General features: G+C 42.8%; 2 protein-coding genes across 2 annotated transcripts in view; both read left to right on the top strand.

Annotated features, from left to right (window-relative positions):
* The window catches only part of GPR78 (G protein-coupled receptor 78), an 8,025-nt gene extending 7,494 nt beyond the window's left edge, over window positions 1-531 (top strand). The window contains exon 3 of the mRNA XM_009936359.2: window positions 1-531. This exon is cut by the window's left edge and continues 1,711 nt beyond it. The gene's annotated coding sequence lies outside the window, so the exon portion shown is untranslated.
* Window positions 532-18,462: 17,931 nt separating this feature from the next.
* Window positions 18,463-57,438, top strand: CPZ (carboxypeptidase Z). Its single transcript, XM_009936360.2, has 11 exons — window positions 18,463-18,625; window positions 32,481-32,504; window positions 33,787-34,161; window positions 34,956-35,168; window positions 37,287-37,483; window positions 38,556-38,717; window positions 46,329-46,487; window positions 50,467-50,602; window positions 51,666-51,805; window positions 55,004-55,103; window positions 56,888-57,438. Exons 1-11 carry the CDS (start codon window positions 18,538-18,540, stop codon window positions 57,241-57,243), a joined length of 1,950 nt encoding a protein of 649 aa, XP_009934662.2. The 5' UTR covers window positions 18,463-18,537; the 3' UTR covers window positions 57,244-57,438.
* The last annotated feature ends 14,651 nt before the right edge of the window (window positions 57,439-72,089 follow it).

The following is a 72,089-nucleotide window of genomic DNA, read 5'->3' as shown; positions in this document are numbered from 1 at the left end:
CAGTGTTGAGCAGTCAGCACATTGAGAGGATTTTTCCCATCATCCACAATTAGGAAGGAGAGTGTCTTACTTCAGTCCTACTGAAGTCAAGGATAGGTGATGCTGTGTAACAAATACAACGTTCTCTTATCTCCTATTTTTAATCTCTGAGGCCTTTCTGATGCTTTCTTTTTTTCCATGCAAGTACCTTAGGCCTCTGTGTTTTGCATCTACAATTCCGCCTGTATTTAAATTGAATGTACTATAATGGTTTCGTCTTCTTAGTAAAGTATTTGTATTCTCTCCATTTTGTGTAAATACAGTATTTCAGGAAAAAAAAAACAACTTGTCTATGGAATCTTTCCAGTTTTACTGTCTTCATGTCTGCCTCCACACACTTCCCCCCTCTGCCCTGCCACTACAAAAACTTGCTGCTCATGCCTTTCATTTCAGCTGCAACATAAGGATGAGATATCTCTGTGCGGGGTGGGAGGGATGCTAAATATTCGGTTATTTTTCAGTCAGTTTTATGCCAGAAAGTTTTGATGGACTACAGCATTTATCCGTGAATAAACATGAGTTTAATGATACCTACAATTGTTAGCTTACCTTTGGTTTCCTAAACAAAATGATGCTCAGTTTAAGAAAGGAATATGTTACATAAAGTTAAGTGTATTAAATTGTCACCTTCAAGACACACAAATGAAATAAAGTTTTACTTTGATATTTTCTATCTTAGAATCAAAAAAATAGTACAGGAGAAAAAAAATAATAATTAGCTTTAAAACTATTGCAATAATAAACTTCTAAAAGTATTAAACTATAAGCCACATTTTAAAGATACAAAGCAGAATATAGCGAAACTGCTACATCTGCTATGAAGCATATTCATGCCATTTAAGGGTGCTGTCATGCACACATTTGACAATACCATTCAACCTCACAAAACACTGAACGTTTCTGGAGGTACGCAGGTCCAGATGGGAAAAAAAAAAAAAAAAAGAAAAAGAAAAGATTTTGAACGTTCACTGAGTGTTGCAGCATGTCTTATAGTTTTAATTTCCATAGAGTATTAGGAAACTAAGGTCTATAGTATGCTGTACACCAGAAACTAAGGAGGGCTGAGGAAGTCCTCTCAGGCTTGATTTGCAATCAAGTTTAACTGCCTTGTTTAGCATTACCAAAATACATCTTCCTCTGCTCAGTGTGCACAGCCAGTTCTACAGGTAAATTTTTCTTTCTCCCTTCTTCTCACCACCCGCTCCCCACCAGAGAAGGGCTTGCTCCACGTTTCTAACTGAGCAGGAAACTTTCAGTGAGAGGTCTTGGTTTCATTCTCCCATCTTCCTGATGTAGGCAAAACTTGTGTTATCTTGGTGCTTCATTCACCATGCTCTGGGTTATTCGGGAATAGGAGGAGGTAGGGGAAAACAACACTTATCTCCCCCTTTTTGGGGATTCTGCAAAAAGGATCCAAGGATTTAGTGCTATACTGGAGGTGAGAACACCTATCTTACACAATGGGAGTGTTCACCAGAGGTGGCAAGGTTGTAGATTCCCTCTTACTGACATTGTAGATAAAACAAACATTGGATGCACAGTCCTGACAGTTGGTTTTAATTTGGATGAGAAGATTCCCAGCAAAGCTGAAGTGTGATATCCAAAATTACATCTAGCCACTGACACACTCTTGCCAACTCAATGGTAGCACCCCAGGAAACTTTCTCTGGATTTGCTGCCCAATGGCCTGGAGTGGCTTTTCTAGGACACAAGAGACTGGCATATGCCTGGCAGGTGTGTTGTGGAGTTGGAAATGCCACAGGAGTGAGCAGGAACTGCCTGATACTACGACTTCCCTAGCAGAAGGAGATGTCACCCACCTGTGTCTGCTTAGGAAAAATGATGGTGAGTTGTTTAGAGTGTGTGAGAGCAGCGCCATTTCCTTAGAGCAGTAGGGCCCCAAAAAGCTCCAGTGCTGTGGGTTTTTCAGCCCATGGTTGCAGTCTGAATTGGCAAAATAGTCTTCTCTCCTTCTCCAAACTTGCATTTTTCCTGCAGAGAGTGGAGTTAAGAACTGCACCTTCCATGGGTGGCACCCTCCTCCTAATGGCAGTCAGTACAAACTCTGCAGCACAACAAACCTTGAACTAGTCCATGCAAATCAGGAGACATTCAACTTCATTTTTTTTTTCTTAATGCACCTTAAACAAAGTATTTCCAAGCATGATGATCTGGATATTTTCTGGAGAGATCCAGGATGAGGTTTTGAATCTGCCTGTTCAGAGGAAGGAAGCCAGTCTGCATGTCTTATTTCCTGGGTGAGTGCTCTGATGTTTATTTATCACAGAGTTGCCTCTTCCAAAGGAAACAGAAACTTTTGGGTTTTTGCCTAGCACTTCTGTTGCAGGTGAACTCTGAGACTGACAGTCAGACTGAGTTTCTGAGGCAGTAAGGTGAAGTAGCACTCGCACTACAGATTCCCAAAAGATTTAGGTGCAAGCTGGATCCCAGCTGGCTAAATCCTGACAAGATGGATATGCTTCAGTACAAGTATGAAGACAAAACTGATCTTCTTGGGCTGTACGATACTGGAAAATTATGTGTCTCTGAGCTTAGACAGCAGCTGAGAAATAAGGACCTTGGGTTCCGTGAATTTTCACTCCACAAATTCTTTAGCCTCACTGAAAAACAAGCATGTTATTCATCTGGGTAAATCAGCACCTAATAAACTTATGCAAATAATCTGCACAGCTCAGTGATTACTGAATACATATTTACCTTATCTTAACGGGAGTAGTGCTGGTGCTGAACTTAAATTTCAGAGCTAATTGCAGTATTAGGCTTATTACATGGTTAAGTATGTGGGAACCAAAGGTCTTTAGTGCAAGTGTTCTAGTACAACCAAAGAGTGATTGTGCTCTTTACAACTATGGATTAAAATTTGACCTTTTTGAGAAATTTAGCAACACTGAGTCTTGTGGAATAAAATTACCTGTGAGAAGATGTTCAAATTCATCTAGGTGAACAGCTGAAAAAAAAAACACCAACTATGAAGAGAACTATCTTCTGTGAGTGGAAAGGTTTGACTACCTCACCTGGAGGGTGTATTTCCTTCTGTTTTTAAGGAATTTTTTTCCCCAAAAAATAGTTACATACACTTGTGCAGGCAGAATGAACAAGGAACTGAGTGTCTGTCTCAAAAGCACATAGCATATTTCAGGACTGTGAAGAGCAAATGGCTTGTTCTCTCTGGTTCAGGAGGACACCTGGTTTGTGGGAGGTGTTAATTACACCAGTAAACAAGAGGTTCTGCTTTTTATTTTTGGAAAGAAGGTCCAATTAATATTTAATAGTTCAGCTGGAGACACAGCAGAGATGACCTTAAGAAAGGTTGTAAATAAATGAGTATCTTTCAGTGCCAGAAGCTTGGGAGAGCAAAATGTCACCTGGCACAGTATATGCAACCAGCTCTTTCTCTGAGCTGGAGCTGCTTTTCCCTGTAGCTTGTGAATGTGACACAGACCAACTGACTGGTCCCATTTCTGCATATCCTTAGTTCTTCTCCCTTTAATAGCAGGTTTTGCTTGCCACGACATGATGGTGCCTGATGCAAATTAGGTGCTTTTGCTCTTTTCTGTAAGTGAGCAATGCATGAACCATGAGTTGCTCCCAGCCAGGCTTCTCATACGTTCTCTATACAAATGAAACATATTGCAAAGCATGTACGTTAGATGTCATAGGGTCCATATGCTTAAAGATATTTTTGAGTGTTGAGAACTACAAATCATTCCAGTCTATTCATACCACTTTTTTAACCAGATGCCTGCAGAAACGTTATAAACTATAACTGAAGCATCTTCATTTGAGTACAATCCACTATCACAAGTGTGTAAGTTGCTGAGCAGCCCACTGTGGACAGTAAAGACTCTCTAAACAAAAACTAAAAATATCTCCTTTGGGACATAACCTAAGTTATTTGTTGTGTATGTTTCTTCCATTTCTTTGCATCCTGCTGTTTGCACATGGCATATAGAGGTTTGTATCAAGCAGATTTGGAGTGAACTTTCCAGCATGTTTAAACTTCCAGATTTCCTTTTCTGAAACAAATGGACTGAAATCTTGAAATGCTTTTGAAGACGACCCTGCTCCTCATGCTAACCCTAGAGTAGCTTTACTTAACTCATTATCTTAATTAGAAATTTTTTTCCACTGAAGGCTTAGCAGTCTAATTGTATTTCAGTGAAGCCTGACCTTAAGTGGCAGACTCATTACCACCATCTTTTCACTTTTATAATTCCTGTCTTTACTTATCCAGCCACTCTGTTCTCTTTGATTGCAGCTGTCAGCCCTGACACACATCTTCAGAATGTTTTATCAAAACCCAATAAATTGCTCAGTGCCCTTGCTCTGTGACATGGGAATGGAGATTGGGTTTGTGTGTGCATCTTCACGAGAATATTTGAACATGTTCTAGGTTTTCTGTTTCATATTTGTCCTTATTCACAGTAAAACAAAATGTCCATTGGTGGTACATGACCTTTGTTTTACAAATGACTGCTGATCGCTTCTTACAGGTGTGTAGCTCAGACCGGCTTTCAGCCTGAAATCTGTTTTTTCAGCTAATCAGATTTATTGTTGTCATAGCTGATGAAGCCTGCTTTAGGCATTTAAATATCTTTTGGGCTCCCCACACAGCAGCCTGAATACTTCATTATCTTTTTATTCTTAATACCTTGCTGGAAGCCAGGGAAGTACTAGGACTGTTTTTCTAAGGATACCTGAGGCACAGACAGGTGAAAGATCACACAGCCAAGAAAGGATCAAATTGCTTGAAATATGGTCTAGCAGTTACCTAGGAATGGAAGACAAACATGTTCATCCTGAATATTTCTGTTGATCTTTTGCTCAGAGTTTCTCAGCCATTTAAATACGTGTTGCTTGTGATGGCTGGGAATACCTCAGATTTGACAACAGAGCTGAATTTCTGGTAGAAAGCAATTTAGGATACAAGATGTTCCTCCTCCCATCCTAAGCAGTTTGCTATACCAGCACCATGTGAAAAGGAGTGACAGACACCCCTTACTCATAAAACACAGTACTCTCTTAGGCTTTTCTAGATGGAGCTTCCATGGTCTTCTCTGGATGTGAGAGCTCAGGCTGGGATCTCTCTTCTACTTGGAGAATGTCACCTTGGCCAGGCTGCAAGTAGGTAGAAAGGGGTCCTGCTCCTCCTCTGTGCAAACATGAACTTGAGGTGCTGTATATGAAAGCATGGACTTTGTGTACATGATGGTGAAGTTTAGTGGGTAGGGTACTTACAACGGGGAAGATGATGCTCCTGCTCCTCTTCTGAGGGCTGCTTACATCTGATCTATGCATTACAACTTACTCATTTTGTTAGTGGGCAGAGGCATAACTGAAAGGAAAAGTATGTTATGGATAAGATCCTGGCTTCACTGACTTCAGGTGGAGGTAAGCCAAGATTTTACTTGAAGGTTTCCATCAGTAGAGTCCAAACCTGAATTTGCAGAAATCTTTCCAAAAGACTGTTGAAGACCAGCTCAGTTAAGAAGTCTACTCACAGAATGAATAGTATTTAAAAAATAATAATCCTGGATTCTTGTATACCCTGGCAAAGCATGTTAACAACACTGGATGCAAATGTAATCTGAGAGGTGTAAGTTTTTCTTCAAATCATAACAAAGATATTAAGCAGACTGAAGATACAGATGATATGGCTACAGGGCAAGCCAAACTCCAGTCCTCTGACAGTCGCTTACACCTCTGAGCCCTGTTTTTTCCTAAGCTTTCTCATGTCTCTCTGTATATATCCCTGCTGTCCTCTCTCTAATGGATACCTGTGACTTGCTGAGTGACTACAATCACTTCAGCCAACCGAATTTGGCACTTGTATGCGGAAAAAATAAAGGCTGCAGCGAAGAAATCAGTCGGACTTTTTTTTTCTCCGATCTAGTTTCCTGCGGTGATCCAGATAAGGCGAGGAGACCCTTTGGGGAAAAAGCTCCTGAGGGCATCCAAGGGCGTCCTGTTCTTACTGGGTCCCACAGATGAACAGAGCAGGCCCCATGTTGGGCATCAATTTATTCAAAGATCCGGTAATAACCTAGCTGTACAATGTATACTGGTAGCAGGTATCCTTTATTATGGCGCCGGGCACACAGGGGATCTCTCCTCCAAATGTGCGAGCCAAACACCCTGTCATTTCAGGTTAAATACAATCACAATATACATATTCATTATATTTCTGAGAAATTCTTAGCATATTCATGACTTTTCCAAGAACTAATTGGCATACGTTAATGTCTTTCACGCATGTCTGTTGGCGCCTCCAGGTGGTCGTCGGGGGTTTTAAGATGAAGGATCGTACTCTTCATCACAGTGTCCGCTGCTTGACCTTTGTTTCTGTGCAAACTCAGTTCTAAGATCATGTATACTGTGTCCTTCAAGGTTGTTTTGCTCTGGTGTTGTTGCCCTCTTGGTGCCTTTTTATCTCTGTAGCTTGGTGCATCTCCTCTCCCAAGGCCAAGCTGTCTGGAGTAGAATTACTTAGGCACCTCTTATCCTACATCTATCCTGATTATCCACTGAGGACCAAAATTTGCTTTGATTTTAATTATTTTGTAGGTCCATCACTTGTAAGCTGCTTTCTTCTAGATCCAGGGGAGCACTGTGACAGTGGTTCTGAAAAGTCACATAAGCCCAGGGTTTTTCATTCCTTCTTAAAAATCCTGTTTATTCCTAATATTAATAAATCACCATCTACCCAGTTATTTTCATCTCTGGGCTTAGAGCTGAACAGACACAGGAGCAGCAGCATTTGCTCTTTGCATCTCTGCTAGCCTGTGCTCCCTTTGCAACTGCTGAAAGCTCAGTCAATCACCATGCTTCTTCCACCTTCATCACCCTTTAAAGTCTCTACATGCCCTCTGGTTTCTCATGTCACCTGAAAGCCAGGCTATTCAGACCCCTTCTTTCTTTGATGCATTTGTGGCATTCTCACTTTTTTTTCCTGTGGTTTTGGTTTTCTGTGGGTTTTTTTGTTGTTTTTTTAATTAGTTTTCCTTTGCCAGGCTTTTCAGTTTTTAATTTTGTTTAGCTGAGCAGGACTGTAACATGCAGATTAAATAAACTAGAAAGCAAGCTGTGCCCCTCACTTTTTTGTGCATGACAAAGAAAGCAGGCAAAGGAATCAAACCAAGAATCTTACTGAATCTATTTTGTCCTTTGGGGTTACAGTCTATCAATTTCTGCATTTGGCAGCACACAGAGTATAATATGACTATTGTCACATTTCCACTTTCAGATAAAATTACCAGATACCCATTTATGGCTGAATCAAGGTGTTCAGCATCAATTCCTCATAAAAATAAAATTCTTATTTTTGGAGCTTCAAGAAAATCTCACACCTACTTTCCCAATAAGCCTTCTGAAGGGAAGATTGGATGGAAATGCAACCTACACGAAGTGGATGCATAGTGGGTTTCTCTGGGCTTGTTCTGCAATGGCTAAATGTCTGTTATTGCCCTGGCAGCTCACAGCCTCTACTTCCAATGCTGACGCTGTCAGGTTCAGCACTTCGAGTGTTAGTCACCTTTTGACTTTCAGTTGTACCTAATACGAACCTGCAAAAAAAACAGATAAATGGATCCCAGGACCTTTTGCCTTGTAATTTCCCATACTGCTGCTGCATTGATTTGCTGAGTCTAGAGGGTAGCTGTTGCTTGGCAACTTGAAGCTAAACAGGTCCAATATAAGGTAGAGTATGTAAATAGCTTGCTCTGAGCTAGCAAGTTTTCTTGACATCCTGACTTCCTCACAGAGGGAAGCTGGAGGTTGGACTTGCCTGCTGGTGCAATGTAGTTTACTTCATGGAGAAAGAAGGCGCTGGTGAGAGCTGTGCCTAGCACAATAATCTGTAGGAAGATGGAAGAATTCAGTTCCTGCAGGAATTTCTCATGATACCTGTGCTTACCAGTGGTTTAAAGGATGGCCTTGTCTAATCAAAATTTTGACAAGTAAAGTTAATAGTTTTGATGAACCACCGGTTCTTTTTTGTTCCCTAATCATAGTAAGAGAGTAGAGGATAATTCAGTGAAATTAACAGTTGAGAGAAACTAGAAAAATACAAATGCCCACTTGTCACAAGAAGCTTACTGTCACAGCAGCTAAAGGAGATAATAGTGTGGTTAGGACGACCGACGACAGCTCTTGAGCTGCTAAGGATCTTGTCCTGAAGACTTTGTCTGAAGAAACTTCTCCCATAGAGAGTAGTTTGATATGTGGATAATAAAGTATTTCTCATATCTGCACAAAACTTAGCAGTTTTTTATCAGACCTTTAACCAGAGCAACGTCATAATATCAGTAGCGCTCGATGACTATACACTGCCAGAGGTTTTAATGCAGCATGTCGGCGGTTTTGAAAAGCAGGGAGAAGGATTTGACTGCCTGATAAAGTTGTTCCCAGAGTTTAGTCCATGACTGATATTGTTCCCAGAGTCAAGCCTGTGACTAGTAGTTGAGACCCTATAGACTTTCTTTTACTCTCCCTGACTGCTCTGTTCATTTTCTTTTGACCCTTCATAACTGTGGCTTGGCCTGCCCTCTACAACTTATTTTTTCAGTCTTCTGAATACCCAATTATTCATTATATGGCCAAGAAAAAAAAAAAACATATTCAGCAGCTCAAATTATTTCTTTTGATGATTCAGTGTTGAAACCCCCATCCTATCTGTTACCCCTCTCCAAATCCCTATCAGCTTGTTAATCCTTCTCCTGAGATTAAAACACTCATGCTTTTAGTGTCAGTGAATGTGCAATAAAGTGACAGAAGGCTGACACACAGCGGTGTTGTGCAGGACTCTGGCTCTCCAGTTTAGCACTGGAAGAAGACGCATAAGGCAGCCCTGAACCAGTGAGTCCACCCCAGATATTGACCTAGGAACTAATAACTTCTTTAAAAATAAACTAGGGAGCTGAGATGCTGCATATGGGTCTGGCATGGGTTATGCCCATATAGACTCTGCTCAAGCTGGGATAACAGCCTTGAGGTCAGCTTGCTCTCTGTAGAGCAGGCAGGCTGTTGGCAATGACGTTGTGGGGCTGGGTATCATGCCGATGAATATGCTGGCTTCTTAGGACCATAGAATCATTTACATTGGAGGACACTGTCAAGACCATCAAGTCCAACTATTAACCAAACACTGTCAATTGCACCACTAAACCATGTCCCTAAGCTCCACATCTAGAGCTCTCTTAAATGCCTTCAGGGATGGTGACTCCACCACTTCCCAGGACAACCTGTTCCAAAGCTTTACAGCTCTTTCAGTTTAGAAATTTTTCCTTATATCCAACCTAAATCTGCCCTGAATTGTGCAACTTCAGGTCATTTATGCTTGTCCCAGTGCCTGTTACTTGAGAAAAGAGACCAACACCCGTCTCACTACAACCTCCTTTCAGGTTGCTGTAGAGAGCAATAAGGTCCCCCCTCAGCCTCCTCTTCTCCAGACTAAACAACCCCAGTTCCCTCAGCTGCTCTTCATAAGACTTGTTCTCTAGACCCTTCACCAGCTTCGTTGCTCTTCTCTGGACATATTCCATCACCTTAACATCTTTCTTGTACTGAGGGGCCCAAAACCAAACACAGTATTCGACGTGAGGCCTCAACAGTGCCAAGTACAGGGACATGATCACTTCCCTGCTCCTGCTGGCCACACTATTCCTGGTACAAGCCAGGATGCTGTTGGCCTTCTTGGCCACCTGGGCACACTGCCGGCTCATGTTCAGCCGGCTGTCAACCAGCATCCCCAGGTCCTTTTCCGCCGGGCACCTTTCCAGCCACTCCTCCCCAAGCCTGTGGCATTGCATGGGGTTGTTGTGACCCAAGTGCAGGGCCTGGCACTTAGTCTTTTTGAACCTCATATAGTTGGCCTCAGCCCATTGATCCCGCTTGTCCAGATCCCTCTGCAGAGCCTTTGTAGAGGATCCTGCGTGTTCCCAAGGATGACCTTTAACCTGGTCTTTCCACCTTTGCTATCCCCGTTCAGCACTTTTGGTCTTTGCCCTTTGTGGGCAATTAGGTACATCTCCAATCTGAGTATGGTGGGTGGAGCTTGCCTGAATAGCACAGGCTAGAGACAATGTTTTCCAAAGATTGTCTGAAAAAAAAACCCACCCTTACAACTGTTTAATATTTGGTCTCTGTAGTTTCCACTGATGGTTTGCAAATTCTTTGAATGAAAGAAGAAAATAAAAACTGAAGTAAAATTTCTTCTCTGTTAAAAGACTATATTTAGGGAGAACTTAGGCTGTTCTACTCTAAAAACTTGGAACCTTGATATAGAAAACAAATTTTAAGACACTTCAAAATTATCACAGATCACATGTTTAGTTGGACGTAAACTCTCAGTATATTGATATGTAATTTTAAAGTGCCTAAATGCCTTTAAAAACATCCACATTTGACTAGTTTAACAACCTATTTCTCCTGGCTTTTAGTGAGGCTTGGGTCTTGACTTAACTTGGAAGTTTATTACTGAAAATGAAATTGAAATCCTCAGAGCTCTCACGCCGGTATCATCTGAAATGATGCTGTTGGAGTTTAACACCCAGTTTACCGAAGACTCTCAGCCTTGAGGCCGTAATTTTTTTGGAAAGTGCCAAGGATCTGCCTTCAAGGAATTGGGTCTGTTAAGTGTTTCCCCCACTGTGTATCTGCAAACTAAAGCATTCGAAGTAATTTTTTCAAAATACTTCCCGGCACCCCTGCGAATGTGCAAAGCAAGCCCTAGAGGACTTCTTTTGAATGCTTTGGCATTAATGTTCTGTGAGACAGGGAGAAGAGACAAAGTGAAATGAGTCTTAAAATAGGACTGTCAAGTTCTTTTCTGGTAGAGCTTACATTAATTTTTAATACTCCATCTGTGATCAGAGAAGAGAAAGACCTTTAGTTCTCAGCACAGATCTTTTTTGAACACATTTATTTTCCTTGTAGCGATTATATATTCAGTTCTATGATTCACCAACTTATTTGTATTATTTTTCTTGCTTTATGGGAGTTGGGCAGAGTCAGCTTTGGGCCTCGTCTTGAACGAAGACCACAAATGCATTACCAGCAACGCCTTACCAGTAATCCTGCTTTGCTACTTTAAATGTGGGAGTAACAGGAGGGAGCCTTTGAGAGGGTGACAAGGTCCTTATGTCAGTTCTTTTTAATAGAAATAATAATAATATCTATTTTTAATAGAGATAATAATAAAGTATCTTTTAAATTATTAAGTTTAAATAACATTTTGTGCTTATAGCAGGGTTTGTTGATCAGTGCATGTTATTTTGCATATGTTCTTCTGGAGATAGAATCACATTTATTACTGTTCTCCCTTTGTGATCTCGTTCTACCACCCGGTGCCAGGTTCCCTTTCAGTTTTTTCTATTCACTTGTGCCTTTGATCATGGCTGAATTTTAACTAGACATCATTTTCCTCTGTCATCAAAAGAAACTTTGAGTGGCTTCATGTCTTGCTGATTAGCCCAAGCAGGCACAGAGATCATGTGAAGAGTGTGTTAAAAGAAAGGCCTATATTCAAATTAATCTTTCTGGGATGGTAAGACCTTCTCCTGCTTTAATTGCATTCCTCTCCATTATGATAAGCTTAGTTCAGTGGATCACCTGGAAGTGGTATAAGGATCTAATTTTGTGGGTCATTGACTTAGTCAATATATGACAAGTCAGAAGAGGAAAACATAATTTAATTATCACTGGCAGTACTTGTATTGAATGTAAATATTTTAAATTCTTTTCAAGAGCTGCAGATTTATTTATTTATCTATATCTATTATATTTAACCAGTGAGAAAAGAAATGTCTGTGACTCTAACACTAAGAGGGGAAAAATACCCACCCACTCATTACTTGCTTCAGTTTCCGGTGTATGAGGAGAAACTTGGGGAAAGAAATTGGCAAAACATGCCAAAATGAAAAAAATGAAAGCAAATTAATTTTGAAACCATTGTGGGAAACTTTAATTTTTTGGCATATGGCTAGACTGGTTTGCTCTGGGGACTGCTACCTGAGCATTACTCCTCCTCCCTTAGTGTGCTGGTACAAATATGGACTTGGTCAATAATGATTAAAAATAACTGCTAGAGGCTACAGGGAATTTGTGAAATACTTGAGACATGTAGAAAGCTTCAGTCCATGATCCATTCTAGGTTAAACTCTTAGGGTACAGTGTAGGAAAACAGGCAATATCTTGTTTGTGTGGTCTTTTTCTTCACTTTCTACTTGTACTCTCCATCAAATATTCACTTCTCAATGTTTATGTGTGATAGTTTTTAAAGCTGGTTTAATCTTGTGGGTCATAAGGGGAACAAATTGAAAGTTGAGATAAAAGGCACTGCTGAAAAAATTCTGTGAGAAAGTTAAAAGCTCCCCAAGCATAATGTAGATCGTCCCAGAAGACACAGAGAAACATCCCAAAATATCTGCTCCTCTGAACAACTGCAGAGCTCAGAATAGTCTGTGTATCTTTACAGTAAAATAGTCATTTCTCTTATCCACATGCATCTTAATTTGAATTAGAAATACTTATTTAGAGAACAAATGTGTTTTGCTCTTAACTTAGCACCTAGAAGCTGAAAGAGAAGGGCCCTTTCCCAGATCTTTTCTGCTGCGTGAAGCACAGTCAGAGCATAGTGGTAAGGTCTTGCAAAGATAGGTAGAATAGTTTGCTGGTTGTTTTTTTTGTTTTGTTTTTTTAAAGTTGCCATTGCTGTGCAGGATGTTGCTAATTCACTCCCTGCCTGTCCTGAGAGCAGATCCTTCTCTCCGCCCTGTTCTGCAGAAACTGAAAGAGGAAGAAAAAGCAGGATGGGAGTTGGTTTCTACTGTGCAAATTAAAATATCTCTTGGATTAAACTACTGTCAAGTCTTAAAACTACACCTGCTGACTTTGTACTAGAGCAGATGTGAGGTGCTGCCATACACCATTCTGCCAGCTTCACTAGCAGCTAGAGGGGGAGAGAATAACAAGCCATGAAATAGCGTTTTAATCTGCTCTCTGTCAGTTTGTTCTTCAGAAAACCGTTATCTAGATGGTTCTGTTTATTTTTCAAGCTCCTATCAGCAGAGTCAAAAAGAAAAAAAAGAACTAGGTAATGAAAACCAGTCTGAGTCTGATATATTCTACTGCTAAATTTCTCTTCATGAGAATGAAAGCAAGTTAAATGTACTGGATTTAATCCCCCTTTGAATACCTGCCAAAGACATAAAACAGTTTTGGTATTTAGTCCTGTCTGAGGATTTCTGAATTGCTGCTGTACTGTGGACTGTAAGCTAGCAGAGAGGTCTGACCGGGAAAGAGGTAGTCTGTGACAAGAGCTACTAAAATTATTTAACTTAACCTAATTTTACTGATTCAAGTGTAAATGATTAAACCCAGCTGATGCTGCTACATCTGCTCACCACTCTGGGATTTGTTTGTTCATTTTCAAGATTCTTTCAGAATTACAGTGAATACATCATATTTAAGCCTGAGCCACAACTTGATATCAGCTGCCTGGAAAGCCTAAAAGGTTTACTAAAACCCAGAAATGAAAAGGTGGAGGTGGGGAAGTCCCTTTATTCCCAACCCTCCCTTCCCTGGCTGCTTTTTAGTGCTTTTAGGTTTTGGTTGTACACCTGCACGATACCTGCTAGTAGTCCCATTTCATATAGTCAGTGCTGGCACACAGCAAGCTTGTGAGAAGGACAAGTGACACACACAGAGTACTAATAACTGACAGAAACACAGCCAAACAAGGTAGAAATGTTGGATGGATGTAAATATTGTATGGATGCCAGAGGAAGTAGCTGAACTACCGTTCACCTCAGAAGGGTGCAGGACTACAGGGGAACCCAGAGGAGGCAACCATGCACAGGGGACTGGACAAAGCTTCACGGAAAGACACACTACAAAGCTTAGGTTCAAATCCCTTGGGAAAGAGAAAGAACAGGCGATATAAGGTAAGAGTAAATGAAATAACGTTCCAGGCCTTCTGTTCTCCATGCCTTACAGCATGCAACCCTGGAAACATTTATGGATGGTGGTGACAAAGTGATAAATTTACCTTTGTTGCCAATTACCTTAATGTCATTCTCAGGCCCAAATCTACACTATTTACTCTGTAAATTTTTTATCTTTGTACTGAATAGATATCCTGCATGAATGTAAAAGGTCTGCAGAAGCTGAGAAACAAAGAAGTCTGGAGCTTGTTGGACACCAGCGATTGAGGGGTTTGTTTAGTTGCTGTGGTGGAGCTTGTTAAGGGTGTGATGTTTGTGGGTGCAATATCCAGGCAATGAGGACCTGGGGATTCCCCCTTCCTGAGTGTGCTCTGATGCCCAGGGGTTTCTGACCCAGACCAATGGGTGCATCTACTGCCGTTCCCCATTGCAGATTGGGCCAGCAGCAAGGAGGAGTCCCACAGTAGCATCCACACACACAGGTATACACATGCATAGTGCCAGAAGAGCCCTGCCATTACCAACAGCACTCACATAAATGTAAGTACAGAGAGCCCAGTCCCGTTACCTACTCTGGCTGTTCAGGATTGAGGTTCACTAGCGAAAGCACACATACTGCTGCTCTCTGGGTTCACATTTACACTCACATTCACTGATCACTCCAGTATCAGCCCAAGCTCTCAGGCCATGTCTTCACCCTGCGCCCCTCATCCAGCCACTGAATCAGCCCTTGAGTATTTCCAGACGCAAGTCTTCTCCTGCTTGCCTCCTAGTACAGGCTGAAGTTTTCTAGCAGACTACACATGCACACACATGGGAATAGGATTATATCTACTCGGGACATATAAACACATCCAGGTCTCTCTGGTCGCTGACGCTCAGACCTCACAGCTTACACCTCGGTCTCTCCAGTCACTGGTACTTTGACCTTTCAGCACTCACACCTAGGGCAGAGGGAGAGATTGGGGGAGGGGGGGAAGGAAAAATTGAGGAAGTATTCAATATGACTGATTTGCAGGGACAAGGCACAGGACTCTATCAAACAACCATACTACCCAACTGCCTGCCTGTATGCAGCCGTTCTCTTTATATCCATCCTCTCTGATTTTCCTGCTCTTGTGCCTCCTTGCTCCACTCTGGTCTTTCCCTTTGTTCCTTCCCCTAAGCAGGCCATAATAAGTTTGGCATGGTCCCTGAAGTCACTTCTAATATCCCATAATATTAACGACAATCACATTTCATGTTTCTTATCAGTGGCAAAGTTCAGGCTGACCCTCTTCAAGGCTGTGCCCAATTCTTTGCTGGCACAGCCTATCAGTCAGTGACCAACATGTTCTAGTCCCTGTTAGTATCTCTATCACCTGCTTGTTAATTCCTGAGTGTCTGTAGGTTTAATTTATCACTTTCTTTGTTACTTGTTTATTCTGTTATACTGTACAGTCCTTAAGCAGGTAACTTATGGAAGCAAGTGCTCCTTCATTGTGCGTACCCATGCAGAGCTCACTCAGCATTATGTTGGCACGTACAGCACACCACACCCCAGGTGTTGCAGAGGATCAGCTAACCCTGAGCCAGACCAGTCCTCCCATACTCACCTTTGGAACAGACCTGGATAGGCAGACCTCAGGGATGGGTCATCTCTGACAGCAATGCCAAAAGCCTCTGTCTCTCCTCCTGGACAATGCTTACTCTTGATCCCTTAAGTAAGTCAAAAAAAATCTAAATTGAAAGACAAGAGCTTTAAAGGGCTCCTAGGCAGTCCAGTGTATACGGTTATAGTGTGGGGCAGAATATAGCCTTGGAAGCACACAGACTGGGTAGAGCTCTGCTCCTGACATCTGAGATGGTAGCCTCGTAAAGCAATGCTGCAGCTCTAGATAATGTCACAAAGAAATCAAGGTGCAGGAGTGAGGGCACGACATGACAGCCATGTGTAAAGGTGATAGCTCTGGTTCTGGAGGGCCTGAGCTGAGGCCAAGGAGTCCTGACCCTTGGCAAGGCTAATTAAGCCAAGCATATTGCTGTGATGATGAGACACAATGTTCTTTTTGTTCCAGAGTTAATCCAAGTTAAGCACTAGTTTGTACTGCCTTATGCACGGCAGAGAAATTATGGTCTCCATTTGATTCTGATTAATATGATATAAAAGCTCATAAGCATATTGGACTGGGGGGTGGTGTGGTGGAAATCAATGCATAGACAAGCTCCAAATAATATTAGATGGCTATAATAATCTTGAGAACAATAAATTTTATAAAATCTATATCAGAGTCATTTAACTTGGATAAAAATGACTGTGCATTCCAAAATGACACCAAATCAGTACTCCCAGTGTGACGGGACTTTGTCTCATCAGTATTTGAGTATATTCTGGTAAAATAGACAAGTTTGCTGATATTTTAAAATACGCAGCATGTGAGCTGGGACTGGTGGCCTGAAGTGTGGTGGAGGGGAGCAGACACTTATGAGGGTGTAGCCTCTAGGCTGAAGGATGGGAGACTGAGGGAGAAATAACAGGCAGAAACAAAAAAGCCAATAGGAAAGAAAAAAAAATAAAACAGAAAAGGGGAAAGCTGACTGTGTCACAGCTGCTGAAGGATTCGTTCTGCAGCAGAGCGCACCTCAAAGAGCGTTGGGATGTATGGGGGAGATGTCACTCCACACTCTTCTCTGCAGAAAATTACAAGCATGACATCAGCATTTCTGAGGACTGGGGTTCAGCTTCTGTTTGTAGCTATGATCTCCGCAGCCTTTTTTTGCTGTAAGAAATTTAGCCTCATCACTTCGGTTAGGTCTGAGCAGCCTGAAAATCTCACTCTTTAGCACAGAAAGCACATCCTGGGCATGCAGCAAGGCTTGGGCTCGCACTCACCCTCAGCTGTACCTGAGCCCATCAGGTACGAGTGTGGCGGATTGGTATTCAGAGCAGCCGACCGCAGGCTGCTGGGGAGCTGGGCAGAAGGTGAAGTCCTCCTGCCCTTGGAGACCTTGCTTTCAGAGCTGTCTTGGTACTATCTTTTCTTTCAAGAGTCCAGACATGCTACTGTGTGATAAGGGCAGAAAAAAAGGCAGCTAAATAATATTCTTGTCCGTAGAAGTTTGTTCTTTGAACCCTGATGGGTTTCGGTGCTGTTTGTTCCCAGGGCAGACTCTGCAGTTTCCAGATCTAGTAGCAAATCCTGGAGGCAAGAAAAGGCACCCTCCCTTGCAGAGCCCAGCAGCAGAGGATGTACTTTACCGCTGAGCTTCCCAATCCATTTAGTAGTGTAACCTATTCCAAATACGATGAAACATCTATTGCTTTTCGAGTTGCATACAGCTTCCTCCTGCCCTGTCAGCCTCTTTTGTGTGTTTCCCTATAGGGGGGATTATTTGATTACATTATCATATAGCACCGTAACTCCCTACCGATCTCTCTGACAATGATCATCAGGAGCCGGTGTGTTCCAACCGCGAGGACAGATTATCTGCTCTCATGTGTAAGTGGGTATCTGTCCCTGAAGGAATATGCACTGCCTGGAAAGACAGGATGCATTGGTCTGTTTTGGTCTGGATTTTTGGAGAAAAATCCCCTTTCCTGTGATTCATATGGAAAAAGTATTTTTTTGATGTGTAGGTAAGAAACAAGGAGTTCACATCCTACCTAAGGCAAACATCTCCACCATACCTGTTGCACAGGGATAAAAACATATAATGCATATGTCTCTGTTTAATAAACCAACCAAACAAAACCCAGAAAAAAATCAATTTAAGATAAACTAAATTTACCATCCAGCTAAAGTCCGTATTTTTGTTCTGGGATCTTCTCTACATTTTTGTGAAACTATTTTTTAAAAATAGACAGAAAAGACTAATACCCCTGCAAGTTTGCTTCTGTAAACTGAATCTTAAGTAAAATGCCCAGGAGGAGCCTGCGGAGCCAGATCCTGGTGGCAGTTTGTGGGTTCCCATGCTCACTGTGCTGGAGAGGACGTAGCTTAGAGTGTCACGTCGTGGTTTAGACTTGCAGTGAAGTGGGTGATGAAATACCATTCTTTGGGAGGAAAGCTGCTTTCGATTGTTTGCTTTTCTCCGTCTCTTTTCCCCCGCTCTCCCCAGGCAGTCGCTCTCGGCTTCAGTAAGACACACTTAACAAAGCTCCCATTTCCCTCCGGAAAACCACTGCTGGAAGACCGAAGGCGTCGGACCCTTGGCTGCGGAGCAGGCAGGCGCACCCCTGCAGGGACCCCCCCTTTGCTCGAACTGATCATGAAATTGTAAACCAGGCTGCGAGAGAAAAACAGTCGGGAGGCAGAGGGGAGGGGGAGCTCGTTCCTCCTCCCTCTCTGTCTCAAAGCCTTTTGCTTTCCGAGCTTGAATGCTCGCTGAAATCCGACGCCTGGACTGCACGCACAGTGAGAAGTGGGCATGCCCTTGCAGTGCGCTGGTTTCCTCTGCAGCTTGGAGAGCCAGAGCCGCGCTGAAGCAAGGAGTGAGGAGCTGCTCCATCAGGCAGCGAGTGCCACATCACTGTGTTGCCTTCGCAAGGGGCTCCAGCATGGTCCTCAGGCTCCTGCTCCTCCTTGGCGGGCTGCTTAGGGCCACCGAGCCCGCGCCCCGCTGCGAAACCGGCCAGGAGACCCTAGGTAAGGCTAACCACCCCAAAAGTCCCCCTTCTTCTCTCCTTCCTTTTTCTGGAGATGAGTAGAGCAAAGGTCTCCAGCTTCAAGGTGAGGGAGGCAGGAGCTGTCACTCTCCCCTAGAGACAAGGGGACCAGCTCTTTGGAAATCTGCAGACTGCCAGTGATGAAACTGGGGCTGTGCTTGGGAAGCACGGATGGGAAGGCAGGCAGTGAGGTGGCTCTGCAATAGAAAAGCAAGTCTGTGATGTAATGTTTCCCCGTCGCTGTCTTTTAAGGCCATGTGTTGATGTGTCCTTTTGTCAATTTATGGAGTTCCCAGTTGGTAGGATCCCCCTCTCTGTCCTGGGGAATGCAGAGGATTCGCCCCGTCTCTGGCCTTGCCTTCTAGGAACGTGGTAGTCAGATTGCAAGAAGATGAACTTTCGACCTTTTGTGTGCTTTTCTGCTTAAGAAAAATTCTTCTCCTTACTTTTACCTTTAGGTCATTCATTTCAAGTCTAAGTAAGAGAAGATTTATTAGGATCTGACAGCTGTAGGGTGTGCTTTAGCTTGCTATAAGCAATATGGAATTTGTATGAGTTGATTGGCTGGAAAAGCAGTTTTACTGATCAGAATAAAGGCTAGATAGGAACATGCTGCTAAATAGATTGAAAGCTTTTGGTTCAGTAACCAGCTGATTAATAAAAAAATATTAAAGGTATCTTTTAAAAATATATGGAACTTTTAATCAAGTGGGCTTATTTCGTTTATGTAGGGACAGTGAAAAGATGAATTCCAGTGCAGTGACAAGGTCTGTTCCAGGAAAACTATTTTCAGAGGGTTCAAACTCAAAATGATTCAGAAAAATATTTATTTTATGTGAATACAGGAAGGGATAAGTTAACCTGAAACTGACCTTAATGTTACCCGAGGAAGTTCAGCTGTATTTCAGTGCTTAAATACAAGCAGTGGACTGTTGCTGGCATTGAACTGCTACGCAATGCAGTCCATGTGCCTTGTGCTGCATATAATTTGGGAGTGCTGTTCCCACGAACATCAAAGTGAGCTCTACCACAGCCTGAAGGGATTTTATTTTTGGATAAAGCTGCACAAAGAGAAGCATTGTAGACTACTTAAAGCCAATTACAGGAAGAGGTTGTGTGGTTTGCAGTGTGCCTTTTCTCTATGAAGTACAATTCTGCTCCAGTTCCAGCTGATCAAAGTTTTGCCATGGGGTATTAATCCCATCAACCTCAAACGTAGGGATCATCGAGGGGTAACCCTGGTCTGGCAGAAAGTTTTGTGTGTGTTGGCAGCTGTGCTTGTCTTTAGGAGAGGGCTTGAGAAAAGGCAAGCAACGGAAATACACCTTGCTTGTGGTGGGACTAGACTGCTGTGGCTGTAGAGGGGTGGCTAATGGTAGGCAAAGTGAGCTGCCAACGTCACAGCATGGTGTGCAACATGAGGAAGGGGCACTCCGGAGGCTTGTTGGACCAGGGAATAAAGTAGCAACTTGGCCATTGAGAGACCTGCCAGATTTCTCAAGGGCATTCCTTTCATAAAGGGGAGATAAGGTCATGTCTGGCCATGTGAAAAGCAAGGGGACTGCAGTGCTGAAGATGTTCATGAAAAGACCTTGCAGGAGTCACAGAATCACAGAATGGTGGGTGTTGGAAGGGACCTCTGTGGGTCATCTAGTCCAACCCCCCTGCTGAAGCAGGGTCGCCTACAGCAGGCTGCACAGGACCTTGTCCAGGCAGGTCTTGAATATCTCCAGAGAAGGAGACTCCACAACCTCCCTGGGCAGCCTGTTCCAGTGCTCCGTCACCCTCAGAGGGAAGAAGTTCTTCCTCATGTTCAGACGGAACTTCCTGTGCTTCAGGTTGTGCCCATTGCCCCTTGTCCTGTCGCTGGGCACCACTGAAGAGAGTCTGGCCCCATCCTCCTGACACCCACCCTTGAGATATTTATAAACATTTATTAGGTCCCCTCGCAGCCTTCTCTTCTTCAGGCTGAACAAGCCCAGCTACACCCAGGACAGTAGGTTACGTCTTCATCTGCAGCAGTGGGAGTTTCCCCCCTGTTTTGGGATCCCTTGTGCTGATCTCTGTGTGTGACAGTGGCCAGGCCTGGGGTGCCCTGGAGGAGAAGACCACCCCAGAGCTGCTCCTGCAGGAGTGAAGGGCAGTGGGAACCAGTGTCACTGTCTGACTCACAGAAGGCTGGAGCTGATTGCTGCAGGCTGCATGGCGCTCTCAGTGATATTTGCTCTGCTGTGACTCATTTTTCTTTTTAAGTAAGAAATCAAAATGAAACATGGCTAACAATACTAAGATCCTTACAAAATGCTTTGTGCTTCTCTGCTTAGTAAAATGAGGAGATGACTGCTGTCAGCCAGCCCCACAATCCAGCACAGGCGTCAGACACTGTGGGGAGCTTTTTGAGCAGCAGCTGGGAACCATGGAACTGAGCGAGGGCAGATCCCCTCTCCCCAGCTGTGTGCTGTGTCCCTGGGGAGCCAGTAAGCCGCTCTCCCCCCCAGCAATAAGCTGTTACTTTGCCCCATTGCAAGACAGCACTTCCAGACCGCAATGAGTTTCACTGGCCTCTTGGCCTCTAGTTTGGGCGAGACAAGTACAGGTCAGCACGTTTCCCCTGAAAGATGGCGGGTGGATCGAGCTAACAGCACAGGTTCCCGTTTTATCTGAGAGTTGCGTAAGTCTCTGCTGCTGACTGACATATTCCAGCTGTAATTAGTTAAATACAACACTTTACCACCACTGGCAACAGAAGCAAAAGCAAAGTAGAAGCAGGCTGAAGTCACATGCCTTGAAATACCAAAAGCAGGTGGCTTTCCTCGCAACTGGGGACAGCTCTGCCGTTGAGGTGCTGCCCGGGTCGGGCTCAGGCTGCGGTAAAGCCTTGCCTGGCCACTCACGTTCGGGGAGCGCTTCGCTGGGGACTCCCGGGGCGGGGGTACGCCGGGGCTGAGGTGTGTTTCCGAACCCCCGGGCCCACAGGGTGAGCGGGGAGGCAGCACCCGAGCGCTCGGCTACCGCCGCCCGGGTCCCGGTCCCGGTCCCGGTGCCGTCCCACCGGGCGCTGCCGCTCCGGCTCCGCCGCCGTCTGTGGTGCCACCGTGCGGGCGCCTCCGCTGGTACAGCCGGGGAAGGGGGGGGATAGAGGCAAAGGGGATGCCTGGGGCTTTTGCCACCCACCCCGCTCGCTGCCCGAGCGTTTGGGAGGTGTTTCGGGTACGCGGGATAGACCGTTGTCAGAGATAATGAAAAATGGTTTTACAAATACCTTAACAACAGAAAGAAAGTCAAGGAGAATCTCCATCCTTTACTAGATGCGGCGGGGAACATTGCCATCAAGGGTAAGGAAAAGGCTGAGGTAATTAACGTCTTCTTTGCCTCAGTCTTTAATAGCCAGACCAGTTATTTCCAGGGTATTCAGCCCCCAGAGCTGGAAGACAGGGATGGAGAGCAGAATAAATCCCCCTTAATTCAGGAGGAAGCAGTTAACAAACTGCTACAGCACCTGGACACTCAGAAGTCCATGCGGCCGGATGAGATCCACCTGAGAGTGCTGAGGGAGCTGGTGGAGGAGCTGGACAAGCCACTCTCCATCATTTATCAGCAGTCCTGATTAACAAACAGGTCCCAGACGACTGGAGTATGTAACACCCATCTGCAAGAAGGGCCAGAAGGAGGATCACAGGAACTACAGGCCTGTCAGCCTGACCTCGGTGCCGGGGAAGACTGTGGAGCGATTCATCCAGAGTGCGCTCCCCAGGCATGTGCAGGACAACCAAGGGATCAGGCCCAGCCAGCATGGGTTCATGAAAGGCAGGTCCTGTTTGACCAACCTGAACTCCTTCTATGACCAGGTGACCCGCCTAGTGGATGAGGGAAAGGCTGTGGATGTCATCTGCCTGGACTTTAGTAACGCCTTTGATACTGTCTCCCACAGCATTCTGCTAGAGAAGCTGGCAGATCATGGTTTAGAGAGGTGTACGCTTCACTGGATAAAAAACTGGCTGGATGGCCGAGTCCAGCTCCAGTCGGTGGCGAATGGAGTTAAATCCAATTGGCAGCCGGTCACAAGTGGTGATCCCAGGGCTCAGTTTTGGGTCAGGTCTTGTTTAACATCTTTATCAATGATCTGGATGAGGGGATTGAGTGCTCCCTCAGTAAGTTTGCAGGTGACACCAAGCTGTGCGGGAGTGTCAATCTGCTCGAGGGTAGGAAGGCTCTGCAGAGGGATCTGGACAGGCTGGATCGATGGGCTGAGACCAACAGTATGAGTTTCAACAATGCGATGTGCCAGGTCCTGCACTTGGGTCACAACGACCCCATGCAACGCCACAGGCTTGGGGAGGAGTGGCTGGAAAGGTGCCCGGCAGAAAAGGACCTGGGGATGTTGGTGGACAGCCGGCTGAACATGAGCCGGCAGTGTGCCCAGGTGGCCAAGAAGGCCAACAGCATCCTGGCTTGTACCAGGAATAGTGTGGCCAGCAGGAGCAGGGAAGTGATCATGTCGCTGTACTCGGCACTGGTGAGGCCTCACCTCAAATACTATGTTTGCTTTTGGGCCCCTCAGTACAAGAAGGACATTGAGGTGCTGGGACATGTCCAGAGAAGAGTAATGAAGCTGGTAAAGGGTCTGGAGCACAAGTCTTATGATGAGGAGCAGCTGGTGGAGCTGGGATTGTTTAGTCCAGAGAAAAGAAGGCCAAAGGGAAACCTTTTTGCTCTCTACAGCTACCTGAAAGGAGGTTGTAGTGAGGCAGGTGTTGGTCTCTTCTCCCAAGTAACTAGCAATAGGATGAGAGGAAATGGCCTCAAGTTGCATCAGGGGAGGTTTAGATTAGATATTAGGAAAAAATTCTTTACTGAAAAAGTGGTCAGGCATTGGAATAGGCTGCCCAGGGAGGTGGTTGGGTTACCATCCCTGGAGGTGTTCAAAAAACGTGTAGATGTGGCACTTTGGGATAGGGTTTAGTAGGTATGGTGTTGGGCGGATGGTTGGACTTGATGATCTTAGAGGTATTTTCCAACCCGTGATTCTATGATTCTCTAAGCCACGGCATTGAGAAAAGTTAATTTTCTTTTGGACAGTTGGACTGATTGAAATACTGGCTTCACATACAGATGCACTCTACCTTTTCCCTCTCCTTCTCTGGCGTTCTTATGTCCATAGTGTGCCTTGGTTTATTGCTAAGTGACAAAGGGAAAAGCCATTGCCTTCCATAAGCTTTACATTGGCCCCAGCTTCATGAGAGCATTAGTTCACTTGCTGTGCAGATTTCTAATGCTTGTTTCCTTGCGAAACCCCTGTCTGTGCTCACACAGAGCCAGAGCCTCTCTGTCTGCTGCTGCTCCTCTGTGTGTGGCTGCACTGGGTGACCTGGCAGTGTGCTGGGGTCTGCTCCTCTGCCCCACAGCCAGTGGTGCCGGCTGGGTCCCTTGTCCTGCCATGGCTGGCATGGGCAGGCACAGTCCATAAGTGTGGCCACAGCACCATTGCACCACCACGAGTGGGAAAGCCCAAGCTGTAGGAATCTTGCCTGCTGCACCCGAGATGGATGTGTCCAAGTCTTGTCAAAACAAAAAATGCAGAACTCTGCATCATGCATACTCACCAGATGAGGAATTCCAGCTCTTATAAACCCGGTTTTCATCACTGAGTCATGTGAGTTGCTCTGGATTCCAACCACTGACTCTAGTATTTCTACACAATTAATCTTTTAGCAACACTGATCTTCAGCTGCATTTAACATGGGAAATGGGATCAGAAACAGCCACTTCTGTGGGGAAAGTTAGTTTATATTGAAAATATAATACACATGTATATCCTTTTACTACTGAAATACTTTATGCATGATTTTAATCTGAAGGCAAAGTTTTCTTCGGAATACTTGTTCAGACGTTTCTAAAGTGTGGATGTGTAACTACAGAGAAGTCAAAACTTGAACAAAATCCCCATCGCCCTAAGGCACAGATAGGCTTTTAGCAAGAGTTAGTTTTAGTAACACTAGTGGTTGATCCTTTTTAACATTTCTAGCCTTTTCCTTCACACAGTAGATTAGTGGTTATTTGAGGATACTGGCTGGCTGATAGCTACCGTGGTCCCGTTTGGGTTGCCCAGGCTGTGTGAGAGCCATACCCTCCTTAAGCTTGGGCCAAATGTTGGGTAGATGTCCCAGGTGCTATTGTCTGAGGAGGGACTGAGAGTGGAGGGACTACACAGAAGTCAACTATCTCGTTGTGAACGTGGTGTTTGAGGCTGATGTGACATGTCCTGGTCTATATGCTGAGCTTTTATGACCCAGGGCTTTTAAGACTACTGAATCTTGTTTGGACAGAATCACCCTCACAGCTGGATGCAGCTGTCGTAGGTCAATGGAGTTTAAGGACTTGGGGTTGCTCTGCCCATTACAGAAGTAGAACTGAAATTATAATCTCTTGGTTTATCCTGTTGTAACTCCATTGATTTAACTGGCACGGTTTCAGTTTTACAGTGCTACAACAGGACAGACCTGTTTAGGAGACAATATGACATTAAGACACAGATTTTAAATTACAGTGTTATGAAGATTTTTAGTAAAGGCTGCTGAATTAACTGTCAATCTTTTGTAATATAAAAATACCACACTTGGCTAAAACTCAACTACCTATAGAAGAACCTAATGTGATGTTAATTGCAATAGTTCTCATACATCTAAACTATTGAAAGGACAGAGTTATGCTAGGGGGCTGCATAGACTGTGTTTAAAGAGGATGGAATGATGTTTTAGCAAAGGTTTTGGAAGGGTGGTAGCATCAGCTATAAACCCCTCAATTTTCCAGATGTGGTCCTCTGCCCAGTGGCATTCAACAGAGTTGAACTTACCCAGCAGTAAGTATCTGACTCTGTGGTAAGCTGTTGGCCAAAACACTTAGAGAGTACTGCGTCCTTAGGCAGTGGGAACTGAGCTATAGAGAGCATATGGTCACAAAGCAAAGCTATAGAGGCATCACAGCTCCAGATTAGCAGCCTAAAAAGTGGTTTCACCCCTCTGCAGTCACCCTGGTGAAAATTTGACCCTTTAGTTGACAGTTGTAAGAGATTTCCGGACCCATTCCACCTTCTCACCCCATCCGTTGTTTTAATGCCAGCATTTCCTACATCTGAGCTGATTTCTCCTTTCTTTCTTGGCCTGACACTGAGAGATGGTCTCTAAATGTCTCCAGATTATCTTGGAGCACAGCGAATGCACATTCAGCAGCAGCCCAGCCGCACGTGCAGCCCAGCAAGTCTTCAGTCAATTTGGCAACTCCTGAGCTATTTTGCTGTCGTTGTTATTGTTGTTTCCTTGTGTTTTATTTTCCCAACCAGTAATTTTCCCCTTCACAACTGGGAAAGCATCTTGTATAAGGCCAAAAAAGGGCACTCAGCTTTTTGGGATTATGCCTCTGTTCAGGATTTTCAGCGGGGAGGACTCCCTGGAGCAGCACTTACTGACCAGAGGGAATGCTGAGGTGGCACCGGGGATCCTGTCATGAGCGGCACAGGACAGGCGGTGGGGACAGATGGGCAGACATCAATGCTCTTCCTCAGTTCTTTTAAGCTCTTACTACTGCGGCATGGTTTGAGTTGCATCTGGACAATTAGAAACAAGGGAGAACTGCTGGCCACCACCTAGGTTGGCTTTGAGCCATTGCTGAGTGGCACGTCTAGTGGGCTTCTGCACAGATTTTGACCTGTGGTCTGCAGTTGCATGAACTCCCATCACCCTTGGGGAAGCTTCAGCTTCTTCTCGTGGGCCCCAGACCAGTCCTGGGAGACAAACAGTCCTGAAAGAGCCGACGGCAGCATCATTGCTGTGGGAACACCTCAGCAATTCGATAAAAATGGGTGTTTAACTGAATACCAGGCAGCAGGTGGGTTAGAAAGAAGAGTGATTAATAACGAACACTGGCTTGTGTCTTCCCGCTGTGATCTTGCTCTGCAAAGTAAAGGCAGATTAGACATTAATCTCTTTCAGGTGCTTTCAGGCTTCTTCATATGAGGGAACAGGGCTGAAATAGGGCTTGTCTGCATGTCCAGCTCCTGCATACTGCTTCTGCCCATTTGCAAACATGTCGCTCCCCTGGGCAGTTACAGCAGTTGCTGGAGTGGAAGAATAGTAACAGGAATCCAGTCCTCTAATCACAAAAGCTTTGATGTATCCAGAAAAAAGACTTAACCACGTGGGCTGCTTTTTGCAATCTCTCCTCTCTCCTTCAGTTTTCCTGGAATTCCTGCTCTGTGGCTGGAGATCTTCTCTGCTTCTGCCCCTGCATTTATGCCTTAGATATGTACCTGCCAGGCTTTCTGCTTGACCATTTTCCCCCTTCCCACCCTCCTCCTGGCAATTCTGACCCTTTAGAGTATTCTGTAACAGATTTTGTCCTGCTCTTGTCCTCGTGCTGTAGCCGGAAGCTGGCTCTGGCAGCAGGCTGTGCTGTGCCATTTGCAGGTGTCGTTGCAATGCTTTTTAAAATGGTGCAGCCCAGCAGTGTTTGCTTATTACCACTGATAATAAGGTTCGTCTCTTCAGTGTTACAAGGCAGATAATCATAGGAAAGACTGGCTTGATGATTTGTGTAGAACAGCAAGGACAGTTATACCGATATAATGAGAAACTGAAATGCTTTGTTTGGAAAAGCAGAGGTTAAAATGAATATACACATGTTCCAGTTTAAAACAGTATTGTAAGAAACCCAGAAAGCTGGTAAGGGGTGTGCTCGTCTGTACAAGATAAATTATCTAATCTTGTTTGATCTGTCAGTCATAACAATGCAATTGTATAAGCCTCACTAAATGATATAGATATTTTGAATTTAAGACTGGCCCTTGGGCTTATTCTGTATCCTCAAGTGCACAAGTCTCCTGCTGGCTTTGCTCTCAGAAAAGGGAACCAGCCAAGCCATGGCACTGGAACTAGCTGTTGAGCTCTTTTGTCTGGGTTAGGGTTAATCACAGCAGCTTGCTTCTTTCAGTGCTGAATCATCAAAGGGAAAAATGTAAGCTTGGCAGTAAAATATGTATGTGCTGCATTGTAGATTTTCAAGCTTGCCTTTGCAAATTAAAACCAGAAGCGTATATTATAGAGAGGGCTCAGAAAGCTTGCAATGGCTTTTCTCCTCTTCAATAAGTTATTTTATCCATAACCTGAAATAGGTGCTGTGCTACTGAAAGGACTTTTGTAGCTCTGGTGGAATAGCTAGAGTACAAAAACAAACATAAAAAATTGAAAAGGCTGTTCTAGGTCAGGAAGAAAAAGGTCTCCCTGTACCAACCTGTCTGCTGACGGAACTATGAGAGGAGGCAGCACTGTCTTCCTCTGAGCTCAGGAAAGTCTCTGCTCAAAAAGTGGAAGAGCTTTAGGCTCTTTCAAGCAGAGAAGAAGCAGCAACTGAAGTCTGCCAAGTTAATCTGGAGACCTGAGAAACTCTGTGTATCGTTGCTTGTCATTTCTTTTATGAAAGAGAGAAAGGGAGCAGCTGGACTCTTCTGGTTGGCATTGCCAGCGCGTCGGTGAAATGAGCTCTAATGGGCGGGGAGGGGGATTTGCTGGCCGTTTCTGTGTGCAGACACCCAGAGCCACGGGTGCAGGGCTCCAGGAGCAGTGCGTGCAGCTGCAGCTCAGGAGCTGGCCTCGGAGAGTTTCTTCCCGCCTGTGCTCCAGGCAGGCAGGCTCTGGCCCAGCTACGTGCATCCACTTATTTGTATAAGTACACACACTGGAGAATTATCTTTGGCCCTTGCAGAGCCGCACCCTCCAAAACATATGCAAGCATTGGCATTAGGAAACATAGGAGAAGTCCAAACACCACATCAGCACGAATACACATTTAAGACTAACTATGAAGCAAGGTCTGGTATAAACCAGACCTTTTTTCACTTGCTTTTGTATAGATTAACTCCTGATAACCTGAAGGATCAAGCTGCTCGACTCCTGGCTGTTTACACAACAGAGATGTGGCTGATGTGTGGCTCAAGTGGCAGCTGGCAGAAGGTTGCGGTGGGGAGAGCTGCTACAGTTTGGGCGGAGCTGGGTAGAAGGAGCTGCACAGATGTCTCTGGCAGAGAGGGAAAGAGAGAAGACAGCACAGTATGCTCCAAACATCTGAGGTTTAAATCCAAGTTTAGGCTTCCATCTAGGCTTAGGACCCAGGAGGAAGGAGTCAGTTTTGCTGCTAGTCAATGAGTTTTGGTAGCTCTGAGCTTCTGAGGGACATCACAGGCCAGAAGTAGAGGAAAAGCTTTATTTTTTTGTTGAAGAATTGTCCCTGCTTATCACATCCTGAGATGATCTACTCCAATTGTCATGGAGCAGGTTTGTGTGGATTTGGGTTCCCCATCTGAAAAATAAATCTATCCTCTTCAGTCCGTTTCTTTATTAATGAGTAACAGCAGTGTTTCTTAATAGATTACCTCTCCCTATAAGTGTGGTAAAAATAGCAAAGTGTAGAAGCCAGGTACCAACCTGAAACCAGAGCTGTCTTTAACTCTCCTGTGCTAACGTCTGCACCTGCTCACAAAACGATCCAGTCTTCTTGTGAACCCAGTGACTGCATATGACTTAACAAAGTTTGGCATGTCTCTTCCATCAGCTATCCATTGCTTCCCAGCACCTCTCCTTCTGGCCAGCTGGGCAGAAAGAGGCATCTGCTAAATGCAGCAAGACTGCTGCTGCTCGGAGAGCCAGAGCAGGGGGAAGTGGCAGCACCGTGCCCGGACCCCGCCCGCTGCATTTTCCTTTGGTTTCCTCTACTTGTTCCAGCTTGTTGCCAGCACATCTTTTTGATCCAGCTGAATAAGCAGAATACTGAGACACCACTGAGAATAGGTTTGTGCCACGTATCAGACTGGCTGGTGGCTAATGCAATCCTGCATAGTAACAGTGGTCTGGAAGATAGTGTGTGGCTCAGGTTCATTATTTGAGCAGTGCATGTCAGAGACACAAACAAACAGGACATCTGTAGCTTGGTCACAGAGCCAGCAAAGGGTAAATGGCTTTTACCTTTGAGGAAATGTAAGCAGTTGTGGAAAGACTATTCATGCTCCCCAAATGAACCCATGAAGAACTGCTCTCAGCACACACGACCCTCTAGTCTAAAATAATAGCTACAATACAGTCATTTCATGCTGAGGAAAAAAAAAATGTGTCAAATATGTCTTAGCCACCCTTCAAGGTAAAGAAGGGGATTCGTTGCTAATGACCCTGGTGATTAACAGAGACAGTGTCACTCTGATCGTGGGGACAGGGCTGAACTCAAGCCAGTCCCATCCAGACCAAGCTTTCCACTCCGTGTGGAACATTTGGCTGGCTTCAGACTTGTGTACAAGGCCTCTCAAGATGTTTTGGGTGTGATGGCATTGGGATGCAAGATTCCAGATTCAGGGAGGAAGAGACATCCAATTTTATCAGCAGGATTGATTGCTCGAGCTCTTACTAACAGGAGAACACTCCTTTCTCTTTCCCAGCTAGCACTGTACAAAATGCTATTTCTTGATAGCTGCCAGATGTAAAATTATGTGCAGTGTCTGCCTTTTTTAGAAATGTCTTGACTTTAACTCACTGAGGGGGCTTGTGTCTAACTCAGGGAAACACTGAAATCCTGTAAGAGAAGTCATTGTTGATGAACTAGATATTGTTTATTACTATTAGCATAATGTGCCAAGCCAGGAAAGGAGTTTGAATGGATACATTTTTTTCCAGCTTGCTACTTAGCAGAGCTTGCTGGTGTTGGAGATGGGCTGTTTCTGCTAGTTCCGATCCCTCATTTATTTTATGAGGTAATGTGGATCAACGACAATTCGTAATATAGAACCAGACTCATTTCCAAGGTTAATTTTGTTCTCATTATAACTTTATTTTGGCTAAAGAATGATCAGCTCATTAGCAACATATATGCAGATGATTACATTTAAACAAATAAGCCGAGAGTAGAAGTTTAAATTTTCCTTAGTAGGAAAAAAAGAAAACATAATAAATTTGGTCTTATGAGGACAAACGTTCAATTCAGTGAGAAAAAAACTAAGACGCCTGTTCCCCGAGTCAGTGTTAGCAGAAACAGCAACATAGCTAGATCCCCAATAAATCACAAGGAAAACAGACTTATTGGTGTTTAAAAAGCTTGCACATAACAGCTGAGCCCATATGAGGCACTGGTGAAAAAGCTCCAATACTTGGGTAGCAAACTTTTTCTTTAGTTGCCAGTATTGGAGAAGGGCAATACGGTATCATTGGCTGCAGGAGCAGAAGAAGCCTCTCCTGGGTCATCAGACCACGTTCCTTCAAAATCAAGACAGCTTGGTTTATTTGACCTAGTAAACAGGAGGCTGAGGGGATTTGATTGCTCTGCAAACACACAATGAAGGCATGCACCAGGGAGGGCACAGAGCTATTTAGACAATGCTGGCACAACAACACATGGATGTAAACTGGCCAGAATACTTTTAGGCAGGAAATTAAAAGGCAATTTCTAGCCATTAGAGAAGTGAGCTTTCGGAAAAGCTTTCCTGTGAGAGTAGCTGGGGAGGGAAATAATTAGTTTTAAGATATTATTAAAAGGATTATAAAATGCAGTTCCTAGAGATCGAATGAAGTAGGATGGGGAAGAAATACATCCCTTCATATCCACCAAAGGCTTAATTGCTTTGCAAGAAAGGTATGCACAGCATTATGTGGGACCAACAGAATCATTAGGGGAAGACCCAGGAGGCACCTTGGTAGGTACAGCAGGACTCACTTGGACTTTTAGACTAAACCAGATTACCAAAGACCTACATTTTCATTAGTTAAGTTTCCTAGACACATAACTTACAGTTTTCAAGCATGCCTAGAAAAATTGTCAAATTGTCAGGGCTGAATGTCTCAGCGAGTTTTTCAAACATAGGCCTGATATCTTGCACAACCACACTTATAGTCAAGTCCTCCCTTTTTAAAGTGGATCAAAGACTGGCTGGTCAGTGTGCTTGTCTGGCCACGTCCTATGCCTGATCCCTGCAGTCTGTCCTGTCTTCTTATTAAACTTCATTTCCAACTCATTGCCTGAATGAGGGTCTTTTTTTGTGTGTGTGGATGGGGTTGTATGTGGCTCCACATGCCAGCGACTGGTGTGAGACCGTGGGTCAGGGAGGTTTGTGTGTCTGGGGTGCAGCAACTGGAGGGACCATGGTGTGTGTGCCTTGTGTGTGTATGTCAGTCTGTGCAGTTGCTAGCAAACACCAATCTGGGCTAGCAGTGGAAGGGACTAGAGTTTTGGGAGCTGGGTATGTGAGCATCTGTGATCCTGGCCTGGGTACTGAAGAGACTGGAGGGTCTCAGAGTTGGCTAGGGGAGGAACCAGGAGGTCCAAGCCAGTTATTGGGAAGACCATGGTGTCTGGGGTTTGGCTGTCAGTGAGACATTAGGTTTGAGCCAGCTACCAGAGAGACCAGCATGTGTGTTAGCTCATGAGACAACTGGGAGATCAGTGGATCCAGGTGCCAGCTACTGGGTAAACTGGCCTGAGGTACAAGGGGATCCAGGGTGTCTAAGCCGAGCTTCTGGAGGGATCCACCTGTACTTTTGTTCCATCAATGGTCTTTCATCCTGTTTAGCCAGAAGGGGCAACAGGATGACGGTTTGTTGTTGGTTGTGTTTACCTGTACTGTGTTTTCTCTTTGTGTATATATGTAAAATGCGCCTGTTGAGAATACGTGCTTGTCCTTGGTGTGGCTGGACCTCAGGACACAGAGCTGCAGCAGCCTCTGTAGGGCTACTTGATGGGACAACTCCTAACATGAGGCACCAGAGATTCCTGCCCCATAATGCTCTTTTTTTCCTCTTTATTTGCAGGTCAATGCCAAACTGTACAGAAAGGTATGATGTGACTTTGCTCATTCTCCTTGGAGAATCTCCAAACCTTAAGTATTTCTTCATTATGTCCTGAGAAGTTTTCTAATGTTGGTGCTATAGTAGGTCTTGCTCCTAGAGAGACGATCTCTTACACACAAGGTAGGATTTTGCTGCTGTGACAATGGTACATGTTACCAGTCAGAGACATTAACCAAACAAGGAGGCTGAAATGGTTGGACTAGATGATTTTGAAGATCTCATGCAGCCTAAACAATTCTATGAATCTATGACTCTATGAAAAGTGGGCCCGTTAATGTAATAGCCAGCAATTTTATAAAGAGACATCTCTCTATTACTCCCTTTTCACCTCTGAGTGGGTTGAAGGTATTGCCAACATTTATCCTTCTTAAGACCTTGTAAGCTGATATCTTAAAATGTATTAGGTTTGTAAAAAAATATATGTAAGAACATTAATGGGCCTGCTTGCCTGTTAGTCAAGTCACAGAATAACTTTCGAACTCTTTAGGCAATATCAGTCAAACTTCACAGAGAGGCTGCAGATTTTGTGTGGCCAAGAAAAGAGAGAGAGCTTATTTATGCCTTCCCCATTAAAGAAAAAACCCATGTGATCTCACACCGCACTGGTGAATCGATACCAAAAGGCAAGGACAGTGGAGAGAGTGATATTGCAAATACACTTTATTCAGGAATCTGAGTTTTCCCCACATTTAACACAAGCAAATTCACACCTCAACAGGGGATTTTTCTCTCTTATGAATTCTTTGATATTTAATAAGCTCAGACTGTATTCTTAATTTAAAGCTGGTAAGATTTAATCAAGTGTGAGACAGCCTTTCCTTTGGAAACCAGGCTTTATTGATTTTGGTGGTTTCCAATCTACTTGTTAAATAAATTCCCTTGTGAGCCAGGTAGTCCAATGTCTTCTGGCCAGGGATTTGTGCTTCCGTTGCTATTCAGGTATGGAATTAACAAAATAAATCTTATTTTAGGAACAATGCTTATCAATCGGATAACCCCTGATGCCAAAATGTCACGTTCCTTTTTAATTCTGAAGGACATCTACTTGCATCAAACTGTTTGCAATCAATCTCCAGACCAAGCATACTTCCCATCATCTTTCTATAAGTAGTTTTAGACATCAAATTCTTTTGAGAGTGTTTCAAACTGCCTCAGTCTATCTGTGAACAAAAAAAAAATCATTAAAAGTGTTATTTTTTATGTTGTCTTTGAACTATTCAGAGTGTTGATGAAGCAAGTTATTTTATATATGTTCATCTTTTCATAGCAAAATGCGTGGACATTGCCTTAAGTTCTTGTAATGATGTTGCCTATACTCAGACAATGTATCCTAATTTTCTGGATCAGAAGTCTCGAGAAGTGATTGAGTACAGCTCCGAGTACATTCTCATCAGCGTGCTGCACAACCTGCTTCAAGGAGAATGCAATCCGGACCTGAGGCTCTTGGGCTGCTCAGTGCTGGCCCCACAGTGTGAAAAGGACAAAGTTATAAAGCCCTGCAGGCATGTCTGTGAAAACCTGAAAAAAAATTGCCTCCCTGCATTTGATGCAATAGACATGGCTTGGCCCTACTTCTTAGACTGCGACCGCTTTTTCGCGGGGGAAGAAGAGGGATGTTTTGACCCTCTGGCAAAGCTGAGAGGTAAGGAAGGAAGCTCTGCTGACATATCTCACTCGTCTAGATGGGCAGGGTCTCATCTCACTCAGCTTGGAATATCTATGGCACAAAACCTCTCCGCTTTTTCGTCTCAGCTTGTCGTCTTTGTAGACATCTGTAAGATGTGATTCATTTTGTTCCACCTATTTTAAACACTTAATTAAACAGTGCTCAAGAAGCATCTGTTTCTCTCCCTCATGCACAAAGAGCAGCAAGACAGGCAGCTCAGAGTTAGATGTCTGGACTGCCAATGTGCATTTAGATAAGCCCTGCCCTGTGTGATAGCTGTCTGTATATTTGAAACATTTTACTTTAAAACTGAAACTTTAATGCACTCATAAATTCATGACTGCTTGACAAGCTTAACAGCTCATTAAAATAATCTCATTAGTGATTGTCACAGATTTTTGTTTAGGTGAAGAAGATCCAGATAGCTGAAGACAGATGAATTTGATAAAAAAGTAATCTGATACACCAGATTCAAAGGGAAGAATATGTACATTTTGTGACTAAAATGTGCTAAGCATACCAAAGGCCAAGGTAAAACTGGAGTTTGCACAAAAGATTTGTGAGTGTGCATGTGCATTGAAACCATTTTGCAAACAACATAGGTCACAATAAAGAGCATAAGATATACTACTTAGATTTAAGGTTATGATTGCAGCTGTATTTTCTATAATTCTACAGCAGAAAAAGTTATTTTGTGGAAAAGTACAGGCATTCTTGCAGTCCTCTGAGGGCCATGGTTTTAAACACTGTGTTACAATTTTTCTTTGCAGGAGAGGTCGATGTTGAGGAAGATTTGCCTTCAGACTTGCCAGCAACATTTATTCAGTTCAAACACCACTCATATTCCCAAATGGTGAGCACGTTGAAGAAGACTGCTTCTAAATGCTCCCATATTGCAACAACTTACAGCATAGGTCGCAGTTTTGAAGGGAAGGATCTTTTTGTGATAGAGTTTTCAACCAAGCCTGGACACCATGAACTGCGTGAGTTATACCAGTGTTGATCAGGTTGCTTGAGGGAACTCCAGATTAAGTGAGTGAAAACAGGTCCTTTAATGGGATATCACTTAAGCTGTAAAACACCTTGATTCAAAAACAGTTCTCCTGCTTTGTGTTCCTGACTTGCAGCAATAGCTGATAATTCACCGTAGCAATTACAGTCCGGTTGCAGATTCCTGACTTCATGACCTCTGCTTATGACCATGGTTGACGTTCCTCGTTCCTACATGTATGACCATGTACTTTGTTGCAGAGATATAGCTGTTAATATATTGGTGTTCAGCATCCAAAGAAGTTTAGATAGGTTTTCTGTTACCGACCTGCCCTCTCCATCATCTACCACTTGCTCAATCTCCTTTTATTTATCACAATACGGTCAAACCCTGCACACTTCCTACAAATAATGTCTGTGCCCAGTCTAAACATAGTCCTTCACATCCTAAAATATGTACAACTCGTGTGAAGACCTCAGATACAGAGGGACATTGACATCAAAAAAGGGCAATGCTGTACAGAAAACAATCCTAAACAGGATGCAGGCCAGTGCAATGCCTGTCAGTGTAACAGGTGAATGACACCAGGAATTTATGTTATCATAGTACCTGAACACCTTTAGGATAAATGTCTTCCCAACTTCTCTGCAGCAGGGAACAGTGCTGTTCTCTGTTTTGTAGATTCATCACTGGGACAGCAAGGGCTAGATTTTTAAATGTTCCAAATTCTTCAAAATGCAGATTGTTTTCTTGGGGAGTATTAGATATTATTTTCCAGTTATCAGCTCCCAGCTCAAATATAGTGCCTGACTAAATCTGTTGGACTGCTGTGGCCATTACTGCATGCCAAGAGCCTCAGGTTGCTTCTCAGCAGACTAGCTCCAGCATCAAAGCAGCCTCAGCAGTGTAGCAGAACTGCACAACGTCTGGCTTAGTACTTTATAGAGATTATAATCTCAGGTCAAGCTACTGTGTCGTCTGTGTGCTACGCTGCAGGGAAGGCAGGCAAGACAGCGAAGACTGCTGTTAGCCTTGTTAACTCTCAGCCATGCTGCCTTGCATGGCATAGAGGTATTTCAAGGTGCCTTTAAACTTGATCAAGATCCCGGTAGACATCTTTAGCAGAGCAAAGAACTGCATTACAATTTTCTGGCCTAACATCCTTCCTTTCTTGTGTAAAGAAAAGAAGTTGCAGGTGTCTTTTTAAGCTAATACTACTTATGCCAGGAAAACACAAAGCCTATGAATCAGGCTTTTGAATTAGAAATGTGATCTGGCATCATAAAAGATGGTAGTTTAACACATTACCTAGCATTTCCTTCTAAATCTGTTGCTTCGTGCTGCTCAGGACAGCATAAAAGAGGATTCAAATAGCTCTAGAGCTGGAGATTTTGCCAGCCTGAGCAAACTGCCATAATAGCTCGGTGCCAGCCCCGCTCCAGTGTCTAGTGATCGAGGCTGGCCAGCATCAAAGATAAAGATGAAAGGATAGGCAGGAAAGGGTGGCTCCAAAGTGCATTTATTTTCTACTTTCCATTAATCTCTAAGGAAGGATGGAAATGGAGAGAATAACTGCAAGGAACTGAGAAGGTATATGTTTCTAATAGTCTTATTCCAAGGCTATTTAGCCTAAAAGCCACTTTTTATGCACAACACAATTTTGGTTACAAAAACAGGGGTAATGTATTACACATCTGCAGGTCATTTCTAGGATCTGTGACAGTATAAGGCCCTGAAGCTGCCCAAGGTAAGTGAGAGTGCCAGGGGTGTATTTTGTTCCTTCCCAGGCAAGGCCTGACATTTTCTCTTTGCAGCATTCCTTGTCCACAATTAATGATGAGTCCAGCAAAACCTTAGAGCAACAGTTACCTCTTATGGTTTGGGATCCTGAAAGCATGGACTTACTTTGTCTGACACTATTTAAATTGCTACTGAACTGAGTTGTAATGGAGGCACATTCAGCTGGAACTGGTGTGCTGTTTACATAAATGTATGCATTAAATTAGTGTAAATAAAACCGACTCATCAGTAAGCTAGCTGGGTTATTCTGCTTTTGGAAGCCATCCAGGTATAATCAAATTAAAGCATCTCATTACTTCGTGTTTCACAGTCAAGCCAGAATTTAAGTACATTGGCAATATGCATGGAAATGAAGTTGTGGGGAAAGAACTGCTAATATACCTCGCACAGTATCTGTGTTCGGAGTATCTGCTTGGGAATCCTCGCATCCAGACCTTGATTAATAACACCAGAATTCATCTCCTACCTTCACTCAACCCTGATGGGTATGAGCTGGCTGCAGAAGAGGTAAAAGACTTTTTATAAGGAAAAGTTCAATGCTTCATGTTTCTAGAATTCTTCATGGGAAAGGAGGAACTGGGAGGGAAGTGTCATGTATGGGAGGGAGGGTTAATAATCAGCAGCCAGAATCCCAGCCTGATTTGGTGGTAGGTTGCTTCCAAAGGTGATGTGAACAGAGCTAAGAGGAAATCACATCCATGTTTGTCATTTTTGGTCCCTGCATGTGATGACGTGGGAATGACTGTGTTCCTTTTTCACACTTTTAGCACTCTCTGCTATCAGTTCTAGAACAGAATGCCCACTGACTCACTTTAATGACTGTTAATTTATTTTCTAAGGAAATGTAGTTTAATACTGTGGAGTAGATATTCTTCCTCTTGTAGAAGAACAAATATGATAAAATGTGAATATTTTCTGTACTATCACCCTTTCATAACGGATCATAGAATCATAGAATCATTAAGGGTGGAAAAGACCTCTAAGATCATCAAGTCCGAACGTCAACCCACCATGACCATGCCTGCTAAACAATGTCCTGAAAGTCCTGGATGGCAGTTTTCAGAGATGAGTTGATGTCTGAAGCAGACTGTGAAAGCAAAACTTCTATTATATGTTACCTGACTTTCTTCTTTTCACTTCACTGTGATCACCAGCACCATTAACATGAAAATAAGACCTTTCTTTTTCTGCCTTGCTTATGTGATGAGCTCTGTCTGTTGTATGAGCCTGGGGTTATTGCGTTCTACCAAACCTTGCCTTGGAGCATCAGCTGTATTTTATTTTTCTCTTCCTCTAACCCACTCTGCATGCTGCTCTGTGCTGAGTAAGAAGCTGCTGTGTTCCTCTCATGAGTCACATCGCTGGTGAGTGAAATACTTCCTGCATGCTGGTTTAGTGCGTTAGTGTTCATGGGGATAAAAAATGATTAAGAAGTGTCAGCTTTAAACGGTATAGACATTTTCAGTTTACTTCCTACAAAACTTCCCCTTGTTAATCAATGGCACTTTAAACAATTTCCACAAAGGGATATTTTGAGACAGCAAGTTATTCTGAGGTTGGCTTCTATGTTACAAATTAGGGAGCTGGCTACAATGGATGGGTCATTGGACGACAGACAGCTCAGAACTTGGACCTGAACAGAAATTTCCCTGATTTGACGTCTGAGGTGTACAGAAGAGCTGGGATTCGTGGGGCCCGCCTTGACCACATCCCCATTCCACAATCCTACTGGTGGGGTAAGGTATGAATTACAGATTTTATAAATCATATATATTTAGGAGCAACAGAGGAATTAAGAAACTGAGTTTACTTGGTCGACAGTATTCTCTTCTAATCAGATTTTGTGAGTAGGGCTCAACTGGACAGGCTCAGAATTGGCATGAAAAAATCATGGTCTAGGTCTGGCCGAAGAGGCAGGTGTCACAAATCGTTGGGAAAATTGGTGGATAATTTGGACTTTGCTATTTTAGGTTAAGAATAACGACTGTAGGAGGGGGTCACGAGTGTGTAGTGATTCATCACTGTGATTCTGTGATTCTGTGATTTAAACTGTGGTAGCGGGTTAAAGATTTTATGGACTTGGCTCTCATTGCACTGAGCTCTGCATGGGTTTGATGCAATAGTGGTTTCTGCCTTGGAAAACATACAGAGGCTTCATGTGAAGTTGTGTGGCATCAGCTTTCCACAAAAAGGATGGTTGTCAATGACGGTAAGCAGCTGGCTGCAGCAGTGCTGGAAGGGAGAGTTGCTGCTGCCTCCAGTCCCAGGGAGAAGGATGGAGGCACCACTGCAGGGCCTCACGCTCCTCGTCACTAAGCTTCATGTTATGTGATGTCCAGGAATGCAAAGCTCAGTCCTACCTGTGTCGCTGGCAGCCAGGCAGCCTTTGACAGTAGCAACTCACATGGGAACTTGTTTCACCTTAAAGAAAAAACATAGAAAGACAAATTTCTTCTGCTTGCAAACTCATTTTATTCTAATTTAATTTTTATTGCTAGCACAAAGCCTCATGCAGGTGAGAGAGAGGGTAGTTTCAGCAGCTGGTGTATTAGCAGAAGATTTGAGAGACCATATTTCAGTCCTCTACTCTGCTGCAGGTGATCTCATATGAGGCCATGTGTAAATCCCAAAGACATCTCTGATGATGCCACAGTGTTTTGGTACCCCATTTCACAGTGGTGAAATCTGGATAAAAGCATCCGACTTCCTCAGGATAACGTGCAAAGGAAGATGCAAGGCTGTGTAAAGCTCAGTAATGCCCATTGTATTAGACTACTGATTTTCAACATAACTAAGCTCAAGAAGTTTATTCTACTTTATGCATGTAATCATACAGATCTCAGCTAGATTTCTACCTGATTATAAGGTCATAGGCTTAATAGTTTCTGACTTTTGACAGAATAATGAGATAACAGTGAGCTGTTAACTGCAAGTATAATGCAGAGCCTCAGATGAAAAAGGGTTGAGTGTATGGGGAGCAGATCCTGAGGTCAAATGGAAATAGCTGAAAAAGAAGAGGATTTAAGGACAAAAGTCTAGATGGGTAATAGATTTCATTCACCCCATTTGTGCATAGTAGTTTTCATGGCTGTACATCTAAGAACCATGTGTAGCTGTCAAACTGAAACTTTTCTTCAACAAAGGAATGGTGTATGAACAAATATGAAGAATCCTGGAAGCACAGTTAGGCCCAGCCTTGCTGATACTTGGCGTGAAACCACATTGTTTGCAGAGGAGACCTGAGCACTGCAGGTGAGCTCTGAGATGGCTGCACTACAAAGTCTTACCTGGTGTCCCAGCGGGTGTGCTTTCCCATGTAGGACTGAGGTTTGGAGCCATCCCTTCTCTCTTCTTTTTTTAGGAAACAGTCTTCCTCATCCTCTAGAGCTGGGTCTTCAGCTAGGAATGCCTTTGTTTCACAGCAGTTCTCTGATTATGGCTTGCTTCCATACTGTCATCCTGTTCCCACAGGGCAAAACAAGATTATTCAATTATCCAGGAACCTGCCAGCTTTTGTAACAGAAAGTAATGTTTACTCAGAAGAGCCTGCTACATCAAAAATATATTATACACCAACAGTCGTTAGAAACATACACATGTTTCTTGCTTACTGGGAGTCACTGTGTTATTTCTGACCCTCTTGCAGAGCCCATCTCTCTTGGTCACAGCTTCTCACTGGGTTCCTGATCTTGGGAACATGAATTCGCAGCCACTTATTCCGGTTCTTGCCAAGGCTGCATAGCTCAGCCACCAAGCACTCTCACCAGCCTGTCCACAAATACATGGCTGATCAGTCTAATTGTGTCTTCAACATCTCACTTACCAGAGCCGTTTCTTTGCATGGCCCTTTGCAGAATCAGTAGTGAGGGTGCCAGTCTCCTGGGAGCTCTTTCATGGGCTGTATTGTCCCCTGAGCTAAGTGCAGAAAAGCTACAGGAGTGCCTGGCACACCTGAAAAAGTAATTGAAAATGCCTTTGGTTTTCCATGGAGGTATCCAGGAAAGCTGCTTTTGCCCTTTCAGACTACATGTAGTGGCTGTGCAGCAGACTTTGCGGTATGAAGGAAAGGATGGAGATCTCCCTCCAGCTGTGTGCTCACTCTCTCTCTCTGCATCCAGAGTTGCAGGGTTGAATGCCGAAGCACCACTGAGGAAGGACAAACATGGCTTTGATCCCTCTTTGTGCCAGTGCCCAGTGCAAGCTGTGAGCCTTTTTCACACTGCGCAGCCCAGAGTCCCCATAACTCTCTGGATTTTCTGGCTCTAATGTCCCTGCTCCCTCCCTGAGTTCTGCTTCTGCCCTGGTTCTTCTTAAGGTCTTTGGGATGGTCAGTGGTAGGCAGCCATTTGCAGAAGTCATTTTTACAACCGTGTATTTAGCTTTTTTAGATGCTGTGTAACATCATAGCAGTTTGTAGAGGGCTGGAAGGAGACAGCCAAACACTTCTCCCATGGTTAGCCCCACTGCTGTGGCCAGCTCTGCCCCAGCTGCAGTGTGCTGGTCACCCCAGGGTGTCTGTCACCACAGGCAAGGGACCAGGAAGCCCTGACACACAATCACCCTCTGTCTGAGCTCTGCCTCAGGGAGTGCAGACTCGGGATTATAAATACATCCCTTCTCTCACAAAGCTTCTCTTATTTTTGAAGAAGAAATTGAAATAGAATAGGCTGGAAAGTTGGGCAGAGAGGAACCTGATGAGGTTCAACAAAGGCAAATGCAGGGTCCTGCACCTAGGGAGGAACAACCCCATGCACCAGTACAGGCTTGGGGTGGACCTGCTGGAGAGCAGCTCTGCGGAGAGTGACCTGGGTATCCTGGTGGACGACAGGTTAACCATGAGCCAGCAGTGTGCCCTGGCTGCCAAGAAAGCCAATGGGATCCTGGGGTGCATCAAGAAGAGTGTGGCCAGCAGGTCGAGGGAGGTTCTCCTTCCCCTCTACACTGGCCTAGTGAGGCCTCATCTGGAATACTCTGTCCAGTTCTGGGCTCCCCAGTTCAAGAAAGATGAGGAGCTACTGGAGAGAGTCCAGCGGAGGGCTACAAGGATGATGAGGGAACTGGAGCATCTCTCCTACGAGGAGAGGCTGAGGGAGTTGGGCTTGTTCAGCCTGAAGAAGAGAAGGCTGCGAGGGGACCTAATATATACTTATAAATATCTGAAGGGTGGGTGTCAGGAGGATGGGGCCAAGCTCCTTTCAGTTGTGCCCAGCGACAGGACAAGGGGCAATGGGCACAACCTGAAGCACAGGAAGCTCCGTCTGAACATGAGGAAGAACTTCTTCCCTCTGAGGGTGACGGAGCACTGGCACAGGCTGCCCAGGGAGGTTGTGGAGTCTCCTTCTCTGGAGATATTCAAGACCCGCCTGGACAAGGTCCTGTGCAGCCTGCTGTAGGTGACCCTGCTTCAGCAGGAGGGTTGGACTAGATGACCCACAGAGGTCCCTTCCAACCCCTACCATTCTGTGATTCTGTGATTCTGCGATAAGGTGGTGGTCCAATGATTCGTTTCTCACAGCACCAAGCCTCAGGGAACTTCTAGATGTCCTCCTGACTCTAGAGAGGGTGCTGACCTAAAGAACACCCAAAGCATCTCCAAATCTATGTGCTTTGCGGAACAAATAAGAGAACCTATTTGCCTGTGACCTGGATGGCACCACAAAATCTTCTTGACAGCTGCGGTTTCACACGGTTCAGAGACCTGGCAGTAAGCAATCTCACGGCTTTGAGTCCCTCTACTCTGCCGGTGGTATCCCAGGACAGCCAAATCAGCTCTCCCATAATGATCTTCAATTTTGTTAGGCAGATGAACCCACAGTTCTTACAGTAGTCGGCTTTGTGCATGCAAAAGCATTAGATTAGATGTTTCAACACCAGCCCCTCAGCTTTCATTTACCTAATAGTGTTTATTACCTGCCTTATTAAAGTAATTATCTGCCTATTGCAGGGCATTGTATAAAGATCAGAAAACGGAAAGCGAGCTCCCAGCCAACCCCATAATGTCGGGAGAGCTCCTGACTCCCTGTAACCCTTGCTGTACAGCATATTTTGTTCCCTGCTGTGATGAATTATTGTAATAAGTGGTCTGAGGGCTCAGACTAAGAGACTTCAGACTTCATCTGAAATGAAGGCAGTTAGATTGGCTTGCTTCAAACAGATTTTGTAAGTCTGTGCCAGTGGAGGCTGGCATAGTCTTTAGGAAAATGAATCTGGTTGCTTCAAAAAGGGAAAAAAGAAATCTTTGAAAGCCATGGAGACAGCGACTAATTACAGTGTAATCGACAGAAAAGAGATTCAGGTTTAAAAAGAGTAGGGGCCATTCCCTGTACTTTTGCAGAAATAATTTAGCTGTTTTCTAATTGTGCCCCAAATTATTCTTGTGAGATGAATACTTTAAAATTGATCTCCTCTGACTAAAAAGAAAAACCCTGATGAAAAAAAAATCGAAACCCACAAAACCCACATTAAAGGAAAAGTCTATGAGTAGTCAAAGCCCAGAGTGACACAGATAGCATCTGGTACCATTCAGTGGAGCTGAACCAGGCTGTGCACATTTCAAAGCCTTAGTCACTGTGCATGATGTCACTGAAATGCTATTAGGACAGAAATAGTGACATTGAAACTCCTGATTTTCCACAACATTCACTCCAACAAGACGTAGGTTCTGTGACACAACGGTGTCCTGTGCCTTGTACAGGTACCTAGTCAGCAAGTTGGCTAGTCAGGGGGAGGGACTGGATTTAGGAGGTCTCTGAGTAACAACTGTGCATTTCAGCCTTGCCCACTGAATTGCAGAACCGACCTGAAAGTCTTCTTATCGAGGCCCGAAACTGCTGTTTAAGAGCAGGGCTGGGTCTGGCATCAGGCCTGCCCTCTCTGCGCGGGCAGAGGGAGCTGGGGCAGCTGCAGGCAGAGCAGGGAGATGCTAAACTTGGAGAACACACACTTGGTGCCAGCTCCTCAGCCACCCCGTGAACCCCAAGCAGGGGCCCTTGGGCAGGCCGTACCGCTCACAGCCCCTTGCGAGCCACCTGGGGTCCTCTGCTCCTTGGAAGAGGTGGGCTCAAAGGATGAACAAAGCACTTTCAGGGTTCAGCTGAGAGTGACTGGTTCAGCCCCAAATTCCCTCAGGATAAAGACCGTTATCGGATCATCCTGGGGCATTGTACAAAGACCAGAAAAGCCAATAATTTGACTGCTACAGGTAGCATTCTTTGGCCACTGTCAGCTTCCTTGTCATGAGGCCTGGGGTGCTATTTTCTTCTCCCACCTCTGTGCTCTGTGTGTGGGTATGTGAAAGTGCAAAAAGTGCAGGGCAATTGTCCTTTCCATTGTGAGTGCCCTTTATCTGTCCTGTTAAAAATGTTTTTCAATTCGTGCCCTTCCTGGAAACTCTGTCTCTAATCTTCTTGGCTTTACAAAAAAACCTTAGTTAGGTTTCTGGTGTGCAAAGAGCATTCTGTGTGTTCCTGGGTTGGTCAGACTTTACCTGTTACATCTCGTCTTCTATTTAAGTAGCCTTTTTGTAATACTGAGGTTGGAGGAGTTGCAACACAGAGATTCGGAGGCTACCGCTAGGCTGATGGGTAAACTGGACCTGGCCTGTTCCTCCTGAGGGCAAGTGACACAATCTGACTTGTGTCCATATGCTAACCACAAACTACTGATTTACTGATTCACTTCACAACAGTGGGAACTGTCAGGCTCCTGTTTCTTCCCAAGTACAAGATACAGCCTTTTGAAATAGCACTGCCGCAGTTGCTGGAGGCACTAGTTCAGCTCATCGAATACAGAATGGTGTTTTAAGGAAACCTGAAAACTAGGAGAACTCAGTTAATAACTATGGCACCTGCAGGGAGCTAGCCTCCTGCCTAGGTCAGGAATGGGCAGGGGGGATGTCTTCTTAAATTGTTCCAGGAAGAACTGTATTTAGACACGGCGTTTTCCCGAGACCTTTTGCTTTCTACCTCATTGATGGGAACTGTGATACATCCATGATGCACCTGTGTTTCACAGTGTTTTTTTCTGCTCCACACCTAAGTTTTTGCTACCCACTGCATCCCCAAAGTTTGATTTACCAAGAGCAGAATAGGGACTGATAGAAAGAAAACAGGAATTACTGTTATTGCAGCCCTAACTTACAGGTCTTTAGGGTTTTTGTTTGGTTTGTTTATTTATTCGTTTTGTGGTGGTGTTTTTTTTTCCTGCAGATTGCCGACTTGATTCATTGTTAATAGTTATTAGCCACTCCGGGATCTTGGTTGGCTGATTTTCAAACGGCTGACGGAACCACAGCAAAGGGTGATATGTAACGTTAGCAATGCTATACATACACTGGACTAAGTCTATCTTAACAGACCTTGCTCATTTTTCAAAACCTGAATACCTGCACTTGTGGAAAGCAGCGTCCGCATTAGCAGCCTCTGCCCTCTCCGCCTTTTCCCCTGGTAACCTCACAAGGGGCGAGGAGAGGAGCCTCATCCCCCCCTTCCCCCCGCCCCTCCCTCCACCTCGGGCACCGGCGTGTGCCTGGGCTTGCGGGGACTGGCCACCAGATGACACTGCTACCCCTAGGAACCGGCGAGCAGCCCCGCAGAACGGCTCCTGCCACCCGGGGGGGACGGGATCCGAGCATCCCTGGGGACCGGGGGCCACCCCGAGCATCCCTGGGGACCGGAGACCACCCCGAGCATCCCTGGGGACCGGGGACCACCCCGAGCACCCTTGGGGGGCCGGCACCCTCCCCCTCCTCAGTCGCTGTTACTGACCACGGGCTGCCAGAAAGATGAATTGTGTGACTTGCCTGCAGCAGTTCACTGTGGGTAAGCTGCAGTCTGTGCTGTGCTTTGTACACGTCAGTTTTCACTTGCTTGCTGATGAACCTGCACCAAAGGATAGTAGATGAGACAATGTATTTCCAACAAGTGCTGAGAATTGCAAATTCTGTATTCTAGTTAATCCAGCGAAGTCAATCCTACTGATTCAGAAATGAAATTAGATAAGGAGTTTGGTTTGCAAGTAGTGGTACAACGTCACAATTTTTCACTCCTGAAATGCTGCCATCATCACTTTGAATGACTGAAAATGTCACTGTGATAGAAAGTTGTTGTTCTGTCAGAGTTTTGTGTTCTTTTTATTTTTTTTTTGTTTTTCCACAGTGAACAGAGTGTCTCATCTGTTCCCTGGAGCAAACCGACACTTTTCCCCCGTTAACCTTTGGGATGGAAGAGCTGAAGAACCTCACGGTTCTCCTGTCTGAAACATTCCCTTCTCTGCTGGGCTTTGTCCTGTCCAGGACCAAATCCCTTCAGAGCTGCATGGCTGCTCACAGCTTTTTTTCTTTCCTGGATTTCAGGTGGCCCCTGAGACGAAAGCAGTGATGAAGTGGCTGCGGTCTATACCATTTGTGCTCTCTGCCAGCCTCCATGGGGGTGAGCTGGTTGTAACCTATCCTTACGACTATTCAAAGCATCCAATGGAAGAAAAAATGTTCTCCCCTACACCTGATGAGAAGGTAACGTGGGTTTTGCAGGGTGAGCCTATTAGTAGGATTTTCATGTGTGTAACTATGGAAACTTATTCTTTTAGCAAGTAACAAACCTTGATTTATTTAGATTGCATACATGTGTGTATTCGTATGCATATATGTATCAAACGTCATAAATTACAAGTTTATAGACATAATTCTTGCATATATGCACATATATAATATTATTGATACACTTAATGAATGTGCTTTAAAATATAAGATCATTTACATGCTATCAGCTTGGTCTGTGAAGAGTTACCCATGTTTTGTGAGGCCAAACACAATTTCACAGGTCACAGATTAGGAAAAGCCAGGCTTTTACTATTAAAAATATGAGAGCTATGATATTTTTCGCGCTGATTTCCAGAAGAAATGGAACAAGCCTGACCAGCAGTGTTATTTTCTGTTGAAACCTGTAGGGAAAAAAAAGGCTGGCTACCATATGGTGGCAGCCTTGTAACATTTATTCCAGGTCAGATAAACGGGAATGCTTTTTCCCTCTCTGTCCCTGGAAAGTTCCCTATCTGGGACTCACTGTAAATCTTCTGTGAAATTTTTTGCCATCTTTTCTATTTCCCTTTGGTTTCCTCAATCTAGTATTCATTGCCGACATGCCCACTAGGAGAACAGTTAGTTTTTAAGCTTGCTAGTGTATGTTAAAAACGTCCCTGGTCTCTTAAGAAAAAGTGACTCGTTATAGAACAAACAGCAGTTGAAAACAGTCAGAAGTTGATCTTTGACTTGAAGCATCCATAATCGTTGAGTTTATCTTTGGGCTGACTTCTTCCTAAGTGACAGTTCTCACCAGCACCAATTCAATATTTAAATAATATGACTGTTAAGCATTTTCTATATCAATCCATTATTTTCTGAGCTGTACAAAATCTACTGAATACGCGTGCGTGATAGTGATTTAGCAGTAAAACAGACAGGCACTGAACAGTAAAAACCCCGTGTAAGAAATGTCTGATGGGTGGTAATGAATGCTACAGAAGCTCTTGGTGAGAACTAGGGGAAATTAGAAACCTGTGCACTTATATCCCATCGCCTGGGCTAAGGGTATCCTGATTTACACATAGATGGTGGAGGAATATGGCCATGTGTGCCTTATAAAGCAGTGGGGTGGAAGGGCAGCAGTCCCTCCATCACCTCTGCAAAGGACAGCACGTGAGTTTTGAATGAAATGATGCAGTCACAAGTACAAAGTGCTCCATCCCGACGCAGTGCACAGTTGGGCAAGCCCTAATGGCATCCCTGCTTTGTGACAGTGTAAGGCAAGGGACCTCACACCGGTGGCTGCTGTATAGTCAGTGTCTGCAAAGCCTGGGAAGGTAGCTACAAACTTGGAAGTTTAACACATACAGGGAATGGCTGGGGGTGTCCTCAGTCAAAACCAGGTTTTCAAATGAGTCAGCACAGGAACCTTAATAACACTACCAGTATCACTTTAAATTTTGCACAGGAAGTTATAAAACCTGTACCTATGAAGTGACCCGCATTTAAGTAATGTCATCTGCGGCTGCTGCTGCTGGGGAACTGGCATCCTGAAGTGCTGCAGCGTGTTTTAGCTGCCATATATTGACTGTAACCCTTGTTCTGACAGCTGACCTGTCGAGTTTGCCATGCAAGGGGAAAAGCGGCAAGTTTGCATCCTTGGCTGCAGCCCAGGGTGAAATACTGCAGTGCAGATAATGGCCAAAAAATTTAAAAAATTATTCTGCAAAATATATTCAAACCAGGTTGCCCTGTTTGAAAATGCATCTGGGTGCTGCCACCTCCCTGCATCCCTCATGGTCTGTGTGCAGTAGCACGAGGATCTTCTTGGCACCTGCTCCAAGACACTGCGGATTTTGAGCCTCTTTAGCCTGCATCAGAGCCTGGGCTTGTACCTGTTGAGACCAAGGAGGCTCAAAGCTGGACTGTGTCCTTACACTCATGTTCTTTCATCTTGTTCAGCCCACCTAATTCAGAGCTTTCTCATTTTTTGGCTTTTGTGGAGATGGATGTTTTCAGCAGAGTCTTGTTGCGCTGTATTACACAAGAAGCTGCACTGATGCCAGCGTTCACAGGAGCAGAAAGTTTGCTCTCTTTGGTGAATGGCAACACTCCCTTACCTCCCCTGAAACACCCAGCCTGTGACAGCCAGGGGGGTGAAAGCGCTGGTCAAGTTAACGACACTGAAAGCTCTTTACAAAATGAAGCATCTTGCTCCCAAAGTCACAAAGATTCCTCCCTGTTTTTTCCCTTTTTGTTCCTCTTTATTACACCTAAATGTCAAAATTTTTCTGAGGTCCATGACTAGTCATATGTTAGCTGCTAAGTGATAATAAATGTATTGCTATCCAAGTACATTTTAATTTTTTTCAAAAAAGAGTTTACCTTTTTTTAAATCAAGTTCTTCTAACTTTGGATTTCTCACTTTCTCTTTTCCCTACCACTCATCTTCATTCACTTGCACTCCTGACCAGGCAAAAGCCTTATGCCTCTTGGTGTGAAACAAGAGAAGACTTGGTCACTGGGCAGAAAACATCTGCAAATGTCTTTGGGAAAGGCAAGGAACGTACTCCTAACACACATAGGCACCTTCTAAAATTTTAGAAAATATCTTCCACAGAAAGTTCAGTACTGGGACACAAATTCCTGCAGAAACTAAAGAAATGGGGCCTGGCCCCAAACTATCGACAGTAAAAGTTCTCCTTCACATATTTAATTAACACCCATTTCTTTCAGGCAGAACTTTGAAGGAGACTTCATTGGCTGAGCAATACTTAGACACATAGAAACTCCAGGGAGATGCAAACGTATTTTATATTAAGTCAGGATTTTTAGTGTCTTGTCATCAGAAGTATTTTGGTAAATTGTCTTTTACACTTACATAACACTCTCTTTCCACCTTTCCTTGGTCACCTACTTGATCTATAATGGGCTCAGCTTTGTGATTATTAGAAACATTCATAAATACTAGATGAAAGTTGTGAGCTTGGTCATTTTGGTCTTTATCCTTAATGACAATATCAAGAATAAAGTTTTAGGATCACTTCTAAAAGCAGGATTTTAGCCATCCAACTTCTTGCACACATTGTCTTTGGATTACACATTGAAACTTGTGATGCTGAGTTGTAGGATCCAGCAGCATCTGACAATTGTTGTCGTTTCAATGTTGAAATCTGAAATTAGAACTTTTGTAGACAAGGTTCAAATAAACAAAAAAGAGAGGGGGGATTTCTGTACAAAGTTGGAATAAACATTGGAGAAAAATGGAAGGAACCTGATTCAAAGAAATGATTCCTGCAGGTCTGCTGTTTCTTCTGTCTTCACTACATGTACCTGTCACTTTTCCTTTCTCGTGGTGACTCCTCTGCTCTGCTTCAGTATCAACCCTCTTAGGAAATCAGTGGTGACATCCTCCATCACCACATCCTATCCTTCACTTTTTAGGAATGGTTTCTGCCCCACAAAGAAGCAACTGTCATTGAGATTGAACTGGCGGGTTGCCCTGTGTGAGTGATAAGTGCAAAGCAAATTGACACCGTCTATTTTAAACGGCAGCAGCGGCCAATGAGAAGATCTGCTTGGGCTGAGGCTGGTGTAGGTATTTTTGAAAGGCTAAAAATAGCAAGAACTATAACATAATGGGAAGAGCTAATTTTAGCTTGAAAACTTGGGACTTGAAGTAAAACCAAACAAGTCCTCTACCCCTGCCTCAGGTGATAGTATCACAAAATCCACTGGTATTTAATGTTATCTCTGCCTAACTATATTGGATTGGAGTGAAGAACCTCAGAGAAAAAGACAGGCGAAGACTTCCTGACAGAATATCCTTGCACAGAGGTTCACCCCCTCCATCCACCTTGAGGATGCAAGATGGCTCATTGCCTGGGCTCACAACAGCAATATTTACTAGCAGCAGTGACAGTGTATACAGTTTGTAAAAGCAAATGTATTTCAAACCCTCTCATTGCAGATGTTTAAAATGCTGGCTAAAGCCTACGCAGATGCACATCCAGTCATCTCGGACCGATCTGAACTTCGTTGCGGTGGAAATTTTGTAAAACGCGGAGGTGTTATAAATGGTGCTGAGTGGTACAGCTTCACTGGAGGTAAAACCACTTTACCGTCATATCAAGTGAGGTAAAACCTCTAGATGACCTTTATGAGACACAAGGGTTTGAAAGAAATAATTTTATGCATTTCAGTTTGCTTTAGGTCAGACCTCTGCAAAAAGTAACTTTTAAGGGATTTTAGCAGTAAAATATATGTTGGTAACATTTATATTCAGATACCATGGGATGTATTCAGCCCTGATATGACCTATGAGAAGTCAATGTTATATAAAGGTTAAATTTGTTACTGTCTATAATGTCATTCTAGTTTTAACATCTGATGTGTAGAAATAAATGCTTAATGCAATGTTCTCATTTCTTAGCAGAGTGAATTTGAATCCATCCTGCAGACTGTGAAAGAGCAATTTAAATAAACTCTTTTTCAGGAAAAACTGCAGCAAACATCCCATTCATTTGTGCTTAGATTGCTAATTTCATTTCCCCAATAACAGTATTTTATTTTCTTCAGAATTCCTGAAATACTGGCATGGACGAAATATCAATGTTCACAAAACTTTCAGCAGTGTTTCAGTTGTGTTTTCAAACACGACTCCGCTGGATCCCCAAATAATTATGTTGAAACTAAGCATGTTTGTTTAGCACAGAGCTTTGTGGCATGAGTGAGAATTCAGTTTAAATATCTTTGGCTTACATTCTTCTGAAAATTATATCCAATGTCTTTTGTACAGAAACAGTTTTGAACATACTAATGGCCAAAGGTCATCTCTTTGCTGGTGACCCTTGGCAATCACCTCTGATACAGCCAATTATCCAATTACTATGATTAACCAATCCTTATCTCTCTATCGCTACTTCTTGGTTAGATGAATAATAATTTAAAATTATACTTTTTCACCTGAAAAAGTGCCATTGCCATTAGTTACTTCATAGTTGAAAAGAGTTGTAGAATCCTGAGTATATTGAATACTTTCTATGTACTGGCTATGCCCACTCCTTACACACTCACAGGGACTGCATTCAGCTGACTGCAACAGCAAAGCTCCAGTTAAGGATTACACGGTTTATTCATGATCTTTCCTTTTTCTTTTTAAACCTACAGGTATGGCAGATTTTAACTACCTTCACACAAATTGCTTTGAAGTTACGGTGGAGGTAGGATGCGAAAAGTTTCCTTTGGAGGAAGAGCTGTTTACAATCTGGCATGAAAACAGAGATGCCCTTCTGAATTACATGGAAATGGTATGGCTCTTCTTTTATAGAGCTTTGTGCTTACAGATTTTCTTCTTCATTCTTTGTCAATATACTTTATTGTTTCCCTTGTTAGCTATTGAGATAGCACCGACTCAATCACCACACTCCACCAGCGGCTGCGGTGCCTCAGTTTGCCTAGCAGGACACACAGATAATATTTTGCCTATCTTGCAAGAAGGATGGAGACCAAGAACTATAAAGGCCTTGAAAACAGTGAAAAATGGAGTTGTTTGCAAATACATTATGCAACATTATAAATCAACTGTCCAAAACTTAATGCTAGAGAAACTCCACCTATTCAGAAAAATAATACTCATAGAATCATTTAGGCTGGAAAAGACCTTGAAGCCTTTCCCTTGAAGAATAAACCAACAAGATATGCTTTCTAGAGAGCTTCTTGGAACTTATTCCTTTCCACATTCCATGTTTGTGACTCAAACCCTATTGCACTGCATGGCAGCAGGAGATCTAGATTCCGCTGAAATGGGGAGGTTCTGAGTATCTTGCCAAAAATGCTGTTTCCACAATTTTCAGCTTCATTTCTTAATCAAAGTAGTTAAAAAAGATCTGAAGCCTGATCTTCTAAAGGAACAACTGCATGTCTGTAAGCATTAAAGCATGCCATTTATAAGTCATTTTTAGTAATAAGTTTAAGCTCAGCAAAAACAAATACCTCACTGACAATAAGTAAGTGAACACAGAAATAGAAGTTGCTCATCTTTCTCTCAGCCATTAGTAGATTAGCTTTCTGTCATGCCTTATTTTGATAAAGTACGCAGTAATTTAAAATTGTTAGGAGTGTTTTTATGGCCTTTCTGAGCAACCTCTTGCTACTTGTGGTAAGTATGATCATTCAATAAAGTCTACAGTACAGACCACCAAACTCATTTCATTTTACAGCTGTCTGATGAAAATGAGTTTTAGTGGATCCAAATGGAGCTGGGTTAAATCCATATATATTGCAGTTGAAGTCTTCAAGATGTAAAGATTTTTATAGTGTGAGATACTGTAGAAGTCAGTGCTGGAAAAGCTTTTTGAGTAAATGCAGGATAGTAAGCAAAACAACTTTGTAGATAAGGATGACTAAATTACTCCCGATAAGGACTAAGTCTGCCATAACCAATTCAAACTTTTCTTATTCTGATATATACCAGGCTGTTTGGTGTGTGTACAAATCTACTTGGCTTAACACGCAGACGCAGAATTCATTTTCGTAAGTGCCAGTCTTTTCTCCACACAAGAAGTGCTATCAAAACACTCTCCCAAACTTATGTAGCACAGACTTGAGGCAAAACCAAAACCAGTATATTTACTAAAGCAAAATAAATCGAAATTGTTAACGGAATTTCAAGTTTGTTGTTTGTATGCCATCGTGTTGTGATTGCAAAATTGTTATTGAGGTTGGGATGAGGTCATACCACTTTGAGTATGTCTACACTGTAAATTAAATTTGGGTCTGAGATGACTCTTCTGACCAGATTTACCCACTATCCATATGATAAATCCTCAAGTCCATGCAGAAAAGCAAATTGCAGTGCTTCGTCATAATAGTTCTTAAGGGACAGTATTCAAGTCCTTCTACTGAGTTGTTCCTAAACCCACCAGTGAACAGCTCCACTCAGTTTGGAACATAGCCTCACATTAAACAAAAAGCTGCTGTCACTAGACTAGACATCTTTTTTCCAGCTTGATATTAAGAATTATTTTGAAGTTGGATATTTTAATGTTGATTTTCAAACATTTACGTATTCCAACAGAAAAGCAAATATATTTTTTCCATTGTTTTGACACTTTATTCTTTTTTCTGTTCTTCTTGTGTGACAAAGGATAATGGGGACAGCAAAATGAGAGGAAGGGAAAGAAGGAGGGAGGGAAGTGAAGTAAAGAACAGCTCAAGCTGGTCATAGACATTCAGGAGAAAAACTGAAATGGAATTACTTTTCGTTTAAAAAGGTCATATAGATTTTCCAATAGAAAATGTTTTCATTTTGGCAGGTTACAAAAAAGGAACCTTAAGATGTTTAATGTTGAAATACTTGGATTTTTTTTCCTGTTTTGTTTTGGTTTATTGCACTTCAAATATAGTGATCTGGTTTTGCACCTCCTTGTATGACAGAATTCACATTGCTCTTTGGTTTGTCACCAAACACTTTTCTCATCAACTCAAGCAGCTCAGTTCTGTGCTTGTAGAGAAGGGAAAAAGGATATTATACACACTGCTGTCATGACACTCTGACATGCAGTGAAGTGCGGGCAACACAGTGATGATGACTCCCAAGCAGCTAAAGAATTCCCTCACCTACTCTTATTCACTGACATTAAACCAGAATATTAACGAAGCAATAATTTTGTTAAATATTATATATTGATTAATATGCATCACTGCGAGAGTTAGTAACAAATACTGTGTCAAAAAATGAACATGAAATGATATTAATATACAGGTATCCATCTTATTTTATTCTTATGTTTCTGCTCTCCTTTAAATTAGTAACTGTATCTATCATGGGAGAGTTGTTCAGTTTTGATTCTTTATCTCTAAGCTATCTGGAATCCTTTTAGATGGGATGAAAGAAAATGAAAACTATACATTTCAACTAATACTAAAGACCTGTTTTTTTATACAATCCGCACTAACTAATTCTACTGCCAGGATGGCAGTGCATTGTTTCCTAAGTGGTACTGTCCAAAAGCTAATAATTCTGCTTGATTCTGATTTACTTCACACATCTTTTAGTGCTGTTTCATGCTGAATTAAGTTCACTCATAGCACCAGTGAAGCCTTCCTAATGTGTGTAGAATATCAGATTTTTTAAAAGCCTTAACTTTTTAAAGCCTTAACTTTTCATTTCTGTTTAGTTCTGGGTCTAGGGCAGACATTCAGATACGGTCTTTAAATACTGCGGTCAGATCATGAGGTGCCAGTGATCTGTGCTGAGAAGGATCTCTCTACAGAGCCACATACCTAGCCCCAAAAAAGCTTTTGTTCAGTTATCCCTTTCCCTTAGGCCCCTTGGATCTCCTAAAACAGAGGAGGTGATCTGGAGGTGCATTAGCACCTGAGAACCTTTATAATGGGTTGAACTTCCTGAAAGTGGTTGCCTGTCTACAGGGGTTTCCTTGTAGAAGATGAGGAGGTGGCACTGTAGTTAATGACTCCCATCTAACTTCCCTTTGCTTTGCCAGGTTCATCGGGGGATAAAAGGAATTGTGTCCGATAAGTTTGGCAACCCAATTAAAAATGCTCGTATTTCAGTCAGAGGCATCCAGCATGATGTCACCACAGGTAAGATTTTTAGTATGACCTTTGTCCTGCGGCAGGGTGAAAGCACTTAGAGCCTAACCTGCAAAAGTCTTGTCGTACATGGTAGAAATGACACCTTAAAGGAAAATAGAAGGCTTAGCTATGGCTTTGTTTCTAGAGTAACAGGAGAAAAGACATGTCAAACTGGCTGTTGGGCCTGTTGTGTCCCTGGGATGATGCATTCCGTGATGTTAAAACTTCCACCTGGATCAGTCTGCTGTCCATCAAAGCCAATGTGTCATCAGTGAGATTCAGAATCCTATGTTTATGTTTCATGTTTGGGGGGATATGGCAACAGCCCTGCTCACGGGTTGTAACTCAGCATGTGGAGGCACAGAGCCCTGATAGAATCAGTTAGTTGAAATATTGTGAGCATGAGTGTAGATGTTAGAGTAGGGTCCACACTAACTTCAACAAGAGGAGCAACCGCAGTTACTGAATGTCAAGCAACATTTTTTGTTCATGTGGAAAAGCATAAATATATGCAATTTTTGGACAATAGTTATAACAAATGCAAAAAGCTTGAACACTGAATTATATTCACTTTATACCTGTCGCCAGCTGGTAAACATGTGTTAAGGCATTTGCAACTGTTAACTTTCACAGTCATAAAGTCCTGAGCTTTTAGTCTCTCACTGAAATCTATGTGCTCATTTTATTATTGATTTCAGTGAGAACATGGTGGGCCGTAGGAGTGCAAAACAGAAGACATAAATGGTAACGTTTTGCTCTCATGATAGTTGTTGAATCAATTTTGAAAGCCAGAATGGTTTATAATGTAGTGGATACTTTCCAGCTTTCAAGAAAACTAACATTAGAGGGGATACAATAGTGGAGACGATGCAGATTCTTGAGGCTAGTGGGAGACTCTGGCATGAATTAGGGTCTTTTTCAAACGTCTTCCCAGACAATGGCTTTCATTGGCAATGGACCTTTAAAGAATTAAGAAATAAATAAAAAAACTGTTTACATTGCAGGAAAAAGGAGTATTTGTTCTTGAGATAGGTGGGGTTAAGAATGTCATATGATTAAAATGTCTTTCAATTTCAATGTGAAAACAGACTGAGGAATTCCATGAGAAAACAGCGTTAATGCAAAATTAACTGAGATGAGAAATTTGCCATTCAAAATAAAGGAAATATAAAACAAAGAATAAACATTCTGTTTTAAAACTCCATGCTTTTGCCTGCAGGCTCTAACCTTCAGCTGGAGGAAATTTACACTCGTTTTACACTAATGGCAATTTATACCAGCCACAGCTCCAACTCCATAGTCTTACATGCTACAATGTCTGTAGAGTAATTGAATGCAATATAATAAAAGCAGGGATCTCTTGGCTCCTTAGACATGCTATACATATGTATGTATGTATATAGCAGCTTGAATTCTGCTTTCACTTTCTTAAATTTCACATAAATTAATTTGATTCATTTGGAATTATTCCTTGTACCCCTGAGCAAGCAGCATGAAGGAAAGCCGCCCTTTGCTGCAATACAGGCATAACAGTAACTAATTTTTTGTGTGTGAATATTACTCCATTAGCTCCCAAGAGCCAGATATTCACAGGTGAAATCTTTTCTTGTCATTCAAGGATTTTCATCCAAACTTTTTTCAAAATCTGAGATCCTTTCTAAACCTGCCCCCTAAATTCCTGCCCCCTAAATTCCTATCCTATCTGTACATGCACATGTATGTGAGTGTGTGACTATGAAGGATGTAACACTTAAATCTAAGCCCAGTTTTGTTGTGCCTTTACCTTTCCTAAGCTGCTGATGGAGACTACTGGCGACTCCTGCCTCCGGGAACGTACATAGTCAGTGCCCAAGCAGCGGGATACAGCCGGGTGATGAAGAGGGTCACCCTTCCTGCCAGGATGAAGAGGGCTGGGCGAGTCGACTTTGTGTTGCGACCTGTTGAGGCTTGGCCCAACAAGCTCCTCCGCCGGTCGATGGAAGACGTGTATGACCCATATGACCCGCTGGAACTTTTTGACCCTCACGCCCAACACGGGCAGCCTGAGGCTCGAGGAGGGTCACCATCGGGCAGGGAGAAGCCTTGGTGGTGGTCTTACTTCAGCTCTCTAGACCTGCACAAACCTCTGTGGCTGCTCAAGAAGCACTGAAATGTGTCACGGTGCTCTGCTCACCTTGCTCTTCTGCCCTTCCACCCGACTCTAGACATCCTCGCTAGTCTTGGCAATATTTATATCTGTTTAATTTGAAAATACAATGTTATTTCAAGCACTCTTACTTCTTTCATTTTCTCTTCACACACAACTGAATATGTTCAAGTGTTTTTATACATTAAAAACAATGGTGCACACCTGTTCAAAGGCCAGATTTTATGCAGTTTTTTCTTGGTAATGATCTGTACTTCTGCCCATGTAGTTAATCAGCACATTCATTATTTATCAGGTTCTAAGTACCTGCAGGAAAATATTCCCGATCCTTTAATGCATTTTTATACATGTCTTAATAAATTAATGACTGTATACTAAAAAAAAACTTTCAGAAACATTCAGAAAACTATTTTCTTTCCTCTTTTTTACATTCATTTTTACATACAGTTCATTAAGTCTTCTAATATATCTCACCATGATTTTTAAAAATCCATTATGTGATATTACCATTTGTTTCAGACAGAAAAAGAAAATTATTAGGAACCAGGAATTTGGAAATAACTCTGCATCTGAATAAGTAATATGTTCAGTAGGATGGGCTGCTCATAAGCAGGTCAGTATCAATAATAGCATATTTTCCCAAGTAAAGTTTCAGAAGTTATCCTTTGAAGACATAAGTATTAAAAGTGCTAAGTCCTCACAGCCTTCCTCCTTTGAAATACCTTGCACCATGAGTAGGCCCATCAAATCAAGGAAAATGTTTGGAAAGTGAGCTCTGTTCCATGGAGTGATAATATCCAATCTTTATGATATTTAAACATTAACATAATTTGAAGGATGTTAATCTGTTAAGCAAATAGATTTTTAATCTATTTCAGCAAAGTACTGAAAACTACGTTTACTGCTGGAAATTTTCTGTGACACAGAAAAATACATGAGATAATTCCTCAGGAATTTAGGTTAAAATGCTGCATATTACTCTAAGGTGTTAACTTTATGCACTGTTTTGAGGCCTTGGGCTTGTTAATGGAATTATTAGACATCAAAGAAATCATGAACTTTTTTCCAAGGTAGTTTGGTAAAGCCAGGTGAACAGTGGTCTCACAAGATGCTGTCCTCTCCCAGACATCAGATGTAACGGGTTTTTTGTGAGAGTTAAAAAAAAATGTACTTAATTTTGATGAAACACATAGGCTCACATTTCCTTTTGGCTTGAACTGGTTAATGAACTCTATATGCTCACAGCGTTTCCTCATCTAAATGCCGCAGTGGGTGAATAGGGTGATTGGTGCTGATGTACCTACTGCAGGAGCTGCTGGATTAGCTGTCTGGATTGCTCTTTGATTTCTAAACACTTTTTTGCTCATCTTAGGTAAAGAAGGCCACATTGCATGAGTCCTATAGTCCATGTGCACGTATCTCATACTGTAATTGCCTAAGATGACCCAAGAGATGAATGATCTTAATTCTGCAACCAGATGCTGCACATGCCTAAGTACCTTATTCCCAGTTGTAATCTGATTGAAGCTGGGAGCCTGTTATTCACGTGCTTGAATATCTGCAGGTCTGGAGACTACGTGAAAATGAAAGAAAAGTATTTCATAGCATCAACAGAAAGTAATTATATAGGAGTCAATGAACTGCATGTACATGGATAAGTGCTCCTTGCCCAGGCTTGATCAGTTAAAGAAACCCTGAATCCTAAATATGCCAAAGATAAGCGAGCAAGAGATGCACCTCTAGACTTTATTTCCAGTAATATGTATTACTACTGCTTATTCTGGTCATTTTTTCAAAGCCACCATCCTGTGAAAAAAGCAGGACCGCTAACAAAATCAGAACAACATGCCAAAATGCTGGCTATTAGCTGCTCTTTTTATGAACATAATGTCTTGCACACTTAAAAAAATGTTTCCTGTAAGTATTTCCTAGATTCTCACAGGGCTATTTAGAATTTTTTTAAGTAATCATAGTAAACCCAAGCCAGCTGACATGCAAAACAGCATGACTGTGCAGAAAATCCACTTCTTTCCCAAGACCCAAGTTGAAATAGCAGATGGCAGTCAAGACTGGGGAAAGATGATTTTCTGGGAAGATTGTAAAGATATGTTACTTTTGAGAGAGTTTGAAAAACTCATAGTCTGTACTACTACACCACTAATGTGAAATCGGTATGGTACAGCAAGAGTAGCCTCCCTGTGCCCCTCTACCTCACCCACAAAAAGAGGTGTCCAGCAATGAGAAAACTGAAATCAGAGTTCTGCTAGTTCACACGCAACAGCCTGTAGAGATGGGATGTATTAAAGTGCATTCAAGCAGCTATGAGGAAAGGAAGGGAGGGAGGGAGGGAGGGAGGGAGGAAGGAAGGAAGGAAGGAAGGAAGGAAGGAAGGAAGGAAGGAAGGAAGGAAGGAAGGAAGGAAGGAAGGAAGGAAGGAAGGAAGGAAGGAAGGAAGGAAGGAAGGAAGGAAGGAAGGAAGGAAGGAAGGAAGGAAGGAAGGAAGGAAGGAAGGAAGGAAGGAAGGAAAAAACTGGTCAAAACCAGCCCAAAAGCAATGAAACCAAAATTAGTATCACCTTTCCATTTTTATTTGGGATCAATATAGATTCATTTCTACATTTGTCTGGGAGAGAAAGTGTTGGATTGAATTTGTATCCTGGACTGGATTACTTAAGTCTTCTTCAACATTTATTTCAATCACGAAATGTGTGTTTAACATCAGAAAGTTCTGTCAAAAAAACCAAACAAATAAACAAACAAACCAAAACAACCTGCTCCACAACAAGAATATGGTTAAAGGGATTGTGAGTAACAGTGAAATTTAAGCAGCTGTAGGCAGCTCTTAATTAATATATGAAAATGAACACAGTGATCTCATGCACCTCTCTGGAAGATGCTCATGTGCATGGTTTCATGGAACACAGTTAGGAGCATATTAAATAGTTTCTGAACAGAAAGAGGGATTGAAATGCTTTGGTGATACATTCCCTGCTGCAGCTGAAGTACTAGTAGCACAGGAAAGAAGTGAAAATCAACCAAAGTTCCCTGGCAGTCTCCACCATGCTTAAACCATGACTTACAGAATGGGCTTGGCCTTTTCCCAGAGATACTTCAGAGCGTGACAGGATCAGCAGCCAGACGGTGCTGTCAGGAATTATAGTGTGTGTTCATGAGACTCCCTCTGCTTTTAAGTCACAGTGTACATAATTTTTTTCAATTACCTTCCAACCACATATTGAACAGTATTGATGTATGTTTTTGTAACATCCTCCTTAATAATTGATTTCCTAGTCTTCATGTTTGTTTCAGAGGGGATCTTCTCTACCATGGAGCCAAAGTTTTTCTGCACAAAACAATCACATTAATAAACGTTCTGACCTGTCAGCTGTCCAGACCTCCTTGCTCTGCCAGCGATGAATCTTCCCAACAAGTTAAATCATGCAAATCTAACAACATTACAAGTGTAAAGAGCAAAGAGAAAGGTCTGTTTATATCATATGTACACTTTCTTTGATATTCATATTGCAGAAAAAATTTCAAGCACACATAAGAAAAATATCAGGAGATAAGTTACAAGTTGTGTGCATGCATTATACCAAAAACTTTGGGTCTGTTTTTTCCACTCATAAAAACTTTTTAGATCAAAAATAACAATAACTAACAAAGGCAGAAAAGTGTGCAGCTATTGACACCTTCATGTCCTGTAATAAAATAATATTTAATTTTTGGGCCACCCACATATAGGAAGAAGCATCTTTATTTTTCTGAAGATAGAAAAGTAGAGGAAGGCATCATAAGCTAATTGCCTGAAAAGAAAACATGGTGTCAAAATCGCTGACTAATAGAAGCTCTTCCTGGTACCATCTTTCACGGTGTTTATACATTTATTCTCTGTTTCATGCTTCAGCTAAGCAACTAAAGGGAAGCACTCCAAAACAATATTGCAGCCTGATCCGAAGTCCTGAGAACCAGCTGTCGAGAAGAATTTGCCAAGCCAGTGCCGTTTCTTTGTGTCCATCACTCTAATATTGCACTGCAATTCAAAAACAAGCCAGATACGTCTTTAAATATTATGAAAGAAGCCATCAAAATGAGAAAAGACTGTATGTCTCTGCGCTGATGCCCGCAGACAGACTGGAAGATCTCTGTGATGGGTGGGCATTCCCTGCAGCAGCAGAGCACTGAACATTCAGCCTTTAGGAGACGAGCAACAACAGGGAACGGAGCCTTCTGGGTGGCTCGGTTGGAAGTGTGAGTCAAAGCTGATACAATTTTTAAAAAGCTCCTGTCAGAGGTACTCTCACGCTGTCCTCCTTCACTGTGTAAGATCTGACTTTTGAAGCTACCGCAGTGTAAAAGGAGTGGATGGGGAGGTTTTAGTACACTTCCCCTGCTGTCTTTATCTTCACATCAGGTCAAAGGAGAGATCCCGTTTGATGTTTGTTTTTTCTGACATCATGTAGTCTCAAGTCGTGCTGCCATAGGGCTTCAGTTCAGCTTTCTTGGTGGGGCAGCTCGACATCAGCAAGGAGGTGTGCTGTTTCCAGCCACCCATCATGCATGGGGGAACACCAGAAGAAGGGCTTCTTTGTAGGGGCTTTTTGGTGGCCATGTCGTTTCTCACTCCACGGCTGTTTAAAGGCATGTGTGATGAATGGGGGATTTTCCCTTAGTTTGGCAGCTTCTCCTGGCTCCCAGAGGCCACCAGCATCACACTGGTACAGCAACACTAGTGTCAATGAGGCTGTGGTGGTACAAAGGCAGATGCTGAGCACCTCCTGCAGCACACCATGAGTGAGCATCTCATTGTAATACCAGGACTTACCCAGATCGGCTTTATGGGTAGAGCTTGGAAGTAACATCACTTTCCCATCCCATTCGGAGATGTTAATAGCACATAAGGCCAGATAGTGAGGTGTGGTCATATCACTGAAAAGGCAAATACATAATATTATAAATACAGGAATTTTTGGCAGGTGCTGGCTGCTGCAGTGTATGTGTGGGACTGGATTATGGAAAGGGATGTAGCATTTTTAAAATATTTTTATACATTTGCATATAAATCTTTGAAATACATCTATGAGTTCCTTATATAGGTCCTAATTTAAAAAGGAGGCAAGAACAAAAAAGATAAATTAACATCTGTATACATTTGTAACTGACCTTTGTTATCAGGACTTATATTAAATGGTGGGAGAAGAGGCATAGATGTTAAATATTTCTCTAAGGAGTTATATCACCTTCCAATAGTGGAGTTAAAAGCATAGTGACTGTGGATGCTGATATTGTTTTTAATTTCCTTCATTCAAAATGGAATTTATATATTTTTGTGCACTCAGTAATGTAATGAACATGCATGACTTTCAGTTTTCTCTTTCTATCACAAAATACATATTCTTTATTTTCATGCAATTAGTACTGGTGTTGCTCTACGCTGGATCTGATTAAGCAATTTTAGGAATTTTTATTTTCTTTCAAAATGCAGTAATTCAAAGACATTTACAAGAAAGAGGCAGTGGAAAGTTCCTTTCTGATGAAGTCAGGATATTTAGCTTTTCATGATTCACACAGAAGCAAAATTCTGAAATATCAGTTTCCTGCAGGATGGAAACTTCATTTTACAACTTGTACCCAGCTATGTTTTGAGGAATGTCTTTCTAATTTCTAGTCTTTCCCTTTTAAGAACTGTGATTTAGCATATGAGGAACAGGCTTGTTCTTCTTTTCTACCTCATTAATAACTGTTATTTTGAATAATCACATAAAAGTCTTCAATTACCGTATTTTATTTGTTTTACTGTTTTAAGGAAAGGGTTTTTTTCCTGCCATAAAGCAAAAGCTGTTAATATCTCATCAAAGAGTCACTGAGCAGCCTTAGAGTATTCAATGTAATACATGCTATGAAATATATGCTGGGTACCACCATTTATCCTACAGCTATATGTATCAAAATAGCAGCAGTCTTGCAATAATTAGAAATTAAAACTTGAACAGTTTAAGGGGTAAATTTACAAGAAATTTTAAGAATGTTATTGTAACTTTTGGCCAAGAGGTTCAATAAGTAACAGCTTGAAATCTCTGCCTAACTTTGAAGGCTTTGTGTTTCCTATCTTACAGCCTGTGATGTGCTGTAGCTATTTAAACTTTACTGCTTGGCATGGACAGCACTGCCCACTCTGTAGCAGGGCAACCATCACAACCCTTTCACAGTGCTTTACATGAACATCTCGAATTAATTTTTCCTATTGCTTCCTTCTGCTGCTGAGTCCAAGCAAATAAGCCAGGGTTTGCACTGCATTACCCATGCAGGGCAGTGGCTGCCCCACACTCAGAGGTCTCCTTTACACCATTGTCTTTGAAGAGACGTAGCTCAGCTCCACAGGAAAATGCTCCTGTTCCTGCTTCTCATCTGCAACTCTCTTCCTTAATTTTAATGCTATTCTTGATTGCTTGCAATAAAACAATGCTGGTTTTGCTTTTGTGATAACATATTTAAGAAAGGCTAAAAAAGGTGCAGCAGCTGTGACAGAGGAGTAAGAATATGTGAGAGCAACAACTCTGTTGACACCAAGGTCAGTGAAGAAGAAGGGAGAGGAGGTGCTCCAGGCACTGGAGCAGAGATTCCCCTGCAGTTTGTGGTGAAGACCATGGTGAAGTAGGCTGTGCCCCTGCAGCCCACGGAGGTCCATGGTGGAGCAGATAACCACCTGAAGCCCATAAAGGACCCCAAATTGGAGCAGATGGATATGTCCTGAAGGAATCTGTGATCTCATGGAGACCCCATGCAGTAGCAGGTACTTGCAGGGCCTGTGTCCCATGGAGAGCAGTCCACGCAAGATCAGGTTTTGATGTCAACACCTGTGGCCCCATTTGGGAATCACACTGGAGACATCTGTTCCTGATGAACTGCATCCTGTGGGACTGCTGGAGCAGTTTGTGAAGGACTGGGTTCCATGGGAGAGACCCCACACTGGAGCAAGGGAATAGCAGGAGAAGAAGGAGCATCAGAAACAAAGTGTTATGGACTGAACACAACCCCCATTCCCCGTCCCCCTCAGTCATTTGAGGGGTGGAGGTAGAAAAGAGTGAAGTTGAGCCTGGGGAGAAGTGGGATGGAGAGAAGGTGGGTTTAGCTTTGCATTAGTTTCTCACTATCCTACTCTATTTTTAATGGGCAATAAATTAAATTAATCTTCCCCAAGTCAAGTCTGTTTTTCTTATGACAGTAATTGATGTCCTTATGTTGACCCACAAACTTTTTTGACCTATTTTCTCTCCCTGCCTTATTCAGGAGGGGAGGGAGAGAATAGCATGGTGGGCACCTGACAGCCTGCCAAGGTTAAGCCACCACATACCATCTATGTGTCTCAATGAATTTTGCACTGAGTGACAGGGCCTCTGTATTGTAAGCAGGTATTTAACATGGGTTTTGAAGTCCCCTAAGGACCAGGGCCTTAAAAATAAAAGATGTAATAATGAGGACAAAGTTCACTTGTGAATCTACGTAAGCAGGCCTGCAAAGTGGCTGCTGAAAAAGCGAAGGGATTGTTTAAGACTATGCATGGAGGTGATGACAGAGTGATGATTGGGTCTTATGGCTTCTTGGCTTCTTCAGCCACATGGAAACCGATGACAGCTCTTCTAACGTATTTCCATTAACGTACACTGGACTTCTCAGTGACTAGTAGGCTAGCTGAAACTGCCCTATGTTTATTGTTTGTTCAGGTACATCCATGGCTTACTACAGCCTGCTCTTCTCACATGAACAGTGATATTAGTTTAGGTGCAATCGCAGTGAACCATTTTAAAATAAGAATTTCTATGAAAGCTACACATGTAACAGCTAATGCAGATGATTGCAATAATGCATGATTAACAATGGGTAGACTGGTGAAACCCATGTAAGTTAGATTAATAAAAAATGACTTCAGAATTCACTGCTTTATTCATCTCTAACAGCAATACAGATAACATTTGTCATCAGAAAACAAAGTTTCATAGATAAAAATCACAGACAAGTATGCAGCAATATATTTTAGAAAGCAGCGTACCACTAACTAGAACAAAAATAAGACAGCATAGCTCTTATGCTGACATTAAGTAGCGTTTTATGTCTGTAATAATATTTCAGCTAAATATATATTTGAACCATACAACCCTGTATTCAAATGAACATTATTAAGTCATACTTGGATGTCTCTGTCAATCTCAATGTCAGTCAGAAACGTAGTTATAAAGTAGCCCATAAATCTACCAAAATATCCAAGTGCCAGGTGAAAACCTTTACCCTATAGAAGGAGTAAATTTCTGGGAGACAGGTGACATAGAAGTACAATGAAAGGAATACAGACCACACATGTTTGTATATGAATATAATCTAGTGAGAAGGTGAATTCTAAAACTAACAGTTTGTGTATTGGAGGACTGGATGGTATAACTGCTACTCAGCTTTGAAGAATACTTCTTCTCCCATGCAGTCCAGAGAAAGTGATAGCCAATCTAACCACAAACATATCACAAACTTCAAACAGAAATTAAGCAACTGGAGTGCACAGGAGTTAGTATGAAGTAAATCCATCTAATGGTATCCATCACACACGGATAAGGCTCGTTTTATCATCCCTTCTGATCAAAGGCGAAAATTCAAATCTTTCTTACAAAACTCCAGCTGGCATGGACTCGTTATTCAGACTGGCTCATTTTGACCATAAGATGCTGGGGCAGGACATCAGTAGACCAGGGGCATGGTGACCTTTTGGGTGAACTAGGCAGGAGGGTGGTGAGGGCTTCAGCTGGCACTGCTGCCGTCAAAGGGGAAAGAAGGAACTATCTCAAACGCTAGCAGAGTTATTTCCCTGGGAGAAGAATGAAAATGTAATTCTGCAATGAGATGACTGGATTCACTGGAAAACTCTTACTGAACTAGCTGGAAGTTGTACCCATCACGGAGACAGTCATATCAGTAGAGAGGAACACAGGAAACACTGGTCTGGACCAGACCAGTAGTCACATCCATGCAGGACTCCCGGTGGCTGGCAGTTTATACTCCCCAGACAGGTTGGACAGGTCAAGGCAGGGAACCCTCACCTTTACAAGAGTTTTTTTCTGGACATTTGTAGCTTTAGGCAGGGACTGAATTAGGCAGATGAAGGTTGTGTGAGGTGGCTGCATTTGTTTCACAAATACAATGCAGCAAAGTGATTCTGAATGCAGCCTCGACCACGTTTCCCAAGCAAAGATGCTCAAATTGAGCTGGTACGTTACCAGCACTTTGGGGAGAACAGCACAAAGTAGGATGATTGTGTCTGTGCAGTGCTCAGCTGAAATTATAAACCAGCCTCTTGCCAGGGATCAGCTCTGGGATGGCATTGTGTCCTGCTGCCAGGGCTGGGATAGCACTGGGCCAGGGCCCCAGGTGTCTCTGCACCCCTGCACCCATGGTGTGAGACCTCCTTAGGCTTTAAGAAATACCACGAGCATTTATTAACCCACAACATGTTTTACTCTTTTTCTTAACCTGCATGGCAACCCTGTAAATGAAAAGCTAGACTAGAAAAGGGGTTATATATTTACTACATTAAAAATGCCACAAACCAGAACTCCAAAAATTAGAATGCTCATTTGGAACAACTTTTAATTGATACACCCACACACTCATACATACATATACACACACACACACATGCATGCATACATACATGGAAGCATATTTTTATATAATATATTACATATATCAGGTATTTTTGTTCATTAATTTTTATCAGCTAAATGGACTGAAACATTGGTGCACCCAAAGTATAAATACGTGAGTTTTCTGCCAAAACTGAGCGTTGTACTAGTGACTTAGTTCTTCTGCTTTTATTAACGTAAAATACCAGACTTAGGCAGTTCACAAGATGCAAGCCTTCAGTAACAGAGTTATGAATGAAATCAAAGGTGAGATCTGATCAGGCTAAAGCAGCAGTAAGGCTTAGTGGTTAGGGCTACCAGGAACCAAATGAAACAGTCATGGCAAACTAAAATGATGCTGTTGTGTGCCTAATGCAATGCTCAAGGCAACACGTCTTCCCTCCAGTAGGCGACTGGGAAACCAGAAGTTTGTTTTGACAAAATTTCTGTTTTTTCATGAATGTTCAGAAAGGAATGGAGAAACAAGAAACTTACTTAAAAATATGAACACAGATCAATCTGTCTCTAGCAAATGAATCACTGCAGACAGTTGAAAGCACAAAGAATACTTTTGTTCTATTGTGTAGAGGACATGTGAAAACCCATTTCTGACCAGAAGGCCATTTCATTTTAGGCATAAGAATTGTACAAATCCAAATTCTAAAATCTCAGAACCCTTGCTTAGCTACCACAATTTGTGTACTAAAATTATGAAGGTTGCTTTGCTTCTGATGTTAATAACGCTCACTTAAATATCTACTTGACGGTTTGCTCAAAAGCATCAAGTCTTCGCATGCTCAGGGGTACAGTTCTGTTTCAGTCTCTGCTGGGATTCACAAACTGGATTTTCCTTTGACTACCTCCCCTGAAAGGCTTGGTCCAGTCAGCACTCATGTTGCTCATCTGAAAAACTCCAGTGGCTCTATCAACTTACATTGACAAATCAGCTAGAGAAGACAGAGCCCTGTCTTCGATAGCTCGAAGTTTACAGTACAGCTGCTACATGTTCAGCTCCTCCATACCTGAAAAGTGCTTTGGTCACATATTTTCCCTTTAACCGGACGATTTTCTGATCACGAAACCATTCAGAGTAAGGTACTCGATATTTCTTCTGCTTTTTGTACAAGCACATTTTAAATTAAAAAAGACAAAAAGACAGATCTTTGCATAATGGCTAAGCTCTCTGTTTTTAGGGGGTAGGTCACTCTTGTTAAAGTGTGTTGAATATACTTACCAGACCGGACTGGTGAAGAGGTGGAGTTCCTGTGGAGGGCTTCATCTCACTAGGTTTTAATGTAAAAATATGCAAGCAAGGTAATAGCTTCAGTGTATAGCTAATGCATGGAATTAGGCACTATCAAGTCATTGTTCATCTAAACTAGAGGTCTGCTTCATGTCTGCTTTGAAATAGGATGGATTGTCCCAAAATTGCATGTATTTCTCTCTGTTTGCTATGAGATTAATATCATGTATGCAAACATCTTCATACCAACTTTAGCTGGATCCCAAGTGGGGAATAAGACATTTTGCAACATGGGGGCTATTTCTGGTGCAGTTCTTACACACACAGAAGCAGGTGTGTATGTTATTGGAGAATTTTACTGACAGAACTAAGAAATCTGTAGTCTTCGAATAACCAGGTTTTAGGTGATACTTGTGGATCTCATCCTTCAAACGCTACTGGCAAATTCTACCAAAGACCATTTTACGTTCTTTTTATATCTCTTTATCACATAGAAATATATGTTTATATGTAAAAACTGCCAAAACCCAGTCACTGGTGTGAAGCATACATGCACTGTTAAGAGAGCATAGCTCTGTCCGGTTCAATCATGAAAAGAAATAGAATGGACCTCAGTCTCAGTGGTTTACCATGATGTTTGTTATGAACATGCAGACTGGCATTTAGTCTGAGTCCACACTATTTTACAAGTCAAGGAGTGTGTTTCCAAATTTCTTATGAAGACTCTAAATGATTGATTAGAAAAACATTTTGGGTAAGACTTGACAGGTAGAAATACTAAGGAGACAGAGATGGAGCTGTATGAAGAGCGCGAAATCTTTTCATTGCATGGCTGGTGTCTGTACAGCCAAGTTTTCACTTAGCAAGGCTATAATGGTTACTGGTTTTGCATATAGTCTTTGACAGAATCCTGAAAGTGTATCAGCTATTGTGCTTAGCTTTTCTTTACACAAAGGTGACCATGTGGATTGAAACTTCAGATAGATAAATAAATCTGTTAGAGACGGGGACAATCACCTGGACTAAAATGTCTGCCCTTTAGAAGGTCTTAGCCTCTAAGTTTGTGGGTACAGTCGTGAATACCTAAGTAACTTTCTACAAAATCCAGAAAAGAATTCCAGTTTCAAGTGTATCTTGCTACTGCTCAAATATCTTTAAGGTAGGAGGGGAGACTTGCTTAAATGTTGCTGTCAGTAACACCACTCGTGCAGCATGTATGCTGCTAGGCAGGTCCACACTGCTCTGCAGTGCTTTCACTGCTTCTTCTCCCTTCACCCTCCTCTCATCCAGCCTCTGCCTACTTCATCAATGGGAAACAACAGCAACATGATACACTACGTTCATTCCTCTGAAAGACCTGTCTGCTCAGGGATTTCTCAGAAAATCTCTATTACAGGAAGAAATGTGGTAATGGGTAAGTGGTGGAAATATTAACTTGTAAGCTTACATAAAGGTGCATAGTCCTGATGTATAAAAATCAGTATTTCCTTTAAAGTAACACCTTAACATGTTATATAGTTGTCGATGTCTTCATAAGCTATTTAATATCAACAGTTCTGTTTAACTCTTGTCAAGTACTTTGCTTCATTTTTACGCTGAGGAAGTGATTTCCACAGTTTGCAGACGTTTTAATGCACTTAGCTGTATTAAGATGGTGTGGTACTTTACTTCCTAAATAAAGCTAAGCCCCAATGCTGAGGCAAGGAATAACTTTCAGAAACTGTGATGCAAGAATGCCTCTGGTGGAAACTGGCCACTTGCCCCTCATAAAATGTGTGAATGCTTTCTTGAGTAGGAATGGGCTGTTGGATTTTGGCAAAGGATGGGCATGGAAGAGTATTGCATTTTGTCCCCTAGGGTTTGAGAAAGTTTTTCAGGCAACACTAGCCTGTGTGATAACTTCAAGTCTACTATTTCCGTAGGGTCACACCTTGGGGTGGAGTAAAGGTCAAGGACCCCTCTGCTTTCCTCCTGCTGCTGCCAGTATCCTTTCAGATCCTGTTCTGCTGCAAAAGGGAGAAACTTGTGGCATGTCAAAAAGTGAGAGGGAAAAAAAGATTTGAAGAGCTCAGTGCAGCTATGGTTAGACAACTTCCAGTGCCCACAAATACTTGGCTTAGAAGTAACTTGGGTAACTTATCACAGCTCGACATAGTAGTGGGCAGTGTAGCTATACCATTAAATCCACCCTCTACCCTTAACAATGACTGACAATCTATTTGAATGGGGAGGTAAATGCAGAGGTTTGAAGCTGGCATAACACAAGCCAGTTTTCCTTCTATTTATTCCATGTTAAAAATGCAAAAGGGTGGTGCAGGCATGCTTCTGGCAGCTTGGTTTACAAAAATAAATGTTGTGGTTAAGTGGGTGGGAAATACAATGAGAAGCTGAGGACCAAATGGGAAATGTCTCCCTTCTTGAGGAATGGTTTTGTAATCTTCATTTTCTGTATGTAAAGTCAACCTTGCTGTATATAGACTAAGCGAAGAGACCACACAACCCTTTGGGGCATACAGGAGTAGTCATTATGAGGACACAGAGTATTGCTAAGATGCCCTAATAATTGAGTAAAGTAGCTAAGCTCTCTTATCTTGCTGGAGAACACATTGCTTTCTTATGCCAATTACAGAAACAATGCTGAATTTTATTCCTCTTATCTTTTAGATTCAAATTCTTCCATCCTTCATCACCTTACATAATTCATTCCTCTGTAGACAATTCCACACAGCTAAACTCTGGAATAATACAAAATATTGTACACACTTCCCTGGAGATTTTCAAGTGTCTGACTGGCTGCATCAACATTGACTTTGGAGTGGTGGGCCAAGGATTTGGCTCCAGTCATATTTCTTTAGACAGTGATGGGGAGACTGGAACATCTACACGTTGTAGGATGTACTGCACCAGCAAAGGCAGCCAAACGTGAATGCTCTTGGCTTAACTAGCAATGACAGTCAGAATAAGCCAGCAGAGCTTCTACTCAAAAGTTTTCTGGTGAAAAAACACCTTTCAGAAGGAACTGTACCCCACCATGACTATACAGGCACCACTGACCTGCCTTGTGTTTAAAAGTGACATAGCTGTAAATGTGGAGTCTGGTTCAAAAGAAATTTCCTTTCAAATTGCCATTTTCTTTAATGACTGCAAAATGACTCCCAGATCAGCATGCGCAAAGCAATTATTCTGGTGGCAGCAGAAAGTTATAACCACACGGAGTAGCAGTGGTGAGTACGCATAACGCTGTGAGCACAGGAACCAAGGATGCCTGGTGTCCTATTGATTTGTGCCTTAAGGTAGATTTCCCAAGATGATCACCCATGTTCAAGCAGGGCAAAACTCACTGTTGTCTTCTGAGTGGGAGTCTTAGCAGGATTTCTTTCTTTTGAGATCTTTCTCCCTCTCTCAAATTTTGATTGTAATTGACCAAAAATCAGTGGAGAGTAGAGATAATCGCATAAGCACACATGCACACCCACACGCACCTCCTCCCCCATAAGCGTATCAAGGTCTTTTTCTGCAGAAGCCAGTAGAACACTCTCGCAAATTCAAACACATGTGCCCCAGACCACTGGGGTGGAATGCTGTTCTCTCCCGGGTGCAAGGGTGCTTAGTTGCTGGAAATCTAACAGCAATATAGAAGTGATGAATCCCTGTGCTTTAAACTGCCTTGCCAGTGATACAAATAAAAAGCCAGAGTGAGGTCCTTCACTTTACAAGCAGTGATAAATGCAGTAGAAGTCACTTAATTAGTCTATGACAAATTGCATGCCCAATTAATTGTGATGATTGCCTAGGGGGCAAAACCCAACTCGAGGCAGCCTGAGGACTCCAAAGAACAGACTAATAGCACACATTCATGAGCATTGGAGAGTCTCTTCCCATGCCCTTTCTCCAGCTTTCAGTAGCTGAATCACAACAGTTAACTGCTAGGGATGTAT

The sequence above is a fragment of the Opisthocomus hoazin genome, chromosome 5 (assembly GCF_030867145.1).
Source record: "Opisthocomus hoazin isolate bOpiHoa1 chromosome 5, bOpiHoa1.hap1, whole genome shotgun sequence".
NCBI lineage: Eukaryota > Metazoa > Chordata > Aves > Opisthocomiformes > Opisthocomidae > Opisthocomus > Opisthocomus hoazin.
This window is presented reverse-complemented; position numbering and strand designations above follow the sequence as displayed.

What these genes read in the sequence shown, in the direction of transcription:
- CPZ (XM_009936360.2), top strand. Translation starts at nt 18,538, where the DNA reads ATGGTCCTCAGGCTCCTGCTCCTCCTTGGCGGGCTGCTTAGGGCCACC. An exon ending in ATGCCAAACTGTACAGAAAG is followed by an intron (nt 32,505 to 33,786) that starts GTATGATGTGAC and finishes ATCTTTTCATAG; the next exon opens with CAAAATGCGTGGACATTGCC. An exon ending in GTGGTACAGCTTCACTGGAG is followed by an intron (nt 50,603 to 51,665) that starts GTAAAACCACTT and finishes TTAAACCTACAG; the next exon opens with GTATGGCAGATTTTAACTAC.